General features: G+C 43.9%; 1 protein-coding gene across 1 annotated transcript; it reads left to right on the top strand.

Moving 5' to 3' along the window:
- Window positions 1-22671: 22671 nt before the first annotated feature.
- On the top strand, window positions 22672-69325 carry LOC306934004 (sterile alpha motif domain-containing protein 10-like; the record flags this gene model as incomplete). Its single annotated transcript, XM_079516402.1, has 5 exons — window positions 22672-22696; window positions 41744-41979; window positions 67199-67370; window positions 68966-69106; window positions 69303-69325. 5 exons carry the CDS (start codon window positions 22672-22674, stop codon window positions 69323-69325), a joined length of 597 nt encoding a protein of 198 aa, XP_079372528.1.
- Window positions 69326-71579: the final 2254 nt, after the last annotated feature.

Genomic DNA, 71579 nt, shown 5'->3' with positions numbered 1-71579 from the left:
CCAGTGTTGATTGTGTGTTTTAGTTCACCTGTGTCAAGTTAGTCTTTGTCTATATATATTCCCCAGTGTTTTCAGTTCCTTGTCAGTTTGTCGTCATAAGTGATGTGGTTTGTGGTTATTTTCCTTGTTTATTCCTAGTTTCTGTGTTTTCGAAGTATTTCTAGTATTTTGGTTTCTTGTGAGTTTCCCAGTGTGGGTTTTTGTAAATAGAGACCCTTGCATCTTCACTGCTCTGCCTGTGCCTGTCCGTTTCTGCACCTGAGTCCTATACACCTCCAGAACCACATCGTGACACTACGGCCCGTCACAGTCATACCAATACAAAATAATTAGTTATTGCCTCCACCAGGCCGAAGGCATGGGGAGAGATAGCTCTGGTCCATAGCCTTCTACTGCTTCTACGATTCTGCCCTGCAGTATAAGGCAATGGGACTTTCGGTTTTAAATCTCAAATCGAAATCAGACCAGCCTTTCCTCTTTAGTGGAAATCTCACGAACGTTTGACCTACTCACCAATACAAAGACGGGTTGTGTCAATAGAAAGCCTACTTTCCTTAGTGGACGCACTCTGAGCCCCCCACCATACGTATAAACGGTACTTTTTGGCCAAAAAGGGATTTTGTTTCCACCGGGAAAAAAATACTTTTAGTTACTACAAAGCACCCTCTACCGATATTGCCCAGAGAACTGCCTCATAGAGAATATTTTTCCTCCGGTGAAAATAAATCCCTTTCTGGCCAAAAAGTACCGTTTATACGTGTGGTGGGGGGCTCAGAGTGCGTCCACTAAGGAAAGTAGGCTTTCTAATGACACAACCCGCCTTTGTTTTGGTGAGTAGAAAAAACGTTCTTTTAAAATATACGCTAAAGAGGAGAGGCTGGTCTGATTTCGATTTGAGATTTAAAACCGAAAGTTCCATAGCCTTATACTGCAGGGCAGAATCGTAGAAGCAGTAGAAGGCTATGGACCAGAGCTAGGGGAGAGAGTATGTTTTGCACTCCGTCCGTGTGTGTCCCCGTCCTTCCGTCTAATCTCCGGCACCGTTAACCCAGTCGATGCCAAACTTTGCACACACACTCCCTGGATGCCAACGATGAACGTCTTCCCCCCACATTTTCCAGAACGGCCTGTTATAGCGCCACCAGGAGGCCGACTTTTGAAAAACACTTTTTTTTGGGCTGAAATGAGAGAATGACTGACCCTGACTGACCCAGAACCACTGTCTAAAGAGAATGACTGACCCAGAACCAGCTGTCTAATGAGAATGACTGACCCAGAACCACTGTCTAAAGAGAATGACTGACCCAGAACCAGCTGTCTAATGAGAATGACTGACCCAGAACCACTGTCTAAAGAGAATGACTGACCCAGAACCACTGTCTAATGAGAATGACTGACCCAGAACCACTGTCTAAAGAGAATGACTGACCCAGAACCACTGTCTAATGAGAATGACTGACCCAGAACCACTGTCTAATGAGAATGACTGACCCAGAACCACTGTCTAATGAGAACGACTGACCCAGAACCACTGTCTAATGAGAATGACTGACCCAGAACCACTGTCTAAAGAGAATGACTGACCCAGAACCACTGTCTAAAGAGAATGACTGACCCAGAACCACTGTCTAAAGAGAATGACTGACCCAGAACCAGCTGTCTAATGAGAATGACTGACCCAGAACCACTGTCTAAAGAGAATGACTGACCCAGAACCAGCTGTCTAATGAGAATGACTGACCCAGAACCACTGTCTAAAGAGAATGACTGACCCTGAACCACTGTCTAATGAGAATGACTGACCCAGAACCACTGTCTAAAGAGAATGACTGACCCAGAACCACTGTCTAATGAGAATGACTGACCCAGAACCACTGTCTAAAGAGAATGACTGACCCAGAACCACTGTCTAAAGAGAATGACATCAGTTCCATTCAGTGTCCTTAGAAGTGTCTCTGTATCAGATCCAACAGCATACACAGAGTCACACAGCTATACTGACCGACAGCTTTTATGCTCTCACAGAAAATGAAGATTGTGATCCTTCTTTTCGCCGTGCTGGCCACCGTTACAGGACAGCCTTCAGGTTGTATTTTTGATTCATAAACAATGTGGGCCAAGGGCAACAGTGTTATCATGAAGATAACAAAAGGTTATTCAAATTGGCACGCGGCAGCAGTGCAAAATGCCAAAGCCGAGGATAAGCCAGGTACTGTAACTATCATAAGATAAGCAATAATATGTCAACATTCAATGACCTTTTGTTTTGTTTTTCTTTGTTGTTTTTCAGCGGCGTGCACAGAACATTTAGATGTGTGGCGTGTGGAACCGCCGGTTGCCTTAATAGTGTGTGAGATTTATAGATTTTGGGGCATATTATTTTAATCCAGAATTGATCGATGCCACCATGGGCCACATACTATACACTGTATAAAAACTACAATACAAGAAACAATTTAACAAACTGTACAAAAAATGACTTTCAAAAAGGGCATGTTGGTCCAGAGGCCACCAGTAGGTGGTGCTCTAGCACCACCTAGTGTCTATGTGTGCACGCCACAGTACAGTACACTGTACTGTACTGTGACTGCACACATAGACCTTTTTTGTCCCAGGGCACACTTTTCATAGCCTAAAAATCTCAGGGCACTGCACCTAGATATACGTATAGGCCTATCTATATACATATACATACATATGTGTATGTATGTGTATATAATATATACAGTATATATATTTATATATTTATATATTTATATATTTATATATTTATATATTTATATATTCATCATTCAATATTTTGAACTAAAGTTCATGGTTCCAAAAAATGAACTATTTTAGTTATTTTTCGTTCTTTCTTTTTTGAATTATTATTATTATTATTTCCACAGTACCACAGCCCATAGCCATATAGAACCTCAGACTTTATTGAATAAAAAAACTTTGGGGGATTTAATAATAAAAAAATATTTCCTTTAAAAAAAATACATTTTGGAGAAAAAATAGCTCATATGCAATGTGAAATGCCACCTAATTCTTAATCCTTTTCCTTGTCTTTATTATGGGCCAACTTGTGAAAGCTGCATGCTTTTATTGTGAAGGGTCTCAGTTCTCACAGCCTGCATATTTCCACGTGCTGAAAAAAGCTGATCGACAAGCTCACAACGCGTTGCGTCCGCAACGCGTTGTGAGCTTGTAAATCAGCCATTTTCAGCATGGAACACGTGTACGACGAAGAATAAATCAGGCATCACTGCGCTTCTGTGGAGGGAGGGAGATATTGTGTTGGCCGAACGAGGCGATCATGTATGGACACTTGGACAGCTATTTGTCGTGGCGGCACATTATGTTTAATCACAACAACGTCACGTTTACTTTACCTCCTCAGTCTCAGTGTTTGGGTCGGGACATGTAGGACTGTATGTGTCTGCTGTCTACGTGCATTTGCGCGAAATGTAGCGTCTTCTGGATGCATCTCTTTTGCATTAACATTTCAATGGCCGAGGGTCGTAGAGTCTATTGTTCCGTCGTTATCGCACATCTAATGGTTAGACGTGTGACGACAACAACAACAACGACGCAACAATAGGAAGCCTGCAGCCCAGTAGCTATAATATTGCTTTCGGGTTAGTGTTATTTTCGGTCAAATCAGGCGGCACACCTGGACACATCAAACGGCACAGTAAAGTGCCGCGGCACACAGGTTGGGAAACACTGCAGTACAGTACAGTACAGTACAGTACAGTACAGTACAGTACAGTACAGTACAGTACAGTACAGTACAGTACAGTACAGTACAGTATGGGGGTCCCTCGCACCAGATCAATTCTGATGGGGGTCTGTGTGGGTCCTTCCCATGGAAATGCTGGAGAACCACTGCTGTAATAGATGGATAGTTATACTAGCATAAATATTACAAGGGTGGGTGAGTTCTTATTATCAGGTTATAGGTTGTTCTACATATTGTTGGCTTTGCAGAGGACAGGAGGAGATCAACGCGGATGATAAAGTCTTTAATGGAACATTACTGTCAACAGTCCATGCGTACTGTACATACATACTGTACATCGATATTGTCCTTTTCTTTTTGCTGAGGTTTGCGTGATCTGCGCAAAAGGACAGTTAACCCATTTTGGGCGGGAACCCCTTTTGGTGTTTTAAACATTATGTTATAATTTAGCTATTGAAAAATAGCAGATCTACAAGCTCATAGCGCGCCACCGAGTGGCGCGCTACGAGCTTGTAGGTCTGCTATTTTTGAAAAATCGTGAAAATATTTATTTCAGAAAACTGGAGGATTTAGAAGGATTTTTTTTAAAATTTTGAGGTCAGGCCTAAATGGGTCAAATGATAAGGGACAATATCGGTGGCACCCAACTTACACTGTAGGTGTGTTGTTGTAATGAAACAATAAAAAAAAAATAGTTGAGAGTGAAACAGATACATGAGGGATGAGATAATGAAGGCATGTGTCACTATACATGCTGATGTGCCAGGACAGTATTACTCCCCTTTAAGTCAGTATACAGAGCACAATCCTGTCACTTGTAATGTCATATTAGTCCACACGGTGGCACTTGGTTCACAACAATCTTTTCTATGTGGCATGCCTGAATGGACAGGCATGTTTGTTTGTTTGTTTATTGATTGATTGAAGTATTTATTAACAGTTTGCAGAATTACCGTAAATTTCAAGCACAACTCAATACAAAAATGTGTATCCAAATTATCCACATTATGTATCCATTATAACCATAGATGTACTTTACAGAGAAAGCTTAAAATCTACTAACTCACATGCAGCTTCCCGGATGGGAATCGCAAGGTCCCTATAGTGCGTACAAGGAAGTTAAAAAGGGAGGAAGGACGATTGAGGGGTTTGCCCAGAGGTTTCCTCCATTTTTTTCTTCTTTTTATCCCACGATTTTGTAACCCATTTTTCACCCCTGTGTCAATTATCTAATGTGATCCTGGGCTCTACACACCCTCCGCCAACCTAGTCCCCATATATGGGGGACATGGGGAGAGCAACGGACTTGAACTCATGCTTCCTTCATGCCTGAGTGTCCAAGTTGCTCCTTTGCACCTGACAGGGGGGAGTTTCCCTGGTTGGACGCGTGGAAGGAACACGTTATTCCAACCAGTTCCTTTCCCCTCCATCAGGCGCCCCGGCTGGCCAGGGGGAGGCAGTTTAGAGACCAGGATTACTGCATGTTTTTTGTGAGGGTACCTACCCTAGGGGACACGGGGAGAACATGCAAAGTCCACACAGAAAGGCCCTTTCGCCAAACCCCGCCTCGGGTATGGGCACTGATGACGCGGAGGAGGAAACACGCCGCCAGCACCCACAGCACCCCGAGCGGGAATCGAACCCAGGACCTTCTAGCTGTGAGGCGACAGCACTACCAACTGTGCCACCGTTTCCTCCATTTTAGAGAAGGCAGGGAGGGGAGATATGAAGCTGGATGTTTTCTCAACGTTTTTGGCCGGGGACCCCCGGAAATGCTTTGGCAATGTCTCGGGACCCCCGCCCCGCCCCCTCCCGACCCCCAATATAAATTGACTGCTACAATAACCTTAAACCATTTTGGGCGGGAACCCCTTTTGGTGTTTTAAGCATTGTTATAATTTAGCTATAGAAAAATAGCAGATCTACAAGCTGCGCGCTACGAGCTTGTAGGTCTGCTATTTTTGAAAAAAAAAAAATCTTTTTCTTTTTTTTCTTTTTTTAAATAATTTGGGGACCCCCTAAAATAATTTGGCGACCCCCCGAGGGGTCGCGACCCACGGGTTGAGAACCCCTGGTCTAAAAGAAAAATATACTGTGGCTCTTCTTTCCGACTACAAGGCAAACCGTGCTGTGAAACATAGGTTCTGTACTTTGTTTGCAGATACGTTTCTCATAACCTACTTTGCGTCCCACTCAGGAGGTGGTGCGAACCCTGAGCTCTGGGAAGACTTCAAATATTTACATGAATAGCAAACGAGAGCTGACCTACAAGCCCACAGCACAGCGTGTCACATTGCAACAAAATGTAAATGGTAAAAGGTGCATTTATATAGTGCTTTTATCCAAAGTGCATTACATAGATTGTGCATTACATTCACCCATTCACACACACATTCATACACCGATGATGGAGGAAACCATGCATGCAAGTAGTAAGCTATTTTATGCATACTGTATCAATGGAGGTTGTTTTTTTTTGTTTGCAGAATCCACCACTCCCGAATGAAGTGTCTGGTGCTGGGAATCTGCCCGCCACCCATTTTGGTTTGACTAAATCAACTGTAGATTTAGTCGACTAAAATCCTATGATATTTAGTCGACTAAAACTAGACTAACACTAAGACATTCCAGGTGACTAAAATGTGACTGAAACTAAATGAATAAAACTAAAATCAAACAATGTTATAAACTCTTATTTATAAAGCAGTGCTAACGGATGCCCATTATTATACATTCTGGAAACTGGCAGCCAATGGAGATGCGGTTTGCACTCCAGCGGCCCGTCGGGGGGTGGGCGTGGCTTGCCCAAAATTCCTGTATGCATACAGGATGTTTTGGGCAAGCCAATCACGTGTCCCTGAGTGACTGCCCAACCCATTGGCTTCACGTACTGGCTAAGCTTTGCGTGTCATTTGTGCCGCTGTAACAACATAAGTGGTAGCTTGACCAGTAGAACTGTTAAAGAGTCTTTGTCAAATTGGTATCTGATTGTTTTGATTCTTTGTTCCTTTGTTCATTTGTTTTGTTCAAATGTTGCGTTGCACGGTGCATCTGAAAGGATCACCAACTAGAAACACTAGAAACCATGCTTCTGTGGCGGTGGAACACAAGATGTACTCCTTAAAATCAGCTGCTTTTGAGGGGCGCTAGCCCCTCTTATGACCAGCTTTGTGTTTGTGTGTACCCCATAGCGATGATTTGATTGGCTGAGCACGGATTGTGATTGTGATGTATGATAATAAGAGCGCCCCTCACTTCACACTTGTGTGATTTTTGAGTGGTGCAAACCACTCCAACAACTGGCTTTGTACCCGTGTTTGTTCGTACCAAAAAAACGAGCATGGTTGCTATGGTTAGTATGTGACGTCACTGACATAGCTGATCAGACTATATAAAACCTTGCACCACTGAGTTCACACGGGTGTGATTTTTATTATATATTTCAACTTCATACAGAAAATCCAGCATAAAGTGCTTCACATAATGAAATTAATATGAAAACCGAGTGCATAAACATGCATACAGTAATGGCACTGAAGGGTTAAGTTTCTTTTCTTTTTTCTTTTCTTTTTGCACAAGCACTGTACAGTGTACTGCATCCAACACAGTTTATGTTTTATTGTGGACAGTATTGAACCTTTTGTGTAGAGAGCGTCAATGGGAAATTGTGACATCACCTATTTCAGCCATTTTCAATATGTTCCCCTACTTGGATTTCTTAGGACTAGGTTATTATACTAACATACTCCTGAGCCACAGAGGTAGAGCAGGTCATCCAATGATCCATGGGTCAGCGGTTCGAATCCCGGCTCCTCCTGTCTACATGTCGAAATGTTCTTGGGCAAGACATTGAACCCCATATTGCTCCCGATGGGCTGGTTGGTACCTTGCATGGCTTCCGCCGCAATCGGTGTATGAATGTGTGTGAATGGGTGAATGTAATGCACTATGTAAAGCGTCTTGGATAAAGGCGCTATATAAATGCACCATTTACCATTTATATTGAAAAAGTTGAACGAGTTTGTGTGGACATTTGTTTGAGGTTGTTGACCCCTTTTTTTCTTAGATTGCCTGTACTGTAGGCTACTTATATGCATGTGCATATAGGGCCATAGGCCTACCCTCAGTGGTTCCCAAGGGGTCCTTGAGGGAGTCCCCAGCTAAATGGTAGTTTGGGACCAAATGGACCCTTATGGCCCTGTAACTCTGAGAGTGTATAGCTAACATGGCATATGCATAATAATTGTAGGCTATATGGTGATCGGATCATCAATGGGACTCTGGGAGTAGCTATTGTAAACTTTGGATAATTTTGCGCTCCCGTCTCCGCAGTGCCTCGTTCATGTGCCCAAAAGAACAGTGGCTGACACACACACACACACACACACACACACACACACACACACACACACACACACACACAAACACACACACACACACACACACACACACTCCCCGACGTCAAACTGCATCCGTTACCCTCACTTTACGTCAAAAGTCCTAACTATTACTCTAAGTATATTTTTTAACACCATATCTTCACTGTGTATTTTATGAATTGAACACATTGATAAAATCCCCTGCTTCGTTTCCTTGCTGCGCTTGACACAGCCAGTGTGAAGGCAAACCGCAGAAAATTCTCCGCCCATTTGCATCGAGTCTACCGAAGTATTAGGGGAGAATGTGACCTTAGTTAACTCTACCAGTTACTGCACTGTCTGTAAGTAACTAGTTAAAGCTATCTTTTGCCCTACTTTTTTATTATTTTATTAACCACTAAACCTCTATCCTTAGTAAACTGGACTTGCGTGTGCCTCAAAGTTTGAACATGTTAATTTTAATGTTTAAATGATCTTATCTCACTGTTGTTATTTGACAATCGACTGATTGTCAAATCTCCCTAAACCTTGTTCAAGGCTATTTGCAACCCTGCCCTCCTCAATAAACACTGGGGGCAGTTAGTAGTAGCCTACACCAGGGGTTCCCAAACTTTTTTCGACCAGGTACCCCTTTTGGGGTAGACATTTTTCCAGGTACCCCCTCATCTGAAGTGTCCTGAGTCTTTTTGTTGTTTCTGCAGCATGCGTCCTGCTGTTACTGTTTGGGGTCACGACAGGTTGACTGATGTTGTAGTTTTAGTAATCATGTCAGCTATTGGCCCAAAGCAAACATGGGAGAAACACAATGAACAACACAAAAAATACGTTTATTGCGCAACTTGGCAGAAATGACCTCGTAGATAAACATAATTTTAATGTTAAAAAAAGTTTAAAAAAAAGTTTTTTCTTTTTTTGGAATTATTTCGGGTACCCCCTGGCTATGCGTCGCGTACCCCACTTTTGGAACCCCTGGCCTACACTATATATTCCAGGAGCTATCGGGGCAGATAGACTTCACTCATGTCAGACATCACTGATCAGCTCTGAGGACTTACCCAAACTACTGGAGGTGAGCTCAATACTTACTATAGATACTATAAGGATGTGTGAAAGTGACCAAAATGACAATCGATTTCTATAATTCAACATTAACGATGAATCAATGCATTGATTCATGGGAGTGGGAAACTCATGTGAGCTTTCCACCATTGATGTGGGAAGTGAGGGAGGACGCTGGCGTCGACTGTTAATTTTTGCCGTTTCACCTCCCAATGTATATGAAAGAATGAACCATTGTAAAGCGCTTTCAAGTTTCAAAGTTTGAGCACTTGGAAAAGCACTATAAAAATGCCATTCATTATAGTATGCGATGACCTTAACATGCGCTGAAAATGTTCACAGCCCATCGACCACTTAACCCATTCTGGGCTAATGTTTTAAGCATTATATGTTCATATAATGACCGGACTTACCAGGTTTTACCAGGACTTACCAGGACTTACCAGGTTTCTTGGAAAGGTTTGCTATCATCCCCCCGCACCCTCCAAACTGGGGTCCCACAGGGATCTGTACTTGGTCCGCTCCTCTTCTCACTGTACACTAAATCCCTTGGCACCATCATCTCTGCTCACAATATATCCTATCACTGCTATGCCGATGACACACAACTGTTTCTATCCTTCCCCCCCTCTGCCACCCAGGTAGAAGAGCGCATCACTGCATGCCTGGCTGACATCTCACAGTGGATGTCTTCCAACCACCTCAAGCTGAACCCAGACAAGACTGAGCTTCTGTTCTTCCCAGCTAAGTCCTGCCCTATGCGGGAGCTAACTATCTCCGTAGACAACGCCCTGGTAAAGTCTGTCCCGACAGCCAGGAACCTTGGTGTTGTCCTGGACAGTCAGCTCTCGTTCAAAACACACATCACAGCTGTCACTAGATCCTGTAGGTTTACACTCTACAACATACGACGAATTAGACCGTTCCTCACCCAGGAGTCAGCCCAGCTCCTAATCCAGACAACAGTCTTGTCAAAACTTGACTATTGTAACTCCCTCCTTACTGGCCTACCGGCATGTGCACTTAAGCCCCTCCAACTGATCCAAAATGCTGCAGCCCGCTTGGTCTTCAACCAGCCAAAATTCTCACACGTCACCCCCCTTCTCCGCTCCCTCCATTGGCTCCCGGTCGCTGCCCGCACAGAATACAAAACTCTGATGCTGGCATTCAAAGCAACCAAAGGCATGGCCCCCCCATATCTCACAAGTATGATCGTACCCTACAAACCCTCCCGCGCACTCAGATCAGCCAACGCAGGGAAGCTGGAGGTACCTTCATTAAAAACGCCGGGACAACGCTCCACACGTCCCAAACTCTTCTCCCTTCTGGCTCCAAAACTATGGAATGCACTTCCCATCACAGTCAGAACTGCAGCCTCACTCCCAATCTTCCGCCGTAGTCTGAAAACCCACCTCTTCAGACTCCACCATGGCCCGTAGCACTTGCCCTAGCCTAGCCCCTTAGATAGCACATTATGTAGACTTAGATAGTATTTTAAACAGACTTATAGCTTGTTACGTAGACAGCTCTAGAATTGCACTTTATGTAGTCATAGCACTTTATAGTACACATGTATAATATATTATATAGTGTAGTATGTATAGTTAACATAGATACTCCACTGTTACGTTCTTAGTTTACGCATGATTCATGATAACTACTTTTTATATATGTGATGTATGCCATGCTTTTGTTATTGCTTAATGTAAGTCGCTCTGGATTAAGAGCGTCTGCTAAATGCCTAAATTGTAATTGTAATAGCGGCATCAAGTGCCGTGCTACGAGCTTGTAGCTAGGTCTGCTATTTTTGAAAAATGTGGCGCAAATCTTTGAATATATATTCTTGCAGAGCGAACGTTTTTAACTCAAATCTTTGCTTCTGGGGCGGTCCCCGGAACAACATATATTCAGATGGGGGTTGGCGGCCAATTACATATACTTTTGGGGGTCCTTGACATGAAAATGAACCGCTGACATAGAAACATGGGTTTTTCAGAATACTGTCAGGATTTAGAAGGCATTAGTAGAATCGTCTAAATGCATGGGTTAAGTGCAGGCCAGATGTGTTTTTGAGATTTCCAAGTGGGCCCTGACCCAGAACCACTGTTCTACTCAGGCTACACATCTCCATCCCCCCCTTTATCGTACTAGTCATGGTCAGTGTTCTATTAGATACAGAGGTACTACACCCCCTTTATCGTACTAGTCATGGTCAGTGTTCTATTAGATACAGAGGTACTACACCCCTCTTTATCGTACTAGTCATGGTCAGTGTTCTATTAGATACAGATGTACTACACCCCCTTTATCGTACTAGTCATGGTCAGTGTTCTATTAGATACAGAGGTACTACACCCCCCTTTATCGTACTAGTCATGGTCAGTGTTCTATTAGATACAGAGGTACTACACCCCCTTTATCGTACTAGTCATGGTCAGTGTTCTATTAGATACAGAGGTACTACACTTTGGGACAAATATTCTACTGGTTTACAACTTTCTTCTCTGAACTTGTTTAAGAACAAATTGAAGGTTATTCTGATTGACCACATCACTTAATTATCATAGTTTGTATTCTAGTTCTCGTCTCTAATCATGTCTTAGATTATCAAGTATTTTGAATAATGTTTTATATATATTCTTTTAATATACTGCAATCATGTCTTCTGGAAATTATTTACATCTTGTTATATTGTATATCTTGTTATATTGTATAAGCCCCCAGGGCATCTTGCCTCCTCATGGCACTTTCCCTTTTTTATTTTTATGCTTTAATGTATTGCTAGTCTATACTGTGCTTAATAAAAATCAAAAATCAAATCAAACTGTCTAAAGAGAATGACTGACCCAGAACCACTCTCTAAAGAGAATGACATCAGTTCCATTCAGTGTCCTTAGAAGTGTCTCTGTATCAGATCCAACAGCATACACAGAGTCACACAGCTATACTGACCGACAGCTTTTATGTTCTCACAGAAAATGAAGATTGTGATCCTTCTTTTCACCGTGCTGGCCATCGTTAACGCGGCAGCAGTGCAAAATGCCAAAGCCGAGGATAAGCCAGGTAACTATATAGTTTCATGAGATGTCATATAGTTTCATGAGACGTCAAGCCGTGCCGCTGTAGCTAATAAAGAGTTTAGTTCATTCACCCCCCAAAATGACTTTCCATCTATCGCTTACTCACCCCATGAAGCCTTGCATCCATGGAGATTCGTTTTTCGTCGCATTCCTGATCTGATCTGTACCGATTATTCGATGACTTTATGTAAATAGAAGACCAAGTCATTTAAAACATTCACTTACAGTACAACCTGGACAGTAAAGTAGTCATAATCATTTTTATTACACTGTCTGTGTAGTTGTTATTTATTATATGCTGAATAAATAATGGGCCTTGACAGGAAAACAACTGTTCTACACTGTAAACTTAACCCTGCAATACCCTGCAATGGCAGACCTCCCTAAACCTGCAGAGGTGGAAGACACACATGAGGCTGAAGAGGAGGCCGAGGATTAGGAGGAGGATTAGGAGGAGGAGGAGGAGGAGGAGGAGGAGCCTAGGATGAGGAGGAGCCTAGGAGGAGGAGGAGGAGGAGGAGGAGGAAGAGGAGGATGAGGGAGACTTTGACGAGGATGAGGCAGAGAGCCGTTTCAGCGCACGTATGAGGCAAAAAGGTTAAGAGGATGAGCCAGCGGCTAAAATGCAGTTGAGGATATACAGTCATTTATTTCACACCATTTGGTTAAAGCAGCAGAAAACCGCACTCTTGAATGATGATGATAAGGGTAATAATAATAATAATAATAATAATAATAATGATAATGATAATGATAATGATAATGATAATGATAATGATAATGATACTGGTAATAATAATAATAATAATAATTTGCCATTATCTCTGCATTAATGTGTTTAGTGCGCTTCTTCCACAGATCAGGTAGTCCATAATCAATAATACTATCATCAATAATCATCACTAATACATCGATGGGGGCTTATATTTATGAGCCTCAAATAAAGGTTGTTTTATATGTCACTTGTGGCTTGTCTTCTTTTGTAACGAGTACTTATTTTGTGACGACGAGTACTTACTTTTGGTACTTGAAGTACATGCCAATACATTCTGGCTTTTTTTTTACTCAAGTACATTTTGAATTCCGGACTTTCACTTGTACCAGCTGAGTAGTACTTTTACCTAAAGTAAAACATTTGAGTACCAGTGTTGTTTTTGGCAGCAAAGTTTGATTTTTAGTTTTAGTCATAGTCTTTTGAATAGTTTTCATTTAGTTTTAGTCAACTGGAATGTTTTAGTGTTAGTCTAGTTTTAGTCGACTAAATATCATAAGATTTTAGTCGACTAAATCTACAGTTGATTTAGTCGAACAAAATGTGTTTTGGCGGGCCTTGATGATGTCGTAATGACTGTTTTTTTCACTTGCTGAAAATAGCCGATCTACAAGCTCACAACGTGTCGCAGCGCAGAGGAAAACTAAATATTAAAAAACAAATCAAAACTATAAGCTAACTCTGATTAAAATCTAAATAAAAACGAAGCTATAATGACTAATGACTATGACTAATAGTGACTAATAAAGACTACATACAATTTCATCAACAAATACAAGTTAGACTAAATTGTTAAGGAGCGACTATAGCGGAGAAGACATCCAGCAGAACTGAAAGACAAAGTCATTTATCAGTTCAACCACTTTTAACCCTATACATCGGCGAATTGAAGATAGCCCGATCTACAAGCTCACAACTCCGTATTAAATAAGAAAAAAACGTATGGCTATATTTTCTTTTTTATATATATTTCTGAAACATTTTAACGACACAAATCATGTATGGCTGTATAGCTGGCAGAAACAAATACATATTAATGTTGGGGGTCCTTGACATGAAAAGGTTTTAGGACCACTGAAACAGAGAACATTGTTCATCATAATGTAGCCACGCTTACTCCTGCATATGTGACTAAACACTGCCCTCTAGTGGTGTAAAATACAATGAACCTAGAACAGCCTTAAAATCACCAATTAAAATGTGTATTAATGAATCTAATAATCTACCTAATAACAGTAAAGGTCCTTGCTATAATTAGTACTTGACCAGCATTCTGTGTATCATGTTTAAAAGTCATACAAAACAATACGGCAGGATCCTACAAAGCAGCCTATGTACTCAAGGTTTTGTTTCTGTGTGTACAGTTGGGTGCCACCGATATTATCCCTTGTCATTTGACCCATTTAGGCCTGACCTCAAAATTTTTTAAAATCCTTCTAAATCCTCCAGTTTTCTGAAATAAATATTTTCACGATTTTTCAAAAATAGCAGACCTACAAGCTCGTAGCGCGCCACTCGGTGGCGCGCTATGAGCTTGTAGATCTGCTATTTTTCAATAGCTAAATTATAACATAATGTTTAAAACACCAAAAGGGGTTCCCGCCCAAAATGGGTTAACTGTCCTTTTGCGCAGATCACGCAAACCTCAGCAAAAAGAAAAGGACAATATCGATGGCCTCCAACTGTATGTGCTTGTGTATTATATTTGTTGTACTGTGTGTCCATGTCATGTATGTAAAATCATTGCTGTAAATGTTCTTGTTTGTATACCATTGAAAAAGAGACCCTGGTCTGGTCTCAATTGGATTCCCCTGAAATAAAGGTTTCAATCAATCACACGACCCCCCTGGAACCCCACAACAAATGACCCCTGGGGGTCCCCAGGCCCCACTTTGAGAACCACTGACAGCTCCAATGCAGTGGTTCTCAACGTATGGGTTCTGGGACCCCCTTTTGGGGGGTTCTGGGCCCCCCTTTTGGGGGGTTCTGGGCCGATGTGACACGTTGTGAGCTTTGTGACACGTTGTGTGGGGCAGCGGTGGCCGAACGGTTTGCGGAGCGGTCTTGTTATCGGAAGGTCGCCAGTTCGTATCCCCGGACTGGCACGTTAAAATTACCACCGCTGAAGTGCCCTTGAGCAAGGCATTGAACCCCTACCATGAAATGTTCTATGAGCAGGGTCTGGCTGTAAACAAGTTCGTCGAGCTTAGTCCATTCACCCTGGGTAAACAAAGAACTTTGCTTTGCTTTGCTTTGTGAGCTCGTAGCTCGGCAGTTTTTGGCGAAGACATTTCGTGTAACTCACATACGTTTTACTATTAAAGTATAAGTGTTGAGCAATACTCAGTCAAAGAGAGTAGTATGTTACTCCTTAAAAAGTAATAATATTATATTAGCCTACTTATTACTTAGAATCAAGAGTAATATATTAAATACATATTATATTACATATTACTTTTGCCCCCCACCTGCAAAAAAGGGATCCTACAAACACAATCTGTTTAGTCAGCTTCTTTTAGAACTGAATCCAATTGTTTTGAATAATAAGAAGAAGAAGATAAGCAATCAGCCAAAAAGACTATGAAATAAAACAGCAATTTACAATTTAGGCATTTAGCAGATGCTCTTAATCCAGAGCGATTTACAGTAAGCAAGAACAAAAACATATACCGGTAGTCATGAATCATACATAATCTCTTGACCTAAGCAATCTGCCTTGACCTTTTAAATTAAATGCTTTCAAACGGTACATAGCCAACAAATCCTGAGTAATATGTGCTATTTTTTTAAATAGCTAAGTAATATGGTATATATAATATCTGAGAAGAGCAAATAACCAGGCCAGTCTTTAGGGTAAGTTTGTCTTTACTGTTCAACTGTGAACATCACAAAACGGGACTCAAAGCATACAGGATGGAGAGCAACCTGCATGAGGACACACCCCCCCCCAGCCCAGCACTTAAAGGAACAGAACAACAGCAACTATGCATGATTAATACACAACACTCCTTTACCCCAGTTAGACCCCAAAAGTCAATAGTCAAAAAACAGCAATAGAAAACAGTGTAGAAAATACACAATACCCCTTTCCCCCAGTTAGACCCCAAAAGTCAGTACTCAAAACGTTTAGGACGCATAGTAGCTCGTTTAGGGCGCTGCGGCACTGACGCTACTGGGGTACTGCCAACAGTTCCTGGTGATGCTGCAGCTCCGATGGCCAACTCCTCAACTGGACTCCCTGTCTCCGGATGTTGACATGGACCATCCTCTTCACGCTCTGGAGCTCGTTGAGGGCCTTCCGGGACGGCTGCCCCAGCCTCCCTCGGTGTGCGTCCACGCAGCTGATCCACATGTCGTCTGTGCCTTTGTCCATCTGGAGTCTGAACAGTGTATGACAATGGCCCTGTGACCTGCTCCACTACTGCTGGCATCCATTTATCTCCTCCTGTGTAGCTCCGGGCAAACACAGTGTCTTTTTGCTGAAAAACCCGCACCGTACCCTGGCGCTTATCAGCCAATTCCTCTTGCTTTGTGCGCATCTCATTGTGAAAATCCGGATGCAGATGATCCAGTGCAATAGTCAGTCGCCGACCCATCAGCATCTCTGCAGGACTTTTCCCGGTTGCTGAGTTTGGCGTAGTGTGCTGGGCCAACAGGAACCTGGCTAGGCGTGTCTGCCAGTCTCCGACCACCAGCCTTCGTAAAGCATCTTTTGTTGTCTGCACCATCCTCTCAGCCTGACCATTTGATGAAGGATGGTATGGTGCTGTCGTGACATGGCGAATGCCATTTCTGCTTGCAAATGTCTTGAACTCACTTGACGTGAACGCTGTTCCATTGTCCGAAACCAGAATTCCGGGGACCCCATGGGTCGCGAACAACAGCCGTAATGTGTTGATCACTGCAATGGATGACATGGAGCTCATAAGCGACACTTCCAGCCACTTAGAATGAGAGTCCACCACTATGAGAAACACTTTTCCTTGGAATGGTCCTGCAAAGTCAATATGGAGTCTTGACCATTTCTGTGTAGTCCATTCCCATGGGTGAAGAGGGGCTTTGGGTGGACCATGTCTTGTTTTTTGGCATGTCTCACAGGTTCTAACCACCTCCTCAATCTGCATATCCATCCCAGGCCACCAGACGTAACTTCTTGCCAAGGCCTTCATGTGCACCATTCCAGGATGTGCATCATGTAACATTTGCAGTACTTCCGCTCTTGCTGCCCCAGGAATCACCACACGACTGCCCCAAAGGATACAGTTCTTGTGTGCTGACAGTTCATGTTGTCTCTGAACAAAAGGCTTAAAGCGCTCCTCCGACACTTCAGAAGGCCATCCATGCAGTAGCCAGTGGAGCACACGTGACAAAATAGGATCCTTCAGGGTGTGATTCCCAATCCGCTGAGCCTGTATCGGGCCCTCAGGCACCTCTTCTAGTAGCAACACCTCCAGGGGTGGTGGTGTTTCAGCCACTGGACGAGTTAGGGGCAAGCGGCTCAGTGCATCTGCATTAGCTAGCATCTTCCCAGGTCTGTAGTTTAGGACATAACTATAAGCACCCAGCATCAGGCTCCATCTTAGCATACGTGGGGAAATCATCTGGGGCATGGGCTTGGCGTGATGCAGTAATCCCAGCAATGGTTTGTGGTCAGTGTAAATAGCAAAACTCCTCCCCAACAAGTATTGGTTAAACTTTTTTACTCCAAATACAATGGCCAGGGCTTCTTTGTCAATTTGGGCATAGTTACGCTCTGTTGATGTGAGTGTTCTCGAGGCAAAACAGACAGGTGCTTCCCTGCCCTCAGAGTCCACATGGCTCAGCAAGGCCCCCAGGCCATAGGGGGAGGCATCGCACACTAAAACAAGTGGCTTGTTCTCATCAAAGTGAACCAACACAGCTTCATCCATCAGTAGCCCCTTAGCCTCGCTATAAGCTCTGTCATGAATGGCAGTCCACTGCCATGCCGCACTGTGATCAAGAAGCCTGTGTAGTGGCTCTAAGATTGTAGCCTTGTTGTTTAGGAAACAACTGTAGAAATTCAAAAGCCCCAAGAATGCCTGAAGTTCCACTTTTGACTTTGGGGTAGGGGCGTTTCTAATAGCTTCTACCTTTTCTGAAGTTGGGTGCACCCCATCTTTGTCCACTCTGAACCCCAAGAACCGCACTTCAGTTGCAGCAAAAACAAATTTCTCTCGCTGAAGGCGCAGTTTCATATCAGACAATCTGCACAGCACTTCCCGTAAACGTGTGTCATGGTCTTCCTGAGACTTGCCCGCTATCAGGATGTCATCTAGGTATGGCTGTACTCCAGGGATGCCTGCCAGCAGAGTGTCCATGAACCTCTGAAAAATTGAAACAGCAGTTGACACTCCAAACTGCAACCGTGTAGGGCGGAAAAGTCCCCTGTGAGTATTGAGTGTTAGGAGCCCTGCTGATTCCTCATCCAGTACCAGTTGTTGGTATGCTTGTTTGAGATCTAAAGTAGTAAACACAGTCCCCCCTGCCAGTGTTGAAAACACCTCTGACACAGTAGGCAAAGGATACACATCGGGTGTGACAGCCGTGTTCACTGTGCCCTTGTAATCTCCGCAGATTCGAATGGTTCCATCTTTTTTTGAAATGGGTACAATGGGGGTGGCCCACTTGGAGCTCTTCACAGGAACGAGGACTCCTTGGTCCACCAGCCGATCCAAAGCCTCATCCACCTTTTTACGCAATGCAAAAGGCACAGGGCGCGCTTTGAAAAATTTGGGCATTACAGCAGGGTCCACTTCAATGGATACGAGTGGCCCGCGACATGCCTCTAAGTCCCCAAACACCTCTTCATATTGTTCCATCCAAGGCAGGCTGGACCGCACTCTATGTACCCCACACATCTGAATATTTAGGGCCTTGAACCACTCCCTGCCCAGCAGACTGACGCCCTGCCCTTCCACCACAAACAGTGGAAGTGTTCTTTTGAATGCTCCATATTCAACACTCACAAAGATTTTGCCCAGCACCTGTAGCCTGGCCTGGGACCACTGACGTAGCACATTGTTGACCCGGTGGATTTTTGGAGGCCCCTCTGGCCAGAGCCTATTGTATGTCCCCTGACTTATCAGAGACCTTCCCGATCCAGAATCCACCTCCATGCACAGCGGAGCCTTGTTCAACAGTACATTGGCCATGAAAGGCTCTTGATCTTCAGACAGTGGTCCAGTCTGTATGCAGTTCACCATGTAGTCATCATTGTCCTCCAGAGACATGGCATGTGTGTGTTGTTCTAGAATAGTGTTTGCAGCAGCCCCCTGTTGACTTTTCTTCATGCAAACACGAGCGATGTGGCCCTTTTTCTTGCAATAGTGGCAAACAGCTGAGATGAACTTGCATGTGGCCGGAAAGTGCAGACCACCACAACGGAAACATTTCCTCTCTGTGTCCGATTCGACATTTCTCTCTTTGCCTGCTGTGTGACTTGTCTTGTGTACCTCCTCGAGGCCCTGTTGTAGTGCTGACTCTGTGCGCAATGCACGTGCATTCTTAAAAGCAGTCTCTGCCACTAAAGCTTTCTGCTCAGCCATTTGAAATGTCAAGTCCTTTTCTGCTAACAGCTGCCTCTGTAAGGACTCATCTGTAACCCCACAAACAATACGATCACGGAGCATACTTGTCAGTTGGTCTCCAAAATTACAGTGCACAGATATTTTTCTCACCTCTGCAATAAAAGCACTTATTGACTGTCCAGGCTTCTGCTTGCAGTTGTGGAAATGAAAACGCTGTACAATCTCAGCAGGTTTTGGGTTAAAATGTTCATTTAGTGTTTTCACCAGGTCAGCATAGGACACTTCTCTAGGCTTGCGGGGAGCCACCAATGAGCGCAGAGTGGAATATGTAGCAGCCCCACACACACTGAGCAATATTGAACGCTTCTTTTCCACCCCATCAATGTCATTTGCATCAAAAAAACATTCCAGTCTCTCTGCATACTCCTCCCATGAGTTGTTATTATCACCTGAGAATTCTTCAATGCGTCCCAAGGAAGCCATTGTCTTTGTGCACTGTTCCAAAAAAATCCAAACTTAGAAATCTTGCCACTTTGTCCTCTTCTCCAATTGCCTAGTGCCAACCCAGCAGTTCCTCTTCTGCTAATGCTAGTTAGCCTAGGTAGCCTTCATGCAAGTTGTCTGACTTGTTCAAAACAAAACAACAGTGGGCTTTCTCCTGCCTGCACAGTGTAGAGAAAAAAATATATATCCGCCTCGTCGCCAGTATAATATCTGATAAGAGCAAATAACCAGGCCAGTCTTTAGGGTAAGTTTGTCTTTACTGTTCAACTGTGAACATCACAAAACGGGACTCAAAGCATACAGGATGGAGAGCAACCTGCATGAGGACACACCCCCCCCCAGCCCAGCACTTAAAGGAACAGAACAACAGCAACTATGCATGATTAATACACAACAGTATAATATTACTGTTTTGTATTACTGTTTTGGTCCACAATTCCATGCTGTATTGATGTTGGTATACCATTAGGTCAGATAACAGGCAAACGTTCAAAATTACAATTATTCTACATTCTCTAGACTTCTTGTGAATTAAGTAATGCAGATGTTTAACAATAATGTAACTCTTGAGAGAGTAAAATGAAACCAAATGGGCCCGTATAAGGGTCCATTTGGTTTCATTTAAGATTTGGAAGGGTCCATTTGGTTACCAACTCCATCATTTAGCTGGGGACCGCCTGGAACCCCACCAAGGACCACTGGTGGTCCCCGGACCACTGTTTGAAAACCACTGGGCTATAAGGCTTAATGTCTATAAGTATGAGTACAGTATCTATAGGCTATAAGGCTTAATGTCTATAAGTATTAGTACAGTATCTATAGGCTATAAGGCTTAATGTCTATAAGTATGAGTACAGTATCTATAGGCTATAAGGCTTAATGTCTATAAGTATGAGTACAGTATCTATAGGCTATAAGGCGTAATGTCTATAAGTATGAGTACAGTATCTATAGGCTATAACTATAAGGCTTAATGTCTGAAAGTGAACAACACAAGTGCGTACATGTGTGCATAATTTACATGATGGTGGTGGTGGTAGTGGGGGGTCTCAGCTTTGTACGGGGAAAACAAAATATATATATATATACTTTGGACCCACTGGCACTGCTCCCAATGTATGCTGTGCATATTGGAGGCTGTTTGAAGTCGGCTCTACTGTGGAAAGTGGAAACTTTTTGATTCAAGGAGGATTCTCTTTCATGTTTCTTTTTAAAACCAGCATCCAGGCCAAATAAATGTGCCCGACGTGATCCACACTGGAACTCAGCCCAACGCTGTAAGCTATCTAGGCTTGTTTGTATATCCACCCCAAATTACACCAACACTGTAGGCCTATGTTTGTATGTGTAACTATCCACCCCAATTAAATTACACCAACCCTAGCCGCAATTTGAGACACTAGAGTTTTTATAATGGGTTTGTGACCGACTAGTCACCACCCAGGGCACGGAAGGACACTACACAGTAGCCTGGCTAATAAGCCAGACTCAAATCACACTGGCTGGCTTATTAGCCAGGCTAACTACACAGGGCAGCTTTTGACCCTACATCCTGACAGTTTTCTGAAAAAGCTATGTTTCTATGTCAGTCGTTCTTTGATTTTTCAAAAATAGCAGACCTACAATCTATGAGCTTGTAGATCTGCTATTTTTGAGTGGTGCAAACCACTCCAACAACCAGCTTTGTCTGTACCCGTGTATGTGTATGTGTACCCGTGTACCTGTAAGTGGGGCCCAAAATAATGAGCATGGTTACTATGGTCACTGACATTACGTCAGACCACAGCTGATCAGGCTATATAAGACCTTGCACCACTCAGTTCACACGGGTGTGATTTTTCAATAGCTAAAGCATAACATAATGCTAACACCAAAAGGGGTTCCCGCCCAAAATGGGTTAAGTAGACTGGTGTATTCCTCCCAGTTCAGGGAATAATTCACAATAATATTACTTTACACAGGAGAGCAGATATAGCTCTCCACTGTCCGGACAGAGGTGGAGATTGCTGATTTATCCTGTTGTGCCTTGATCAAGTCCATGCACAACAGGTGCGCAGCCACACCCAGCTCTGAGTCCAGTCCTAGTTTGACTCAGGCCTGGGTGTGACTGCTTAAATGCAGTCATCCTCCATCTCACAGGGGTTGAATCTAGAGTTGCAACACCAGCGCTTGACGCGTGAATATGAATCCCACCAACGTTCTAGGATAGACCCGCCTTACCATGTGTCTGATCGTGTCTGAGCATCAAATCTCGCACCACCCGTCTCAGTAACAGTTTCTTCCCCCAGGCAGTCAGGCTGCTGAACAGCTGACCTTGAACTGTATTGCACTGTATTGTCACTTCACTTGCACTTTTTTTTTGTGTTTTTGTCTTTTTCTTTGCACTATAGATGTTTGATATTGTCCTGTGTATGTAAGACTGAGAGTGCTCTGAGCAAAATAATATTCATTGTATTTATACTCTGTATCTATACATGAACATAAACCTGAACCTGAAGCTGCTGGTGACGCGAGGTTAGTATATAGGCCTCGTGAGTAACTGTTTCTACATTGAGGTATTGAAATTACCAAAAAGAAATAAAATAATTACAAACAGAGCATGGAGGGCGCGGTGTCGGACTCGGGTGTGGCAACAAGATGACACATCAATCACGTGACGTCACGTCACACTGTACTGCAATGTAGCAATTAAGTAATCATCAACGTTCAATGAAATATGACTGTCTGTCACATGATAGCGTCATACTCTTATTATTGTGCATCTCTTCTAATTATGACAACACAATGGATCAAACAGCTGCCCTGCCGCGGCCTCAGGCTGACAGTCACAGCTGTTTTATTGGTGTCGTTGTAACACCAAATGAGGTCAAAGCACAATACGCACTCTAATGGTTAGAGTGCTTTGGTAATATCGTTCCTTTACAAGGAACACTGAGATAGCATGGCCTCTGAAAGATAACAAGGTACAATGGTATCTGGATGGTAGAAACCTTGTCCATGTTCACCCATATCTTTTTATGTTCTCACATAAATTAATGTCATATTTGTAGCCTATACTTGACACATATCTGCTATTTTTTTTAATCTTTCATTTTTTTTCTTTTTTTACTTTGACTACATGTGTTGTGTTGTGTTGTTCTGTGTTTACAATGTAGGCATTTAGCAGACGCTCTTAATCCAGAGTGATAACAGTAAGCAATAACAAAACATGGTGATACATCACATACCTAACAATAGATCAGGAATTATACGTTAAAAAAGCTATAAGAACCAAAAACAGTGAAATATATAATGAAACTATGCACTATAGAGTGCTATATGTCTACAAAAATGCTATCTAAATTACACAAGTTGAGCCTTTGCATACGCCTGTAAGGTCGTCGAGGCTAGGGCAAGTGCTACGGCAAGTGCTACGGGCTAAGATGGCGTCTGAAGAGGTGGGTTTTCAGACTACGGCGGAAGATTGGGAGTGAGTCTGCCGTTCTGATTGCAATGGGAAGTGTATTCCACAGTTTTGGAGCCAAAATGGAGACGAGTTTGGGACGTGTGGAGCGTTGTCCCGGCGTTTTTAGTGAATGTACTTCCAGCTTCCCTGCGTTGGCTGATCTGAGCGTGCCTCGAAAGTGATCGGACCCTACAAAGTTTGTAGGGTCCGGATCAGACTTGCGAGATATGGGGGAGCCAAACCCTTTTTGTTGCTTTGAAGGCCAGCATCAGAGTTTTGTACTCTGTGCAGGCAGCGACCGCCCGGGAGCCAATGGAGGGAGCGGAGAAGGGGGGAGACATATGGGAATTTTGTCTGGTTGAAGACCAAGCGAGGCATTCTGAATCAATAGAGAGGCTTAAGTGCACATGCCGGTAGGCCAGTAAGGAGAGAGTTTGTGTAACTTGTGTTGTGTTGTGCTGTGCAGTGTTGTGTTGATGTGCTGCTGTGCTGCATGTGCTGTGTTATGTGTAACTTGTGTTGTGTTGTGTTGTGCTGTGCAATGTTGTGTTGATGTGCTGTTGTGCTGCATGTGCTGTGTTGTGTAACTTGTGTTGTGTTGTGTTGATGTGCTGTTGTGCTGCATGTGCTGTGTTGTGTAACTTGTGTTGTGTTGTGTTGATGTGCTGTTGTGCTGCATGTGCTGTGTTGTGTAACTTGTGTTATCGCGTGCTAAAGTAAAATAACCGCTGCGATGCTTTGCTTTTCATCAGGCTGCTTTTCAAAGTGTCCTTAATGACAAGGCTCAGCTCCGGGCGAGGAGAGGAGAGGAGTGGGGAGGGGAGGGAGAGGAGAGGAGAGGAGAGGAGAGGAGAGGAGAGGAGAGGAGAGGAGAGGAGAGGAGTGGGGAGGGGAGGGAGAGGAGAGGAGAGGAGAGGAGAGGAGAGGAGAGGAGAGGAGAGGAGTGGGGAGGGGAGGGAGAGGAGAGGAGGGGAGGGAGAGGAGAGGAGAGGAGAGGAGAGGAGAGGAGAGGAGAGGAGAGGAGAGGAGAGGAGAGGGAGGGCAGGAGAGGAGAGGAGTGGGGAGGGGAGGGAGAGAGGAGAGGGGAGGGGAGGGGAGGGGAGGGGAGGGGAGGGGAGGGGAGGGAGGGGAGGGAGGAGAGGAGAGGAGAGGGGAGGGGAGGGGAGGGGAGAGGAGAGGAGAGGAGAGGAGAGGAGAGGAGAGGAGAGGAGAGGAGAGGAGAGGAGAGGAGAGGAGAGGAGAGGGAGGGAAGGAGAGGAGAGGGGAGGGGAGGAGAGGAGAGGAGAGGAGCTCATAAAAGGAGACTCACTGAGAAATAGACGCACGTTGGATTCTCACGAAACACATCAACCGCACTCACTGTCTCACGCACGCACACGCGCTGTAACGCACACACTCACACTGACTGACACACACACGCACACGCAGACGCAGCACATGCACGCATATAGTTTCCGCACCAGCAGAGTAGCGGAGGGAGAGAGAGAGAGAGAGAGAGAGAGAGAGAGAGAGAGAGAGTCAGTCAGTCAGTCGGCGGTGCATGTGCTCTGTCGGGGCAAATTCCATATCTAGACTTCCTTAAAACAAGTTCAACGTGCTGCCTGCGTGCATGCCTGTGTGTGCATGCTATGATAGAGTGCTTTTTAGAAGCGTCCATTCATCACGCAGACACACGCGCGCGCGCACACACACACACACACACACAGTCACACACACTAGACACACAGGCAGAGGAGGAATGGAGAGCTGCGGTTCCTGCTGCTCTGAGTTGCTGCTGTAGGCTATAGAAGCCACCAGACCGGACCTACTACTACACTACAGTATACTGGAGACTGCTGACTGCATTTATAGTGTAAAGAAGTTGTTGGAGGCTATCATATCGGACAGACTCCGGCTGGAACCAGAGGGTGGTATATATAATACTACTATCTATACACCCGGGACAGGACAGGTATCGGATAGGAGGATATATATATACCAACCGGACCGGAGGAGAGACAATGGAATAGAAGATGTGAGTGATATAGTGCAGCCATGGCAGTGGACGGTAGGTACTATAGGTTCATTATTTATTCATGAATGACCAACATATACATATACAGTACTACAGTACAGTAGCAAAGCTTTACAGCATTGCTGTTTACTTTATAGTTGCTGCATATGGGCTTTTTTCTTTCACCAATTAAGCTAATATCATAATATACACCGTCAAATTAAGGTGCCTTTCAGACCAAGGTTCTACAATTTATTGTAATGGTTCTATTACAAATAATAATAAAAAACGAAACTATATAATACACTTTAAATCGTCCCCCCCCCCCCTGCACAATAAAAACAGTATAACAATACTTCACTGACATGTAGATCATCTAGTGACCTTATTTTGGAAAATAAATTGGAATAATAATTTAAAAAAAAAAAGAATCTCACACAAATCTTTCTGTCATTGGGGTTCCATCCTGGCACAGCATCTGTCCTGATAGAGGATGTTTACACGGGTCACCAGCTGATGTGTGGTGGACATTTTTTGTCAAAAGTCAATGTTTGCCACGGACATGAGTGGACAAAACCATGAAGAGCTATAGCCACAAATGACCCTTACAAGTCTGTAACTCTGAGAGTGTACTTGAATTGAACCAAATGGACCATTATGGGTCCATTTGGTATCATTAGTAGTCCTACACTAGAGTTGTGGGGGTTCTTGAAAATATAACATTTGAGAACCACTATAGTCAGGATTCAGGAACGTGCAGAGAGTGTTAGAGAGGCAGGGGCTGAAATCCCGTAAGAGGGCACTTTTGGACAAAAATAGCAGATCTACAAGCTCACAACACGTCGCGCTGCGACGCGTTGAGAGCTTGTAGATCAGCAATTTTCGGGGCGCAACCCAGCACTCTTTAGCTATATGGTGGAGATGCGGTGCAACGACATGGATTTTGAAACAAATGTGTGCAGCGGTGGCTCAGGGGTAGAGTGCCTGGATGGTAACCGCAAGGTTACCAGTTCAAACCCGGGCTCCCCCAGAGTTACTGTCGAAGTGTCCTTGAGCAAGACACTGAACCCCTAATTGCTCCCGATGTGCTAGTTGGTGCCTTGCATGGTTTCCGTTGCCATCGGTGTGTGAATGGGTGAATGTAATGCACAATCTCTGTAAAGCGCCTTGGATAAAGGCGCTATATAAATGCACCATTTACCATTTTCAACGCAAATGGCTGTCGTTCAAGTTCAGGAGACTGAATGCTGCCTTGCCTTCCAGCATGGCATCATGGAAAGGAGTGGCATGTGCATTTCTTTCACCATGTAGTAAATGCTGCATTCGTGGTCTGGAGACGGCAGTTGTTTTACAAGACGAGTGAAAGGGCAGGGGCTGAAACCCCCTTTGATGTCTATGTATGCGCGTCCCTGCCACTATAGTACTAGTTGGACTCCTGTGCCATAGCCTATATAACTAGTGTCATAGTAAATCAGTGTCATACATATTCTGAAGAAAACCTGGAGACTTGAGTAATAATTGGTTCTTATTGTAGCATTGCGCGGAAAGCGGGGATTGAACCCGGGCCTCCCACTCGCCAGACCAACGCACAACCTGTCATGCCAATAGGGCTGAGCCCGATTGGCAGGGCTGTTGCAGGCTGGGTCTGGCCTGGGGGCTACAATCACCCCCTCCACCCCAGTCTTTGAAGCGCGTCCTCACGCTTCTCACTTCACACCATGCGGACCGCCACACACGATGTCCCTCATGTCCCTCACGCAAGGATATCACGCTCCGCGTCCTGCCGACTACGCCAGATTGTAGCGGGGATTGAACCTGGGCTGTTGCGGGCTGGGTCTTGGCTGGGGGCTACATTATGATCAAAATAAGAACATTACACAGTTGGTAGCTGCTGTCGCCTCACAGCTAGAAGATCCTGGGTTCGATTCCCGCTGGGGATTCTGTGGGCACTGGGGGCGTGTTCCCTCCTCCGCGTCATCAGTGCCCATACCCGAGGCGGGGTTGGTGAAAGGGCCTTTCTGTGTGGAGTTTGCATGTTCTCCCTGTGTCCACTAGGGTAGGTACCCTCACAAAAACATGCCGTAATCCTGGTCTCTAAACCTGGTCTCTCCCCCTGGCCAGCCGGGGCGCCTGATAGAGGGGAAAGGAACTGGTCTGGAATAACGTGTTCCTTCCACGCGCTACGTCCGGCCGGGGAAACTCCCCCCTGTCAGGTGAAAAGAAGCAGCTTGGACTCCTCATGCATAGAAGGAAGCATGAGGTCAGGCCGCTGACCTCATGCTGGAAGTGGAAGTGTAGCGCCCAGGATTACATTAGAAAATTGACACTGGGTGAAAAAATTGGTTACACAATTGTGGGATAAAACATTTAGGAAAAAAATAATAAGAAGAAGAACATTACAATCGTGTGTAAAAACTAAATCTATAATTTGCCACGGACACATTTGTCTGTATACGGACATATCGATGACCTCTGGTCCACATGAATATGGGGTTCTTGTTGACATGAAAAAAAAAATGTTTTGACAAGCTTTATTTTCCGGCGTACCAAACAGCGTTTAATATGAAACGATGTAGCTGCTCATCTTAGTTTGACTGAAGCTTTCCTTGGAGGTTGCATGTGGAGCTCGTTAGTGGTGGTATGTAGTTCTATTAGGGTTAGTGGGATATGTAGTTCTATTAGGGTTAGTGGTGGGATGAGTAGTTCTATTAGGGTTAGTGGTGGGATGTGTATAGTTCTATTAGGGTTAGTGGTTGGATGTGTAGTTCTATTAGGGTTAGTGGTGGGATGTGTAGTTCTACTGTATATAGGGTTAGTGGTGGTATGTAGTTCTATTAGGGTTAGTGGTGGGATGTGTATAGTTCTATTAGGGTTAGTGGTTGGATGTGTAGTTCTATTAGGGTTAGTGGTGGGATGCATGTGTAGTTCTACTGTATATAGGGTTAGTGGTGGTATATGTAGTTCTATTAGGGTTAGTGGTTGGATGTATAGTTCTATTAGGGTTAGTGGTGGGATGTGTAGTTCTATATAGGGTTAGTGGTGGTATGTAGTTCTATTAGGGTTAGTGGTGGTATATGTAGTTCTAAGGGTCAGTGGGTTGTGCAGTGGGTGGTGAGATAATGAGATGGATGGTCAGTCAGAGATGTGTGTATGGTGCTGAAACGGACAGCTCCCGGTGACCAGCGTCACCCACTCTGTTCTGCTCTGTTCAGCTTCCATAAGCTCATTAAATTCTATACGTCCGACTCTCTAGTCTAATTGGAGAGTCAGCGAAAACACACAAAGAATGAATTTCACCTTATAAGGACACTGGCACTAATTTGCAAAAATGGTTTTTGCAAATTAGTGGTTAAACATTGGAAAGAATAGGCCATATTATTTTGGGTGTTTTGAAACTGTATTCATGCTTGTTAGAGGAAAGAGAGAATTTTCTTTTTTTGTGTTATATATACACACACAGAAAACATATCGGTTCATTGGGGTGGTTGAGGTAGCCTATACTAAATTATAACGTTTTGTCTTTTCTGCCTTTTTTATTGATATATACGGTAGATACAAGTGAAGATTGACAGGCAAGAGGGAGAGAGAGACAGGGGGGAGACATATGCAGTGAAGGTCGTCATGAACGGGACTCGAACACGCGACACGCTGTCAGGCCAGAGCCTATAGGCCAGCGGGCGCCCAAGGTATAGCCTACTCAATTATAAAGCACAAAATAGTAGGGTGTCAAAAGAAGTTCCCCTAATTACGAGCCAAAATAACCAACTTTAGAGCTACTTATAGCATTTACTGTAGTTTAGTTTAGTTTAGTTTAGTTTAGTTTAGTTTAGTTTAGTTTAGTTTAGTTTAGTTTAGTTTAGTTTATACACAATCACAGTCGTCAACCATCCGATGTTTTCGGTAGTTAGATGGAAGCTTGTCCCCGAGTCACGTCGACAGACACACAGCCGTCACTCTGAGGAACAAAGGAGCAAACATATATCAAAGAGCTTTATTCATGATTACATGTTCTCTCATGCTGGGGCTGTGAGTTTGGCAGGGATCCAGGACGATTACCGGAAACCGTCTCCTGTAGCCTACACCCCCTCCCACACACGCACGCACGCACACACACACACACACACACACACACACACACACACACACACACACACACACACACACACACCCCAGACGTGTGAGAAGACACTCTTTCATCTCAGACTCTGTCCTCGTTTCCATCCAATTCTCTTTGACTTAAAAAGTATATATAGGGACACGGCACACATGTTTGCTGACAGATGCACGCACGCACGCACGCACGCACGCACGCACGCACGCACGCACGCATTTTGGCCGGCGTTGATGCTGTCGTAATGACTGTTTTTACACTTGCTGAAAATAGCAGATCTACAAGCTCACAACAACCCCCCACCTCCCCCACCCTGACAAGCACTTTGATGCATTAGCTTGACTCGGTTTCCACAGATAAATATCGTGAATGTATACTCGATCTACAAGCTCACAACGCCTACATTTTTGCCTGTTTCATCAACTATTTCACAATTCGACCAATGTTTCAACATCTTTATAGGATAGTTTTGTTGATTTATTTTAATGCAGTAATGGGTCTTTTTCATTTATTTCATTCTAAACCAAATGTAGGTGTTAAAACGGTCTTAAATGTCCTTAAATTGTCACTTCAATGTCATCTGGGGAGTGGTAGCCTCGGACGTTTTTATTTCCAGGGAAGGGGAGTGCAGGGGACCCCCCCCCCCCCAAAACAAATCACGTGGGGACCCCCTTACGGGTCCCGACCCACATGTTGAGAACCACTGGCCTGCATCACACAGTCCTTCTGTCTCAGAGAACAACAACAATAAAAAAAAAAGTCAAATAAAGCTCAAATCGATTGTTTGTTTGGGCATTCCGACCCTCATGGTTTAACCCATTCTGGGCGGGAACCCCTTTTGGTGTTAGCATTATGTTATGCTTTAGCTATTGCAAAATAGCAGATCTACAAGCTCATAGCGCGCCACCGAGTGGCGCGCTACGAGCTTGTAGGTCTGCTATTTTTGAAAAATCGAAGAACGACTGACATAGAAACATGATCTCAGGTCAAAATGGTTTAAACATGGGTTTGTGTTTATGTTCGCGTCTTGAAGATGTTGTTTGCCGAACCTCCAGAGTGCCACTTTGAGACTAAACGTCTCGCAATCTGTCCTAAATATTTGTGTTGGGATTGTGGCGACATCATAATTATACTTAACCCATTTTGGGGCGGGAACCCTTTTTTGGTGTTTTAAGCATTATGTTATGCTTTAGCTATTTAAAAATAGCAGATCTACAAGAATCATGAAAATGTACCTCAAATCTTTGAATATATATTATTATTATTATTATTACAGAGTGAACATTTTAACTCAAATCCTTGCTTCTGGGGAGATCCCTGGAACAACATATTTTCAGATGGGGGGGGGGGGGGGGGGGGGGGAAGGGTGGCGGAGGCATAGGCCTATTACATATAATTTTCGGGGTCCTTGACATGAAATATTGAGCACCACTGATACAGAAACATGAGGTTTTTCAGAAAACTGTCTTAAATTTTGACGTCAGGCCTAAATGGCTTAATGTTGGTATGGGTATAACAGCACGCTGACACAGGAAAACTGTCAAAGGTCCACCAGCCATATAGATACTGTATAAATGGACCTTGATATGAAAACCACTGGACGAAACAGTTGAACTATGGACTGACAAAGAACATAAATCAGGGGGATGATTACAAACGGGAGAGGATAGACACCTGGGATGATTACAACAATTCACACATCATGACCAAACAACCAAAAGCAAACAGGGAACCAAGAACAGGCCAGAGGGACAATAAAAAAAAGGTCCAAGACTGGACATAAAACTGTCCCCGAGGCTTGGAGACTGCCTGTGATAAGAACTTTTATTGTCCCGTCACAGGCAGCTCTATACGGGTGTAAAGAACTGGGTGGCATTTCTTTCTTTCGTACAAAAGTTCCATTGTCGTTTTCAGGAAAGGGATAAATAGATACGAGTAAATAAAACTGCAGGTGTGTAACAACAGAGCATTATGCCTAAATTGGGCAAAAACTGTCTCACCTGAGACAAGGAAAGTAATCAGCATAGTTAACTATAGTCTGCATAACCCATTTTGGGCGGGAACCCCTTTTGGTGTTTTAAGTATTATGTTATACTTTAGCTGTTGAAAAATAGCAGATCTACAAGCTTGTAGGTCTGCTATTTTAGAAAAATTGTGAAAATGTGCCTCAAATCTTTGAATATATATTATTTCAGAGTGAACGTTTTTAACACAAATCTTTGCTTCTGGGGGCGTCCCTGGAACAACATATTTTCAGATGGGGGTCGGCGGCCAAATACATACCATTTTTGGGGTTCTTCACATGAAATATTGAGCACCATTGATATAGAAACATAAGGTTTTTCAGAAAACTGTCAGGATTTAGAAGCCATTTTTTAAGAATCGTCCTGAGGTCGAAATGGGTTGTGCAAAAACAGTCTCACCTGACACAAGGAAAGTAATCAGCATAGTTAACAAGTTGCGTGCGGGAGAAGGATTTCTACGTGGTTCAAATCTCAAACGTCACGTCACGTCACGAAAGGGATTTCTACGTTTACCGCATGTTTTTATTGATTACTTTCAATCGTCTTTCTACACACCCGGGCACTTTATCAACTAGCATTGGATGATAGCACAACACTCCGATCACGTGATCCCAAAAAAAAAGAAAAAAATGCCTGACACCCCTCCCTTCCTGAAAACAGCACGAGAGGCAGCCCCCGTATTGTATGGTATTGTCACGTAAAGGCTGCTCGGAGACTCCTATGCAACTCGGGGCAAAATAATGGCTTCATAACCAAGCCAATCGTGTCGCTGCAGTCTTCTTGGTTCTCTTTGTTTCAGGGAGGGGAGGGCTCTTTCCTCTCATGTGACTTTCAACGGAGGGGTTGTGTGTGTAATCTGATCCGAGTGTGACTTCAGTGTCTCTCCGTCAGATTTCTCTCCTTTTTTCTTCATATTCAAACAAAAAACGCACGGATTGTATCGCCTGTGCGAGCGGTTATTTCTTTATCATGATGATCAACGCCGGTCAGATAGAACATGGCAAATGTGTTGTGTTGTTTGGCAGTAATACTAACCGACTCAAAACAGTCGTTCCACCTCGGAGGGAACTCACAGCGCGAGCACGGCTTTCCGAGTTGGAACGACACACAGCGTCTGACATAAAACCGCTTCTAATTAGGCTTTCTGTTCGAGAAGAGTACGCTACTACAAAAGCAGGTGTTACATAAAGGTTTTTATTTTTTTTAATTAGAGTGGACAAGTTACGCTTTCTTTTGAGGTATGCTGTGTGATTCTCGCTATAAGAGAACATTTACTGTGGGCCTCAGACAAGGTCCTTCGTTCAATGCATCACCTTTAGCACAGGTGGAATAGCTCTGCTCAAAATGGCCAGCATTCAAATTGTTAACTAGTCTGCATAAGGAAAGCAATCATAGTTCAATTAAACTAATGTCAGTATGCATATCAGGACACCCCCATAACTCTGAGAGTGTACAAAATGGAACCAAATGGACCCGTAACTAAGGTCACATGACATTCCCACCTAATACTTCGGTAGACTCGATGCAAATGGGCGGACAATTTGACAATTTGCCGACCTTTATCAATGTGTTCCATTCATAAACTATACAGTGAAATCTATGGTGATAAAATTATACTGCTACTTATACATGCACTATAACGTGCATGTGTCGTGCCGTCTCCAACTGTGTTCAGCTCCTCACCCGCCACATTGTTTGCTTCATTTCCTTTATTTACTGCGGATTGCATTCACACCTGCACCAAATCGTAATCAAGTGCGATTGGAAGCGAAGCGAAACCCCCGTTTTTGCTCGGAGTAGAATGCGGTTCTTTGATACGCATTAGGATTCAAATGAGCCTTCACACCTGCCAAACGAAGTGCACTTTCTGACAATGCGCAGCAGGATTCGTTTTAATCGCAGCAAAGCTTTCTGGTGTGAATGTCACCTAAGTGTGTATTTGTTTCTGTTTCTATAGCTATGTTCCTATAGCTATGTGACGATAGGCTGGGCTTCGCCTAAACACCGCTTCTCGTACTTAGTTACTGTATAGTCCAGAGATAGACAGTGACTAATAACTATAGTACTTTCACTCAGTGTTGACTTCGTTGACTAAAACTAAGACGGAAAATGTTCGTTCGACTACCTTTTTTCACTGACAAAAACTAAATGAAAACTAAGCTATGACGACTAAAACTATTACTAAACATACTGACAATTTCGTCACATTATAAAAGCTAGACTAAAATGTTAGGAAGGGACTAGTGGACAAGAGATCCAGTATAACTCATTTTACACTTGGTTGCATGCTGAAAATAGCCAATCTACAAGCTCACAAAGCGTCTCACTGCGACGCTTTGTGAGCTTGTAGATCGGCTATTTTCAGCAAGTGTAAAAACATTACAGCATTACGACGGCATCGAGGCCCGCCAAAATGCATTTCAGTCGACTAAATCTACGGTTGATTTAGTCGACTGAAATGCATTTTGACATTCAGTCGACTAAAACTAGAATAACCCTAACACATTCCAGGTGACTAAAATGTGACTAAAACTAAATTAAGTTTCATTCCAAAGACGGCAAAAACAACACGGACTTGAGTATTGTACTTGAATAAGTATAGTCCACCCAAAACATGACTTATATATTCAAATACACGCCTCATGAAGCATTGAATCCACAGAGATGTTTCCTAAGCCGATAATTTGTTGACAGGGTGGCTCGTATACTGGTCATCAAAAAGTATTCTCCATGAATTCTTAACCCATTTCGACCTAAGGACGATTCTACAAATGTCTTCTAAATCTTGACAGTTTTCTGAAAAACCCATGTTTCTATGTCAGTCGTTCTCAAACATTTTCATGTCAAGGACCCCCAAAAATATATGTAATTGCCCACGGACTCTTAAGGCTGTGTAATTGATACAAAACTAGAAAAAGTGCCCTTCTGGGCACAGGTCTCCACCAGGAGTGTGTGTGTGTGTGTGTGTGTGTGTGTGTGTGTGTGTGTGTGTGTGTGTGTGTGTGTGTGTGTGTGTGTGTGTGTGTGTGTGTGTGTGTGTGTGTTGAGACACGGCTTTGCCTGTTGTAGCGCCACCATGAGGCTGATTTGAAAACTGGCATTTCTTCCTCAGCCCAGTGGGAATATGCATGCACAGTTTCACCGCAATCGGACGCTGCGTTGAGTAGTTGTGGCGATTTGTACAAAACGGGTACAATGCGGGCTACTCCTGAAAAGTTTAGAAGCCAATCGTAGGCAATGAAGGTGGATTATGAGAAATCAAACAAACCCGTCTTGATCACATGACTATGGAGAGCATGTGTACCGATTTGTGTGAAATTTGGATAACATCTGAAGGAGTAATATAAGAAAATGTGTTTTACATATGTCGGCCTCCTGGTGGCGCTATAAAGAGCAGATGTAAAAAATTCCAGGCAAAGGTTTTTCCTTGGCCTCTAGGGAGTTGGCATACAAAGTTATCCACAAATCCGTGCAGTTGGAGGTAAAAACACTTTTCGGCCAGTTATAGCGCCACCATGAGGCTGAGTTGAAAATGTTCACATGGCATTTCTTCCTCGGCCTAGTGGGAATGTGCGTGCGCAATTTCACGGAAATCACACGATGTGTTCATGATTTGCAGCATTTTGTTTGAAACTGAGCACTCCTGCGAACTTTGGAAGACAATCTTAGCCAATCAGGATGGAGTCTGAGAAATCTGAAAGACCCGTTTCGTTGAATGGCTCTAGAGAGACTATGTACCAATTTGCGTGATGTTTGGACAAAATCTGTAGGTGTACTGTCCAAAAACTTGTTTTGCACAAAGCGGCCTCCTGGTGGCGCTATAACAGGCCGTTCTGGAAATTTTGGGGCAGAGGTTCATTGTTGGCATCCAGGGAGTGTGTGTGCAAAATTTGGCATCGACCGGGTTAACGATGCCGGAGATTAGCTGTTCACAGACGGACGGACGGACGGACACACGGACACACGGACGGACGGACGGAGTGCAAAACATACTCTGTTTTGGGTGAACTATAGGCTATACATAACATTGTACTTTTGACTCCACCACATTTCTAAGGTGGGACTCTGGGAGTGGCGGACCCACAGTGAAAATTCACCCGCTTCGAATGGAAATTGCCGATCTTGTAGATTGACTAGTATTTTCACAATTTCTGACAGTTTATTTGCTCGAGTACTTTGTACCACGGTATACCACTGGTTTACTTGACTCATTATATTTCCAGGAACACACGCAAACACACGCAAGCACACACACACATCCTGTTCACCTACATTGCCGTATTGGTACTTGTACTTAAGGGGCGGGAACACCTTTTGGTGTTTTAACTAAGCATTATGTTATACTTTAGCTATTGAGAAATAGTGGCGCGCTACGAGCTTGTAGATCTGCTATTTTTGAAAAATCGTAAAAATGCGGCACAAATCTTTGAATATATATTCTTTCAGAGCGAACGTTTGGGTATGCGTGCGTATGTGTGTTTATTAGTGAATGTTCACACACAGACCACCTGCTGAGAAGCAGCAGGCTGCCTGAAGACTGTCTCATAATGACCAGTGGTGTAAACCTAACTATAATAAGGCCCCATTTGCACTGGCAGCCAAATGTAGCCTGATTAATCCATCAGATCTGTGCCACATCCAGATTGGAATCAAGTATGAAATCACTTGACAGAATCCTGTTACAACACCAGTCGACTTTTGAGGCTTAAACCTATTTTTACCTGACTATTTTTTTCTGAAAAACCTCATGTTTTCTGTATCAGTGGTTCTCAATATTTCATGCAGGGACCCTGAAACAACATATTAGTCTGTTAAAAAGTATTTGGGCCACATTTTCACGATTTTTCGAAAATAGCAGACCTACAAGCTCATAGCGCGCCACTCGGTGGCGTGCTATCACCGCTATGAGCTTGTAGATCTGCTATTTTTCAATAGCTAAATTATAACATAATGTTTAAAACACCAAAAGGGCTTCCCGCCCAGAATGGGTTAATCAGGAGTTGTATAGTAGCCACGGGGTAATCTTTAGGCGGTGGATATTGCTCTTGTCTTCATGTATAATGTAAATGTTCTTTGTTCTGTGTGTTTATGTCAAATGTGTGTATATGTGTTCAGCATACTTGGCTGCTGGGTCGCAAGACACATTTCAGTGTGAACTGACAATAAAGTACTATATCATTATCATATCAATCTGACTTGTTTAGGCCTGACGTCGAAAAAAAGAAAAAATCTTCTGAAATAATATATATTCAAAGATTTGTGCCACATTTTCACGATTTTTCAAAAATAGCAGACCTACAAGCTCGTAGCGCGCCACTCGGTGGCGCGCTATGAGCTTGTAGATCTGCTATTTTTCAATAGCTAAAGCATAACATAATGCTAACACCAAAAGGGGTTCCCGCCCAAAATCGAACCGGCCGGTTCCACACGCTGCACAAGGTGCCCTTTTTTAACTTGAGCACCTGCCCCTCTAAATGTCTGTGCACGCCACTGCTGTCGATCTAATTAATACATACATACATACATACATACATACATACATACATACATACATACATACATACATACATACATACATACATACATACATACATACATACATACATATGTAGGCCAAAAGATCAGATTTGAGAAAAATAAAGCAGATTTGAATCAGATTTGACTTGATGTGACTGCAGTTTAAACAGGGCCTATAAGTACAATGTTGAGGTATGTTTGAGCGGCGCAAGCCCCCTCCCTATGCACATCGTTGTGTGTAGGCGTGTTATTGCAGCACGGAATGTGATGATTTGATTGGCTGATGTATGTATGATGATAAGAGCGCCCCTCACTTCACATGAGTGTGATTTCTTACTTTACTGGAGTATTTCCAATTTTCTGCTCACGCACGCACGCACGCACGCACGCACGCACGCACGCACGCACGCACGCACGCACGCACGCACGCACGCACGCACACACACACACACACACACACACACACACACGCTCCTGGCTGCATATACAGGGCCCTATTTTGCGTGTCTTAAGTATCAGGTCTTATGACTTAACTTAAAACCTGGAGGCGTGGTCAATGCTGTTTGGCCACTCAGAATAGCCAAATGTCATTGATCACGCCTCCAGGTCTTAAGTTAAGTAATAAGACCTGGTACTTAAGACACGCATAATAGGGCCCAGAGTGTCATGTTTCCGCAGGTGGAATACCTTAGAGCAGAGCCTCGTCGAGGCTCAGTTTACAGAAAGTAAATACCCTAAATAACTTTAACTCTGAAAGACAGGATGCCTGTCATGCTTTACACTTAACTAGCACGCACGCACGCACGCACACACGCACGCACGCACGCACGCACACACGCACGCACTAGGGCATTAAGCAACTAGTCGACTAGTTGATAAGAAAATATATCAGGTAGATTATAGTTATAGTCACCAATGTACACAGTTTTTAAATGTACAAATATTTATTTAAAAAAAAAACAAAAAAAAACGTTTTTTTTTTTTTTTTTTAAACATAAAAGGTGGTTTAACGACTAGTCGACTAGTCGACTAGTAAACTAGGCAACTAGTCAACTAGTAAAAATGACTAGAAGTGAATGCCCTAGCACGCACACACACACACACACACACACACACACACACACACACACACACACACACACACACACACACACACATCACATGCTGCACCTTTAAACACTTGAACCCCAGCATGCCTAATTTTGGGGGGGAAATTTGCCCAAAATATAAGATCTACAAGCTCACAAACAAATCTGCGTTTTGAGCTTGTATAAATTTGGTGAAGAGATTCAAGGTTCAATGTTGTGCTTTATTGTTTGTTACATCTTGTGTACAGGTACAAGAGTTAAACTTATTTCTGTCCGGTGCTTCTTTCAGACAATGCAGCATTATAGGTGATAATAATAACAATAATCATAATAATAATAAAACTGTAAAAACAATCTAAAAAGGAGAGTGCAAAAAGAGCGAAACAGAAAGAGAACATCGGTATGTAGTACACGTGCATGTGATCTCCGTATGTATATTTTATGCACCAACAGCAGCATTATGTTCAGCAGCTGCCACATTACTTTATGTAAACAGCTCCACACTATCATCTGCATACAGAAGATCAGATCACTGTAGATTAGATTAGGAACACTTCAAGCTTATTAAAGTGGCAAGATACATTTCAGCGTTTCCTTTTGTCCTGCATGGTTTATGTTTGTTCTCTTCAGAGATACAGAAACAAGCGGTCCAGGTCCTTAGCTTACTTATGATTCTTGATGACTATTTTTGAGTGGTGCAACCACTCCAAGGAACAGCAATGTCCGTGTTCAACTATGTGTGTGACTATGTGTGTGACCAGTACCAATGAGCACCAAAAGTGGCGCTGTTGTGCCAGAAACAGAGAGAGAGAGATCGTGTTAGAAACAATAGGAACTGAAATTGGAACGATACAGAGAAGAAATTGGAACGATACAAATTGGAACGATACAGAGAAGAAATTGGAACGATACAAATTGGAACGATACAGATAACTAAATTGGAACGATACAGAGAAGAAATTGGAACGATACAGAGAAGAAATTGGAACGATACAAATTGGAACGATACAGGCAACCAATAGAGGGGAGTTGCACCACTCAGTTCACACGGGTGTGATTTTTTTTATGTATATGATGTATCACCATGTGTTGTTCTGCTTACTGTAAATCGCTCTGGATTAAGAGCGTCTAATGAATGCCTAAATGTAAATGGTAAATGTAAATGTAAATTGTAAATGGCGTATACAGCTGTAATATATATATATATATATAATAAGTAACTCAGGTTCGTTTTGCTGAGACTGGAGGGTTTACGTATTTCACTCATTATCTAGGCCGTGCTGCGACTCAAGAAAAAGTGCCTAGAAAATGAATTTCCTTCCCACATCATGGGCACTACTCATTCAATACATTTTTGCATAGACAATACCCTTCTGGACTTTGGGTTAAACGTTCTCTGTATAATACCCAGCAGTATTTTGTCACAAGCCAGAAATGTATATAAAAGTGTATAACACAAACCGAAAATCTTGTGCTGCTGTGTTTGCTTGTAAAATGTGTTATATTGATTTTGGCAACACAAAATCTTTCTCAAATGTCATAGGCCTGCCTAACATGATCTGAAACAAGTATATATTGGTGCCTTAGTTTACTCATATGTGAATTTAGATCATGAAATGTAGCATATTGGGGGCACGGTGGCACAGTTGGTAGTGCTGTCGCCTCACAGCTAGAAGGTCCTGGGTTCGATTCCCGCTCGGGACGCTGTGTGTGCTGGCGGCGTGTTTCCTCCTCTGCGTCATCAGTGCCCATACCCGAGGTGGGGTTGGCAAAAGCCGAAAGGGCCTTTCTCTGTGGAGTTTGCATGTTCTTCTCGTGTCCCTTAGGGTATAGGTATACCCTCACAAAAAACATGCAGTAATCCTGGTCTCTAAACTGCCTCCCCCTGGCCAGCCGGGGCGCCTGATGGATGGAAAAGGAACTGGTTGGAATAACGTGTTCCTTCCACGCGCTACATCCAACCAGGGAAACTCCTCCCTGTCAGGTGTAAAGGAGCAACTTGGACACTCAGGCATGAAGGAAGCATGAGTTCACATCCGTTGCTCTCCCCATGTCCCCCATATATGGGGACTAGGTTGGCGGAGGGTGTGTAGAGCCCAGGATCACATTAGATAATTGACACAGGGGTGAACAATGGGTTACAAAATCGTGGGATAAAAATTATTTAAAAAGAAATGTAGCATATTTGTAAGAGAAAAACACTTCAACTTAAGTCATGGCTGAAAGCTATCAAAATGTTACCACGTTGAACCCCCCTAAATTGGAATAAATAAAGACTAAAAATGGACAAGGCAGTATGTGAGACTGCAGGGTTGTCTGTTCGGAGGTGCTGGTGAACATCACGGGCGCATACAAAATTCCGTAGGTGACAACTGACACGCGTGTCAGTTGTCACCGTACGGAATTGTTCAGATGACATTGCAGCGGTCAGCTGCGTCCCAGGTGACAACACTGTTGAGCACGCGTGATTAAGGAGGAGGTTGTGCACTGGAGCGAGACGAACCGCCTCTGGCTCAATGCTAGCACGACCAAGAAGATGGTTGGTGGAGTATAATATGGCACTACCAAGAGGGTGCCTCCGCTTCCCAGCAACATATAATTCAAAATTATAATTCGTTGCTGTCCGGAGAAAACCTCATGACTCATTTTTTGAGGTTTTAGATAGTTTTTTCCATAAATCGATGCTATATTGAACACACTTTACGTCTGTGTGTTGTTTCGAAAATATTGTTGAACCAATGAAAATTTGTAAAAAAACCCCGCATTGGACAAAACCTCTTAACTCCATTGGACCCTCAAACTGTCTGCTAAAACAGCTAACTCCACCACCTCTCTCCTTCTCATGCAAGTAAATAATGACAACATCTAAAGTCACAACACCAACTTTGATGAGGCAGTATTGCATCGTTTAAAACATACACGGTTTTATTCATTTCCTTAACCCATTCTGGGCGGATCGAACCCCTTTTGCTGTTTTAAACATGATGTTATACTTTAGCTATTGAAAAATAGCAGATCTACAAGCTCATAGCGCGCCACCGAGTGGCGCGCTACGAGCTTGTAGGTCTGCTATTTTTGAAAAGTCGTGAAAATGTGGCGCAAATTTGGAATATATATTTTTTCAGAACGAACGTTTTTAACTCAAATCTTTGCTTCTGGGGGGCGTCCCTGGAACAACATTTTCAGATGGGGGTCGGAGGCCAATTACATATAATTTTTGGGGTCCTTGACATGAAATATTGAGCACCACTGATACATAAGGTATAACTATTTCAGAAAACTGTCAGGATTTAGAATACATTTTTTTTATTTCGACGTCAGGCCTAAATGGGTTAAATATGTATTATTAATCCTGTTTTTTTATTTGATTGTTTTTTTTTTATTACCTTGTTGTTCACCACTGTACAGCACTGTGTAACTTTGTTTTGAAAAGTGCTTAATCATAAATAAAATGTACTTACTTACTTACTCCTTTCTCTTCTCCCCCGGTCAGCTGCGTCCAGCTTCAGTTTCTGCCGGCCGGCGGTGGAGTACCGCGCTCTGCCCGACCACTTCAAACAGCAGCTGACGTCGTCGCCGTCGTCGTCACCGCAGCGCCAACAACGCACAGCAGGGGGCAACCTCACCTGGCACAACGGCCGGGGCCACAATAAGGCGCCGGCAGTGGGGGCGGGGGCCGGGGGCCGGCCCGTCAAGCTGCTGCAGCAGCCCGGAACGCAGCCCGTCCAGGTAGGTCTGTCGCCCCCTATTTGCAGACCATGCGGCCATGTTTCCATCAGAGTTTGGAAGCACTCGTTTTCAGTAAAGCAATGTCCTGCTGCCTCTTGCATTATGTGCTAATTCAAAACAGGTGGTACACAGCAGGGCAGTTGAGTGATATCTATAACGAGCACTTCCAAACTCCAGCACTTAGAAAAATAATCACCATGCAAGGACACAAAGTAGCGAATAACATGGATTTTTATGAAACAAACACTTTGAGGATAGAAAGAGAATAATTCAAGCTTTCCGTACGGCTGCAATGTTGGTGAGTTTGACGTTGTTTAATACAATCAGATAGGACTTTTCTGTTTGGATGAACGGGCTGCCATTGGAAGTTGCACCTAGGTAGCACCTTGCCATTAACTTACATGGTAAGATGGCCGCGGTCTGCATATGGAGAATAGGAGGGTCCTCAGAGTTACTGCATGCAGCCCCCCGTCCAGGTAGGTCTGTCGCCCCCTATAGGGTCCTCAGAGTTACTGCATGCAGCAGCCCGTCCAGGTAGGTCTGTCGCCCCCTATGGGGTCCTCAGAGTTACTGCATGCAGCAGCCCGTCCAGGTAGGTCTGTCGCCCCCTATAGGGTCCTCAGAGTTACTGCATGCAGCCCTATAGCGTGCCACCGAGTGGCGCGCTACGAGCTTGTAGGTCTGCTATTTTTGAAAAATCGTGAAAATATTTATTTCAGAAAACTGGAGGATTTAGAAGGATTTTTTTAAATTTTGAGGTCAGGCCTAAATGGGACAATATCGGTGGCACCCAACTGTATTCAAGTGGCAAGACAAGTTTCAGCGTTTCCTTTTGTCCTGCATGGTTTATTTATGTTCTCTTCAGAGATTTGGTGTACAGTTGGGTGCCACCGATATTGTCCCTTATTATTTGACCCATTTAGGCCTGACCTCAACATTAAAAAAAAATCCTTCTAAATCCTCCAGTTTTCTGAAATAAATATTGTCACGCTATGAGCTTGTAGATCTGCTATTTTTAACTTAACTTATATGGTAAGATGGCCGCGGTCTGCATATGGAGAATAGGAGGGTCCTCAGAGTTACTGCATGCAGCAGCCCGTCCAGGTAGGTCTGTCGCCCCCTATGGGGTCCTCAGAGTTACTGCATGCAGCAGCCCGTCCAGGTAGGTCTGTCGCCCCCTATAGGGTCCTCAGAGTTACTGCATGCAGCCCCCCCCCCCCCCCCCCCCCCCCTGGAACGCAGCCATGTTGTGGTCCTGCAGCAGTGTTGTTTTCGTCGACTAAAAACTATGACGAAAAATGTTCGTCGACTACCTTACATGGAAACTAAATGAAAACTAAGCTATATGGTGACTAAAACTATGACTAAATATAGGAAGGCAAAATGTTAGGAAGGGACTAGAGATCCAGTATAAGTCATTTTACACTTGGTTGCATGCTGAAAATAGCCGATCTACAAACTATTCAAGAGACTATGACTAAAACTAAAATAGACATTTGCTGCCAAAAACAACACTGGGTCCAGGTAGCCTATACACACAGTGCCAGTGCATATGGTGTCATGCTCGTAAAGCACACAGTACTATCAGCAGTGGCGTGCACAGACATTTAGAGGGGCAGGTGCTCAAGTTAAAGAAGGGCACCTTGTGCAGCGCGTGGAACCGGCCGGTTGCCTTAACCCATTTTGGGCGGGAACCCCTTTTGGTGTTAGCATTATGTTATGCTTTAGCTATTGAAAAATAGCAGATCTACAAGCTCGAGTGGCGCGCTACGAGCTTGTAGGTCTGCTATTTTTTTCCAAAAGGGCACATTGCCAAAAGGGCAGGGGGTGCTTTAGCACCCCCTAGTGTCTATCTGTGCACGCCACTGACTATCAGGCGTTAATACAAATGTAGTCCAGTCAACCCCTGTCCGCATGCGCACTTTGCACAGTACTGCTTCCGTAGGATTGCATTGGCAAAACATGGTATACTGGCTGACTTCATAAGCTTTGTATAAGTGGTTGTTTCAGCCCTATCTAAAAATGTTACGTGCCTATCCTATGGTTTATCATCTGTAGCTTGGTTCTGATACCTTTACTTTTTGGAAACGATACTGCGAAAAGGGTTTTCGCCATCGTTTTTGGACGGCTCAATAATATATATATAAAAAAAAAAAAAACACGAACCCTTATAACCCCTTTTGCAACCAGATCTTATTTTAATGATGTTTGGGAGACAAGAAACACCTTCCTGGGGTTTTTATGTGGGTAATATGTGTGTTTTTATTTTAGATATTTTAGTATTTCAAAGTGTCCATGATGTCATGGACACTGGGCTCACTTCCTTCCTGGACTACATGTTGTCTCTAGTAAGACGGCCCCTCCCCCTATCCACAAGGAGGAGCAGTGCACCAAAGCATTATGGGAATTGTAGTCCAGGAAGGAAGTGCCAGCCCTGCAGTGTCCATGACATCATGGAGCCCATGCATGGACACCTTGAAATACTGAAATATCTAAAAACAAAAATATTACCCACGTAAAAACCCCAGGAAAGTGTTTCTTGTCTCCCCAACCATCATTCAAATATGATTGCAAAAGGGGTGAAGTGGCCCTTTAATGACCAAAGGAAGTGTGCATGGGGGGGTCGGAACTAGGTCAAGTGGAACACGGGCAGTAATGCGTAAAGCATATAGATGGTATATATTTCTTTACATCAGGCTTCTCCAATTAGCTTCCCCCCCCCCCCCCCCCCCCCCCCCCCGGAGGGCCAAATGATGTCAAGCATACCAAGCCGAAGGCTGCAACATGCGGGCCGGGGGGGGGTGAGGGGAGGGGGTTCATGTGCCATACATTGTTGTTGCTCTCTTAGCATTGTTAAACCCATTTTGGGCGGGAACCCCTTTTGGTGTTTTAAACATTATGTTATAATTTAGCTATTGAAAAATAGCAGATCTACAAGCTCATAGCGCGCCACCGAGTGGCGCGCTACGAGCTTGTAGGTCTGCTATTTTTGAAAAATCGAAGAACGACTGACATAGAAACATAGCTTTTTCAGAAAACTGTCAGGATTTAGAAGACATTTTTTTAATCTGATCTCAGGTCAAAATGGGTATAATTATTGGTGGTGGTAGGCCTACAGTACAACCGCGGTTACCATCAAAAGGTGCGCGCCCAGCACACACCCGTCCTAATGTGAGGTGCCAGCCAGCCAGCGGTATAAATAAAACACTAATAATAATAATAATAAGAGTATAGCCGCACGCTCGTAGCTGCCGACACATTTTTTATTGTGGACACAGTAGAGATGAAAAGGCCAATGTTGTTCTTGTATAGGCCTATATATTGGATTAATGTCAAAGGATCCAACCAGAGCTTATTTTAATGATGTTTATGACACAATAAACACTTTCCTGGGGTTTTTTGTGTAATATGTTTTTTTTTTTTTAATATATTTTAGGGTGCAAATTTCAAATTGTGCTATACTGTTTGTTATCTACTACAAATACTATTAACATTGAGTGACTGCAGTTTCTTGCAGCTGTGAAATTTTCGGCCGAAATGTTGGTCATATACAGTATAAAATGAAGTTTTTTTACATAGTCACTACGACATTTTTTTGTCACAGCTAAACCCCTTATCCCTAAACTTCTTTCCCTTTTTGTTTTACTATTTTGAAAAACATTTTTGAATAGTTCAACTAGCCAATCTTACATTGACACGTTGTGAGCTTGTAGACCGGCCATTTTAACTATTCAAAAATCTTTTGCAAAATAGTAAAAAGAAAAAAGAAAAAAAAGAGGCAAAGACGTTTAGGGATAAGGGGTTTAGCGGTGACGAAAATGAAGCCCCAAGTCTTTTTTTTACTATTATTATTACTATAATACTATAACTATAGTAATAGTTATAGTATTATAACTACTATAACTACTATAACTATTACTATTTTTTTAACTATTCTTTTTGCAAAATAGTAAAAAAAAGAAAAGGTAAAGAAGTTTAGGGATAAGGGGTTCATAGCGGTGACGAAAATGGAGCCCCAAGTCTTTTTTTTTTTACTATTATTACTATAATACTATAACTATAGTAATAGTTATAGTATTATAACTACTATAACTACTATAACTATTACTATTTTTTTAACTATTTGTTTTGCAAAATAGTAAAAAAAAAAAAAAAGGTAAAGAAGTTTAGGGATAAGGGGTTCATAGCGGTGACGAAAATGGAGCCCTTACTGTCTTGTTGAAGACCCATATATGGACTGGAAGGATAATGGCGTTCTAATCCTGCAGTAACAGTGTGATAGTTGGCCTCAGCGTGACCCTATACGCTGACAGTGGGCTTCACATTTATCTGATAATAATCCTCATCGTTATTCTCTCACAGACAGGGACAGTTAATTGCCTATAACGGAATGTGCGGTCTGAACGGAAACACATTAAGTCTCTAACCCATTCAGCACGGTGAACCCCTTTTGGTGTTTATAGCATTATGTCATGCTTTAGCAATTGAAAAAATAGCAGATCTACAAGCTCGTGGCGCGGCACCGAGAGCCGAGAGCTTGTAGGTCTGCTATTTTTGAAAAATGTTGCGCAAATCTTTGCATATACAGTATATTGCGAACATTTTTAACTCAAATATTTCCTTCTGGGAGGGTCCATATGGAACAACAAATGGGGGTCGGCGGCCAATTACATATATTTTTTGGGGGTCCTTGACATGAAAGTGTTTGAGAACGACTGACATGGAAACATAGGGTTTTTCAGAAAAAACTGAGGATGATTCTATACAACGACATTTGTAGAATCGTCCTCAGGTCTAAATGGGATAATTTGCTGTGCACAGCATATCTGTATAGTGTTTCTACTTTGCATACAACGGAAGCAGAGGGAGTCATCATGAATAAGAAATGCAAACCATGACCCCGTTTTTCCAGTTGAGTGTTCTCTGGCCGCTGTACTGTACAGTATGTGGCTTTTGGTGCTGCCGAGATCAAAGATGAAGATGTTACAGTCTGTTAACTAAACGTATTCTCTCTGACAAGAACATTGTAAGTGGATACGAAATACTGCGTTATGTGTCCAAAACTGTCCATATAACAACACTCATCCTCTGTAAGTCCCCTTCTCTCTCTCTCTCTCTCTCTCTCTCTCTCTCTCTCTCTCTCTCTCTCTCTCTCTCTCTCTCTCTCTCTCTCTCTCTCTCTCTCTCTCTCTCTCTCTTGTATGTGGCTTTTGGTGCTGCCGAGATCAAAGATGAGATGTTACAGTCTGTTAACTAAACGTATTCTCTCTGACAAGAACATTGTAAGTGGATAAGAAATACTGCGTTATGTGTCCATATAACAACACTCATCCTCTGTAAGTCCCCTTCTCTCTCTCTCTCTCTCTCTCTCTCTCTCTCCCCCCCTTCCCCCCCCCCTCTCTCTGTCAGCATAAGGCAGCATCTTCTCAGAGGGCCATAGATAGATATAGACTCATTCTGGTCAGCAGTCAGTCATTCATTCATTCATTGTAACAAATAAGCACTTTGTCAAAGAGACAAAGACGTGTCCTCTGTGTCCCCCAGTCAGCCTGCAGCGGCTTGCGGCTGGCTCCAACAGCCTTTTAGCAAAGCCTTAAAATAGAACACCACACTCTAATACAGCTGTGCGTGCGTGCGTGCGTGCGTGCGTGCGTGCGTGCGTGCGTGCGTGCGTGCGTGTGTGCGTGTGCATGCATCATAATGCAAAGGTTTAAATGTTATTTAGACAGACCTGGCACCCTGTACAGATTATAATCTTTTGTCTCGATATCATATTGTTTAAAACCAATGTTTTGTATTAATAATCTAAATCTGCAGTGTAAATATATTGACAATTATTTCGTCGACAAATTAAAACTAGACCAAAATGTCAGGGAGCAACTAGTGGAGAAGAGATCCAGTAGAACTAAAAGACAAGTCATTATATGTTCGGTTGCGCTCTGAAAATAGCAGAAGTAGATCGTCTATTTTCAGCATGCAACCAAGTGTAAAATCAGCCATCTAAGTCGACAAAATCAACTGCATATTTAGTCGACTAAAATCTCATGATATGTATGTTGTAATCTAAGTACTGGACCCTCGTCTGGTTCTGACAGACAGGTAGTGTGTGCAGGCTGGGTGGTGTGTGATAATCCGGTTGAAGTATTCCTTTGGTACGGCGACTGCGGCGGCGGGCCCGGGAGAACAATAACGCAACACGAGACAGTATCACGCTAAAGGTTCACAAAGTTTATTACACAAACAGGAAACATATATAGTGCTGGATCATAATGACGTGACAATAAGATATGAGACAGAAGAACGTGCCTACTGCAGCAAGGCTGACCTTGCTGCCGCCGAGATGGCTCTCGTAGCCTATCTATAAAGCATGCTACAGTACCGGCAGTACACAATACATATCAAGTACACTGTATCTCAAGTTCAAGTACATAGACTAAGATGTACTGTGCATGGGCTAATATCATAACAATGTAGTCGACCAAAGCTAGACTAAAACTACAACTTTTGACATGGACTTAAATATGACTAAAACTAAATGGAATGTTATTCAAACGGAATATGAAATATGGGTGCCCAATTGCCAATTGTGTACTTGATAACGACTCACTGCCACTGGCTTAAAAAAAACGAGCAATGTCAAAGATCTTGCTAGAACTGTTGCGATGGAACAAAAGGAATCTGACTTGAGTATAATTCTGAGACAATATCACTTCTGTAATACTGATATCTTTAAATGAAACGACTTGCATGTGGATTTTACCTCTGCAAACATGTCCGTGAAAATGAATGAGCCAATCTGAAATAAGTCATTTCAGATTTCTTACAGTATACTATATAAAAATAGCAGATCTACAAGCTCGTAGCGCGGCACCGGGTGCCGCGCTACGAGCTTGTAGATCTGCTATTTTTCAAACGTTGACCACCACTGACATAGAAACATATAGGTTTTTCAGAAAACTGTCAGGATTTAGAAGTATGTTTTTTTAGAATCATCCTCAGGTCTAAATATATATACATGTATATCAGCTATATAGTGCTTTGCCTCAGGTTTAACTCCCATTCCGTTACATTGAACTTTATGTTTGACTTTCAACTTTCAAATCACTTAGTTACTAAAACTCCACCAAAATGGGCTGTGGTGGTGTGTGTGTAGTCACAGTTAGCCTATACCAGGGGTTCTCAACGTTTTTGGCCGGGGACCCCCGGAAAGGCTTTGGCAATGTCTCGGGACCCCCGCCCCGCGGTGCTACTGCTACAATAACCTTAAACCATTTTGGGCGGGAACCCCTTTTGGTGTTTTAAGCATTGTTATAATTTAGCTATTGAAAAATAGCAGATCTACAAGCTCATAGCGCGCCACCGAGTGGCGCGCTATGAGCTTGTAGGTCTGCTATTTTTGAAAAATCGTGAAAATATATATATATATATTTTTGACCCCCTAAAATAATTTGGCGACCCCCCGAGGGGTCGCGACCCACGGGTTGAGAACCCCTGGCCTATACAGCATGTGTGATCTGTTCTCAGGGTTACACGAGGTTGTGCAGAACATCTGCACTCAAACCGCTGTTTCTAATTAACATACCAGATTGACAGAGAGACGTACAGTTCGTATGCTATTTGTTATAATGGCCCCCGGGTCGCTTAGCAACACAGGAACTACACACAGACTTAACAGCTCATCACAAAACGTGATATCTCACGGTTCCCCACTTAAAATCACACCCGTGTGAACTCAACTGAGTGGTGCAACTCCGTTTAGGGGGGGGGGGGAAGGGGTCCCCGGAACTTCCAGACATGCACAGGAACACGCCCGCAGGGGTGATGGCCCGGTTCCAACGAGCTGCCCCGGGTCAGAAACGGTCGAGAAATGATTACCGTGTGGGGGAATTAGCAGACAACTGAACTGGGACAACACACTCTCTCTCACACAATGTTCTCACAAACTATTCTCTCTCCCTCCCTCCATCCCTCTCTCTCTCTCTCTCTCTCTCTCTCTCTCTCTCTCTCTCTCTCCCCGTTTCTAGCTCAACAGCACCACTCTGGCACCCGTTTGTACCCTAAACATACATAATGACACATGGACGGACATTGCTGTTCCTTGGAGTGGCTGCACCACTCAAAAACCCTTTTTAAACTTAGTGACCGGCGCCCCACAGGGCTACTATACTAGGTCTACTCCTTTTTGAGCGGTTCACACCGCTCCAATGACTGGCCCTGTGTCCCAATGTCTGTCTGTTTGGGGAATGAACAGCTGCAATACCACTGGGTGACCTAAAGTGGCACTGTTGAGCAGCCTACAGGCCCATTCACACTGAGCACCATAACTATAACAATAAAACTAACAATACAACAGTACAGTACAGTACAGTACAGTACAGTACAGTACAGTACAGTACAGTAACTATCTAACTAATACAACTATAGTTGCGCCCTTAGATGTCTCCCCTAGTTGATCTACAAGCTCACAGATGTGACTCTAATATGTTTCTGTTCTGTTTAATGACAACAACGTGTGAATTAACTCTGCTTGGGAGGCACTAGTATATAGTTGCAACTCTTTCATTCCTTTGGTTGTTTGTAATGTTACAAGAAGCTGTTACATCGAGGCGAGGAGAACATGTCTCCTCGACCTCAATGTGTTTGGTGTCTTAATTTTTTTTTATTACTGATATCAACGTGGTGAAACAGCGCCCTCTAGTTTGGCTGTAAGCACTGTGACAACCAACCCGTTTTATGCTCATATTTAACCCGTTTTATGCTCATATTTGAGCATAAAATATTAATTATCGTCATCGGTTATAATTACTAGCCCTTACCCGTTGTGAAATACTTGTGGCCGCGGGGGGTACTGCGCCCTGGGTGCGTTTTCGCATTTTTTATTCACTAATAAATTCATTATTATTCGTTAATGTGTGAAAGCGAAAAAAGGGCTTTGTTATGCCCTCCATATTATTATGGTCAATGCCTGTGTGAAAAGTGGGAGTGATTGGTGCAGGCAGTGAGGAGCTACGGCAGTGACAGTGACACTCAGACACACATTAAGACATTCAGACATTTGGTTAATTATAGTATTAATAATAATAATAATAATTAATAATATAATATTATAGTCATGGGTCATATAAAGGGATCTGCGTTCCTGGACAACCGGATCCCCACATCAATCAGACTGGCGCTTCTAGACCAGACATTTTTAAATATCCCTCGGGTCATCGGTTGCAACTAACTTAGAATTCCATATAAGGCACTTCCTGATGCATCTTAACTCTGACACGAGGGGACCCCATATTTGGGCATGGCTGACCTGCTGGGAGGCCATATATGGATATACGCCGTAGCTCAACGGGATGACATCGTCACTCTGTCCAGCAGCATAAAAAGCACCGCACAGCCTCAAAGAGATTCTGTTCTCCAAGACCCAACCCTTCACCACATAAACTCTTCATGACTGTTATTATCTTCAAGGCTCTCCCAACCAATGCACACTCCTTTGTCTCTTTTCTTTAGCCCTTCATTCTTCTACAGAGCGGGAAACCGACGGGTTGATTTAGCCTTACTTCAATTCACCATTAACTGTTCTGTTACAACATGCTTTCCTGGACGTTGCATCAGAAAGGATCACCACCAGAGACCGAACATGATCGTGCCGCTGTATCGGTGAGACACGAGCTGTACTACTTTGGAGGGAAACTTGACAGGAACAACGAGGATCAGATTGAAGTGCATGCCTTCAACACAGTGTCTTTACGCTGGAGGGAGTTGACCCCTGCGGTGACACCTGGAAGAGGAGAAGCTCACCTTGAGGTTCCGTCCATGCGCGCGGGCCACACAGCTGTGCTTATAGGAGATGCCGTCTACCTTTGGGGAGGAGATACGAGCGATACAGATGCCTATTGCAACGTGCTTTATGCATTTGACGTGGACACCCACAGATGGTTTAAACCACAGGTTTCTGGGACTGTTCCAGAGGGGAGGAGGAACCACTCAGCCTGGGTGTTGGGGACGGTCATGTATGTCCATTCAGGACGAATCCGATCAGATTTTGGTGGGTGGACTGATGACATGTACAAGTTGGACACCGCCACACTTGTCTGGTCTTTGATTAACACCAGAGGCACCCCGCCACGTAATCCATCAGGTTGCTCCGCAACCGTCATCGGGACAAAGATATTTGTATTCGGAGGCTATGGGAGCTATGGCAGCAACACCATCACAGTGTTTGACACAGAGTCCAACGAATGGCTGAGAACGCCTTCTGCACAGCCTCTTCCAGATGTACGCTGGTGTCATTCAGCCTTTGCCTACAATGGGGAGCTGTACATATTTGGTGGTGTAAACGGACAAGGTCTCCATGAAACATTTGTGTGTAAATTTAGTCCACAGAGCTTCTCCTGGAAGAAGGTCGAGCCCAAGGGGAAAGGGCCGTGTCCGACGATTTCTGCTGCGATGTGCTGTTGCATGGTGGGAGATCGTGTCTTCCTCTTTGGAGGAAGCGACACAGCGACTCTGAGCACCTCTGATGCCCTTTTTGTCTTAGACCTGAGTCCTAGTCTGAAGACGTTATGCAAGCTAGCGGCCATTCACTACTGCCTGAAGCAGTCTGGACTCCCGCACAACATCAGGTGGGAACTGGCAGCCATGACCACTGGCGGAACTACTTTGGGCCGGGCCGGGGGGTGGACCGCACGACCGGGCCTCGCCGAACCTGACTCCCAACACCCCAACACCCACAACAAAAAAATGATACTTTTAAGCAAACACTTGCTGGAATTGAGCAGTATGAAAGAGGAGTTTTAGAGTTATGGTCTGTCGTGAGTGACTGTGAAAAAAATTGTCCATCGATCATCTGACAGCCCGGGCCCCCAGGAGGTCCGGGCCGGGGTGAGACCCCCCCCCCCCCCGGTAGCTCCGCCCCTGGTCATGACTAAAAGAAAATGGAACAACAAAACAGAAAAGAAACATCAAAAATGAACAACAAAACAGAAAATAAACATCAGCACAAAAAAACACAAGGTGGGCACAGTGGCACAGTCGCTAGTGTTGTATCCTCACAGCTAGAAGGTTCCTGGGTTCCTGTCCTCCGTGTCATCAGTGCCCGCCCCATACCCTATAGGTGGGGTTGGCGAAAGGGCCTTTCTATGAGTTTGCATGTTCTCCCCGTGTCCCCTAGGGTAGGTATACCCTCACAAAAAAACATGAAAATATCCAGGTCTCTATACTTCCTCCCCCTGGCCAGCCGGGGCGCCTGATGGAGGGGAAAGGAACTGCTTGGAATAACGTGTTCATTCCACGCGCTACCGTCCAACCTGGGGAAACTCACCCATGTCAGATGACAGTGACAATTTAAGGACTTTTAAGACCTAATATAGACCAAAAAAAGAAGCTTGTAGATTTGCTATTTTTCAGGGGCACGGTGGCACAGTCGGTAGTGCTGGCGCCTCACAGCTAGAAGGTCCTGGGTTCGATTCGGGCGTTGTGGGGGCGCTGGGGGCGTGTTCTATCCTCTGAGTCATCCGTGCTCATACCCGAGACGGGGTTGGCGAAAGGGCCTTTCTGTGTGGAGTTTGCATGTTCTCCCTGTGTTCCCTATAGGTATAGGTACCCTCACAAAACAATGCAGTAGTTCTGGTCTGGTTGCAAACGCTTGGGATAAAAAATATTTAAAAAAAATAAAATAAAGAATATAAAATATTTACTATTTTCACAATATTTATCTGTGGAACTGAGTCAAACTAAATATAATGCCTCCATTCTCAACTTCAACTCCAAGTGTTTTTCAGGGTGGGGGGGTCACCAGTTCAAATACGGTTATTTTGGGGAGGTCGCATCCTGAAAAGGTTCCTGACAAAAACATTGTATTCAGTGACCCAAAAGAGAAATGTGATGTCTCCCTGGGACCCAAATTAGTAAAAAAAATCACACCCGTGTGAACTGAGTGGTGCAACTCCCCTCTCCCCTGCCTCTCTCTCTCTCTCTCTCTCTCTCTCTCTCTCTCTCTCTCTCTCTCTCTCTCTCTCTCTCTCTCTCTCTCATTAGCAGGCAACAGTGCAACACTATCTCTCTCACTCTGTTTCTGGCACAACAGTGCCACTTTTGCCCCAACTGGTACTCTATACATTGTAACATAGTAACATAGTAACATAGTAACATAGTAACATAGTAACATAGTAACATAGTAACATAGTAACATAGTCCCATATTCACATAGTCACATAGTCACATAGTGACATTGTTGTTGTCACATAGTCCCATAGTGATATTGCTGTTCCTTGGAGTGGCTGCACCACTCAAAAATCCTTTTTAAACTTAGTGACCGGCGCCCCACAGGGCTACTATACTAGGTCTACTCCTTTTTGAGCGGTTCACACCGCTCCAATGACTGGCCCTGTGTCCCAATGTCTGTCTGTTTGGGGAATGAACAGCTGCAATACCACTGGGTGACCTAAAGTGGCACTGTTGAGCAGCCTACAGGCCCATTCACACTGAGCACTATATATAACAATACAACTAACAATACAACTGTACCGTTCAGTACAGTATCTAACACAATGAAAGTATAGTTGCACCGCTCAGTTCACACGGGTGTGATTTTTTTTTTTACATCTATAGCAGACCCAAAAGAAACATTTGGGGCGCGTTCGTAAATACCGCACCGGAGCGCACTTGCCTGTTACTTGGCATTGCACAGTGCGCTCGGCACGCTATTTCCGAACGCGCCCTAGATGTCTCCCCTAGTTGATCTACAAGCTCACAGATGTGACTCCAATATGTTTCTGTTCTGTTTAATGACAACAACACAAATAAATAACCTTAACAAACGTGTGAATTAACTCTGCTTTGGGAGGTACTATAGTTGCAACTCTTTCATTCCTTTGGTTGTTTGTAATGTTACGAGAAGCTGTTACATTGAGGAGGCCAGGAGAAAATCTCTCCTCAACCTCAATGTGTTTGGTGTCTTCCAAAAAAAGTTTACTGATATCAACGTGGTGAAACAGCGCCCTCTAGTTTGGCTGTAAGCAATGTGACAACCAACCCGTTTTATGCTCATATTTGAGCATAAAATAGTAATTATTGTCATCGGTTATAATTACCTGCCCTTACCCGTTGTGAAATACTTGCCGTCTTGTGGCCGCAGGGGGTACTGCGCCCTGGGTGCGTTTTCGCATTTTTACTTCACTATTAACTTCATTATTAATCATTAATGTGTGAAAGCGGCTAAAAAATGGCTATGTTACACCCTCCATATTATTATGGTCAATGCCTGTGTGAAAAGTGGGAGTGATTGGTGCAGGCAGTGAGGAGCTACGGCAGTGACAGTGACACTCAGACACACATTCAGACATTCAGACATTTGGTTAATTATAGTATTATTATATTATTATTATTATTATATTATTATTATTATAGTATTATGTCACGGGTCATATAAAGGGATCTGCGTTCCTGGACAACCGGATCCCCATATATGGGCACATCAATCAGACTGGCGCTTCTGGATCATACATTTTTAAATGTCATCGGTTGCAACTAACTTAGAATTCCATATAAGGCACTGCCTGATGCATCCTAACTCTGACACGAGGGGACCCCATATTTGGGCATGGCTGACCTGCTGGGAGGCCATATATGGATATACGCCGTAGCTCAACGAGATGACATCGTCACTCTGTCCAGCAGCATAAAAAGCACCGCACAGCCTCAAAGAGATTCTGTTCTCCAAGACCCAACCCTTCACCACATAAACTCTTCATGACTGTTATTATCTTCAAGGCTCTCTCAACCAATATTCTAAAGACTCTAGAAGCACACTCCTTTGGCTCTTTTCTTTAGCCCTTCATTCTTCTACAGAGCGGGAAACCGACGGGTTGATTTAGCCTTACTTCAATTCACCATTAACTGTTCTGTTACAACATGCTTTCCTGGACGTTGCACCAGAAAGGATCACCACCAGAGATGGAATATGATCGTGCCGCTGTAGCGGTGAGACACGAGCTGTACTACTTTGGAGGGAACCTTGACAGGACCAACGGGGATCAGATTGAAGTGCATGTCTTCGACACAGCGTCTTTATGCTGGAGGGAGTTGACCCCTGCGGTGACACCTGGAAGAGGAGAAGCTCACCTTGAGGTTCCGTCCATGCGCGCGGGCCACACAGCTGTGCTTATAGGAGATGCCGTCTACCTTTGGGGAGGAGATACGAGCGATACAGATGCCTATTGCAACGTGCTTTATGCATTTGACGTGGACACCCACAGATGGTTTAAACCACAGGTTTCTGGGACTGTTCCAGAGGGGTGGAGGGACCACTCAGCCTGGGCGTTGGGGACGGTCATGTATGTCCATTCAGGACGAATCCGGTCAGATGTGATTTTTGGTGGGTGGATGTCTGATTACATGTACAAGTTGGACACCGCCACACTTGTCTGGTCTTTGATTAACACCAGAGGCACCCCGCCACGTAATCCATCAGGTTGCTCCGCAACCGTCATCGGGACAAATATATTTGTATTCGGAGGCTATGGGAGCCTCACAGTGTTTGACACAGAGTCCAACGAATGGCTGAGCACGCCTTCCGCACAGCCTCTTCCAGATGGACGCTGGCGTCATTCAGCCTTTGCCTACAATGGGGAGCTGTACATATTTGGTGGTGTAAACGGACAAGGTCTCCATGAGACATTTGTGTGGAAATTCAGTCCACAGAGCTTCTCCTGGAAGAACGTCGAGCCCAAGGGGAAAGGGCCGTGTCCGACGATTTATAACATGCGCTGTTGCATGGTGGGAGATCGTGTCTTCTTCTTTGGAGGAAGCGACACAGTGACTCAGAGCACCTCTGATGCCCTTTTTGTCTTAGACTTGAGTCCTAGTCTGAAGACGTTATGCAAGCTAGCGGCCATTCGCTACTGCCTGAAGCAGTCTGGACTCCCGCACAACATCAGGTGGGAACTGGCAGCCATGACGAAAAGAAAATGGAACAACAAAACAGAAAAGAAACACCAGCACACAAAAAACACAAGGTGGGCACAGTGGCACAGTCGCTAGTGTTGTCACCTCACAGCTAGAAGGTTCCTGGGTTCCTGTCCTCCGTGTCATCAGTGCCCGCCCCATACCCTATAGGTGGGGTTGGCGAAAGGGCCTTTCTATGCAAACGCATGTTCTCCCCGTGTCCCCTAGGGTAGGTATACCCTAAAAAAAAACATGCAAATATCCAGGTCTCTATACTTCCTCCCCCTGGCCAGCCTGATGGAGGGGAAAGGAACTGCTTGGAATAACGTGTTCATTCCACGTGCTACGTCCAACCTGGGGAAACTCACAGTGAAGTGACAATTTAAGGACTTTTAAGATCTAATATAGACCAAAAAAAGAAACTTGTAGATTTGCTATTTTTCAGGGGCACGGTGGCACAGTCGGTAGTGCTGGCGCCTCGCAGCTAGAAGGTCCTGGGTTCGATTTGGGCGCTGTGGGGGGGCGCTGGGGGCGTGTTCTCTCCTCCGCGTCATCCGTGCCCATACCCGAGGTGGGGTTGGCGAAAGGGCCTTTCTGTGTGGAGTTTGCATGTTCTTCCTGTGTTCCCTATAGGTATAGGTACCCTCACAAAACAATGCAGTAGTTCTGGTCTGGTTGCAAACGCGTGGGATAAAAAATATTTAAAAAAATAAAATAAAAAATATGAAATATTTGCTATTTTCACAATATTTATCTGTGGAACTGAGTCAAACTAAATATAATGCCTCCATTCCAACTTCAACTCCAAGTGCTTTTCAGGTGTGTGTGTGTGTGTGTGTGTGTGTGTGTGTGTGTGTGTGTGTGTGTGTGTGTGTGTGTGTGTGTGTGTGTGTGTGTGTGTGTGTGTGTGTGTGTGTCTGGGTGTGTGGGGGGGGGGGGGGGTCACCAATTCAAAAGAGAAATGTGATGTCTCCCTGGGACCCAAATTAGTAAAAGAAATAGCAGATCTACAAGCTACAAGCAAGGTGGTAGATCAGCTATTTTCACTATACTACTTAAACATTTGTTCTTTATGGAATTTCTTAGATCTCTGTCTCTTATTTCTTCATGACATTACTGAAAATAATAATTTAATTTGTTTGTAATTCATGAAAAATGGGGGGGGTCCCACCCGGGGTCCTCAAATGGAGGGCAGCCAAATGTTGTTGTTTTGTTTTCCTCCCACATATACAACTTTGATTGAAATCATCATCATATATACGGTTAGAAAATAAGGGATTCTGGTGGGGAATATTCAGCTAAAAAGCCGATCTGCAAGCTCACATAACAAGCTTGATACGAGCTTGTAGATCGGCTGCCTATTTCCTGCTAAGACATTTGGGTGTAGAGGGGGAAAAAGATCAGACCAAGTACTGAGTGTTGAAGTTGTTAAATGTCCTATACAATATAGCATTGATAATAAGAGTGCGGTCAAATTACGACGCCATCTCTGACAGATCAATTGCTTCTTTTCCCTTTTTACCTCCTCTATGATGAATTCCTGTTCGGTTCTTTGGCTAAATAGAAGTGTATATTTGTACGTCTCTAAATGTTTTGATGTATTGAACAAGGTGGACCTTGAAGTGTAATGCTTTATTGGGGCGTCCACTCACAGTTAACAGTTTTTGTATTGAGTTGTGCTTGCAATGTAGGCTACTGTAATTCTGTTAATATTCATGTTCATCATCATCATTTTTCGACCGCGGTCGAGATCGTGGATTTCACAATATCACGCCAGACTTCCCGGTCCTTCATTGCCATCCCCAGTTCCTGCTTACTGATGCATGTGTCCCTAGCGATGACATCAGGGAACGACAGTTTTCTACCTCTGCATGGTCTGCTTTGAGGCAGGACTCCAGGGAAGATATAACCTCATTGTCAGCTCTGTAGCAGTGGCCGGCAAACTGTGTTCTTCTGGATCGGACTAGTGAAGAAACACGGGGAAGGTTGCCGTATATTAGATTAGTCGATGGGTGGCTCTTCCAAGACAGATATTGCGCTCTCATTAGAAGGTGGGTGTAAGTGCCATCCAACCGTTTTTTTTAAAGTGTCCATGTCTCGGAGCCATAGAGTAGAATCGGCTCAACGGTCGTCCTAAATATTTTTACTTTTAACATCTTACTAAGCTGGGATGATGACCAGATCTTATGCATGTCATTGCAGGCTGACCATGCCATACCCTTCCTAGTTTGAAAGTCCTTTTGGGAAGAAGATATATATGAACCCATATTACTGTTAATAAATACTTCAATCAATCAAAAAACCCATTGAGCGGATCGGACAGAATGGCAACGGACGGATGGACGGACAGATGTGTCGTATCTGCTATTTTCTGCATTGCAAACACCGGCATGCAACCAAGTATAAACAAGGCTTTAGTAGGATGTTGTGGTCAGGTGAAGGAAGGACGGGGCTCCAAGGGACATGGATTCAGAACTCAGGAAAACTGGGGAAACTGAAGCAACAAAAAAAAAAGCTTGTAGAAGAAGAAAAAAAGGTTGTAGAAGTACAACATTGCTGCGTGTGCTGTTTCTATAAAGCATTGTTATCACAGCAGCTCTGCAGATCCATCACAGAGCACTGTGTCTGTATCTTCAGGCCCTGCTGGGACCCGAATGAATTACCTTGTTTTTTCCCCGTTCTTTTTTTAGTGTCTGTTCTGAACGTTAGTTAGGCTACTTGAGTATTTGTATTTGTATTATGTTTTTGTTGTTTTTAAGGAGTGGGGGACTAACGTTCAGAGTGGTTAAATGATATGAAATGATTTCCAACCCGTCCTTTAATGGAAACGGATATTGTCTTCAAGTTTTCCTCAAGTTAAAAACGTTCGCTATGAAATAATTAGTGACGGGAGATTAATCTGCATCGGTATCGGCCAATTTTAATTGTTTTTAGATGAATCGGCATCGGTCCGATTAATCAATCAGACCGATTAATTAATCGGTCCGATTAATCGGTCTGCCTTTACAGATAAACAAGCCCAAAGTAACAGCTTGAACAGATCTACAAGCTCACAATATTAAATATAAAGGTATTAAAGTTAAATCTGACTTGCCTATAAGTCTGCAGTGCAGGTACCCACATGTATTTTTCAGAATGGACAAAATTATTATATTTTTGAGTGGTGTAAACCACTCCTACAACTGGCTTTGTTAGTTTACGTGTCTGTCCGTACCAAAAAAAATGAGCATGGTTGCTACGGTCACCCAGTTCACCCGGGTGTGATTTCAGCTTTGTTAGTTTACGTGTCTGTTCGTACCAAAACATGAGCATGGTTGCTATGGTTACCCAGTTCACACGGGTGTGATTTCATTACGTCAGACATTACGTCAGACCACAGTTGATCAGTCTATATAAGACTGATCACCACTCAGTTCACACGGGTGTGATTTTTTCAATACAGAATCAGATCATATTGACGGTATCGGTATTCGGTAATATCGGTTATCGACCATAACAGCAATTACTTATAATCGGATATCGATCCAAACGTGTCATCGGCACATCCCTAGAAAGGATAAATATATATATAAATATATATTCAAAGATTTGTGCCACATTTTCACGATTTTTCAAAAATAGCAGATCTACAAGCTCGTTGTAGATCTGCTATTTTTCAATAGCTAAAGTATAACATAAACAGGAACGCCAAAAGGGGTTCCTATTCTTAATGGGTTATGGAAAGCCTATAGAATCAAGCCATCCGGGATCCTGCTGGTGAATCATGACCCATAACACCATTGATTCTGTGGAGAAAGAAAATTGAAAACCTCTAAACAGAATCAACGGTTTAGTGGTCATGATGATTCACCAGGATCCTGGATGGCTGGATTCTAGGCTTAAAATAATTGATATAAATATTTTTTGTAAATCTCTTATGGGAAAAAAATGGTTCCTGAAATGAAACCAAACAGCGGTATATCTTCCCTGTCTCTTCAGAACACAGAAACACATACTCTGTGTGGAGAAGATTAACGCACGGTACTATAAACAATTAAACAATATACGCCCGCCATAAACCACACTCCCTCGTCGCACACACTCTACAGCACTGCCTTTAAAAACCCGTTCTGGGCAGGAACCCCTTTTGGTGTTTTAACTAAGCATTATGTTAAACTTTAGCTATTGAAAAATAGCAGATCTACAAGCTTGTAGGTCTGCTATTTTTGAAAAATCGTGAAAATGTGGCACAAATCTTTGAATATATATTTCAGAAGACTTTTTTATGTATTTCGACGTCAGGCCTAAATGGGTTATGGTATGGTATTGTTTTGTGCTGTATTGTCTACTCTAGCTCATCATGTTATACAGTAGGATGTTCTTTTTTTTATTGTATCTATCCCTAGTAAAGCACTTAGCTGGAGACTGTCCATCCCAGCCCTTGTGGGAAATATGCTAGTTGACAATGACATAACCGTATACTGTGCGGAAGATATATAAACTTTGTCCCTGTGTGGAAATTGCTTCACAAGGAATATCATCACAGCGTCACAGAAGTCACCACACGCACATTGCACACGCACACGCACATGCACACGCACATGCACATGCACACGCACGTGCACACGCACATTGCACACGCACATTGCACACGCACATGCACACGCACATGCACACGCACACGCACATGCACGGGTGGGGAGTGCATATACGTTGTTTAGACATATACTAACAGTCTGGCCTGGGCCGGCTTAGCGGCGCAGGCACCTTTGGCTGGTAATCCAGCATGACAGTGTGTCGGTGGGTTCGAGTCCCGATCCCGACCGACTTTGCTGTGTGTCTTCTCTCCCCGTTTCCTCTCTACCTACTGTAATCTATCAATAAAGGCCAAAAAGCCCCAAAATATCTTAAATAAAAGACATACTATAACAGTCCGACAGGTATTAGTCCGACAACACCGTCGTTCATGATATGTGTGGCAGGTTATACAGCTATCCCGTGGCAGGTTGAAACTATCCCGTGGCAGGTTAAAACTATCCTGTGGCAGGTTGAAACTATCCCGTGGCAGGTTAAAACTATCCTGTGGCGGGTTAAAACTATCCTGTGGCGGGTTAAAACTATCATGTGGCGGGTTAAAACTATCCTGTGGCGGGTTGAAACTATCCCGTGGCAGGTTAAAACTATCCTGTGGCGGGTTAAAACTATCCCGTGGCAGGTTGAAACTATCCCGTGGCAGGTTAAAACTATCCTGTGGCGGGTTAAAACTATCCTGTGGCAGGTTAAAACTATCCTGTGGCAGGTTAAAACTATCCCGTGGCAGGTTAAAACTATCCTGTGGCAGGTTATACAACTATCCTGTGGCATGTTATACAACTATCCTGTGGCAGGTTATACAACTATCATGTGGCAGGTTAAAACTATCCTGTGGCAGGTTAAAACTATCCTGTGGCAGGTTATACAACTATCCCGTGGCAGGTTATACAACTATCCTGTGGCAGGTTATACAACTATCCTGTGGCAGGTTATACAACTATCCTGTGGCAGGTTATACAACTATCCTGTGGCAGGTTATACAACTATCCTGTGGCAGGTTAAAACTATCCTGTGGCAGGTTATACAACTATCCTGTGGCAGGTTATACAACTATCCTGTGGCAGGTTAAAACTATCCCGTGGCAGGTTAAAACTATCCTGTGGCAGGTTAAAACTATCCCGTGGCAAGTTATACAACTATCCTGTGGCAGGTTATAGAACTATCCTGTGGCAGGTTATACAACTATCCTGTGGCAGGTTATACAACTATCCTGTGGCAGGTTATACAACTATCCTGTGGCAGGTTAAAACTATCCTGTGGCAGGTTATACAACTATCCTGTGGCAGGTTATACAACTATCCTGTGGCAGGTTATACAACTATCCTGTGGCAGGTTAAAACTATCCTGTGGCAGGTTATACAACTATCCTGTGGCAGGTTAAAACTATCCTGTGGCAGGTTAAAACTATCCTGTGGCAGGTTATACAACTATCCTGTGGCAGGTTATACAACTATCCTGTGGCAGGTTAAAACTATCCTGTGGCAGGTTATACAACTATCCTGTGGCAGGTTATACAACTATCCTGTGGCAGGTTATACAACTATCCTGTGGCAGGTTATACAACTATCCTGTGGCAGGTTATACATATATCCTGTGGCAGGTTAAAACTATCCTGTGGCAGGTTAAAACTAGCCCGTGCATGGCTTCCTGTGAGGGTAGGGTCAGTGTCGGACTTTTTATATCTTCACTGGAATGGTGGGGTAGAAGTAAAAGTATATTGGAAATTGGAAATACTCAAGTATACAAATATGTCAAAATTGTACTTAAGGGGCGCCCGCTGCAGGCCTAGCGGTCCAGGCGCATGCCACATACAGGCTCTGGCCTGACAGCGCGCGCGAGTGTTCGAGTCCCGTTCATGACGACCTTTGCTGCATGTCTCTCCCCTCCTCTCTCTCTCCCTCTTTCCTTCACTGTAACTATCAATAAAAGGCAGAAAGGCCAAAAACAAATCTTAAAAATAATAATAATAATAAAAACATTGTATTTAAAGGAGCATTCAGTGATTTGAGTGATTTGGAAAACCACCCAGTCCGCCCCGGTAACAAAATGTGCACATGCACGCTCTACAGTGGGGGGAAGTGCAACAGGCCAACAGCATGTGCACCAAGGCCCGCCCCCACTCGATCATGATCGGAGGAAGGCCCCTCTCATCCTGATTGGATGAAGGCTTTGCCACCCGCCACCAAAACTGAAACTAGGGTTTTTTGACCCCAGGGGCTCACTGGGGACAGGGAGGAGCTCCTTATATGGTCAGCACACTCTATGGTAGGGAGGATTATCCAGAAAAAAATAAAAAATAAGTGATATTTAGATTAAGTCAAATCACTGAATATACCTTTAAGTACTTACTTACAGTGCTTACTTACTTTCCACCTCTGGTGAAACATTCTAAATATGCCTCATTTCCATTGTTGCCGTTGTCATTGTGCAGCGGGCAGCCACAGGTCAAGCCAGAAGAATTAATGTTGTCCTCGGTGCGTTTAGTTGGACTCCATTGTTCTTTATCTGATGCAGTGCAGTGCAGGAACACACTGTTACAGCCATGGACTGTCACCGCGGAACAAACTATTTGTTCTCCAAATTGACCGGCTGCTAAATCTCTGGCTTTCAAATCAACTAGAGCTGTGTTCCCTGTGAGTCCCACGGCTTTATCCTGAGACAGCCTCTTTAAATGGAACGACGACACAAAGGCAGCGCTGCCTCGGCCCGATAACGGAGATTTAAGACTTATCCCGCCGCTGTCGTCGGGCAGAAACCTCTTATCTCCATAAATGAATGCCCAACTTTATCATACTGCAGCGCCACACAAAAGTATCAACTGTATAGCAGCACTTGTAGATCAGGGGTTCTCAACCCGTGGGTCGCGACCCCTCGGGGGGTCGCCAAATTATGTTAGGGGGTCCCCAAATTATTTAAAAAAAAAAGAAAAAAAAAGATTTAAAAAAAAAAAAAAAAATTCACGATTTTTCAAAAATAGCAGACCTACAAGCTCTGCTATTTTTCAATAGCTAAATTATAACAATGCTTAAAACACCAAAAGGGGTTCCCGCCCAAAATGGTTTAAGGTTATTGTAGCAGTCAATTTATATTGGGGGTCGGGAGGGGGCGGGGCGGGGGTCCCGAGACATTGCCAAAGCATTTCCGGGGGTCCCCGGCCAAAAACGTTGAGAACCCCTGTTGTAGATCTGCTACTTTTGCCATTTGTGACCGTTTCTGACCGAGGCTAAGTCATTGAATTTCTTTTTTCTTTTTTTTTCATGTCATGTGAAAGCAGGAAATCACAGTTTCAAATTGACATGTTGGTTGTTCAGTTTGATAGGTATTGGATGGAGCCCGCACACCATAGGTATAATAAAGCAGGGGTTCTCAACCCGTGGGTCGCGACCCCTCGGGGGGTCGCCAAATTATTTTAGGGGGTCCCCAAATTATTTTCAAAATATATATATATATATATATATTATTTTTTTTAATTATTTTTTCACGATTTTTCAAAAATAGCAGACCTACAAGCTCGTAGCGCGCCACTCGGTGGCGCGCTATGAGCTTGTAGATCTGCTATTTTTAAATAGCTAAATTATAACAATGCTTAAAACACCAAAAGGGGTTCCCGCCCAAAATGGTTTAAGGTTATTGTAGCAGTCAATTTATATTGGGGGTCGGGAGGGGGCGGGGCGGGGGTCCCGAGACATTGCCAAAGCATTTTCGGGGGTCCCCGGCCAAAAATGTTGAGAACCCCTGTAATAAAGAACGTCTTTCTTATACCTATTGTGTGCGGGCTCCATCCAATACCTACTGAAGTTTCTTTAGCCCAGCACCCAGTCTGTTGATGTGCGTATTCTACGTCCGCTCGGTTGTTCAGTTTGACCCACCAGTTTTGGAGATATGGCTTATAGAGTAACGTCTTACAGAAAACAGCGAGTTGAGAAAACAGGCTTGAAAGGTTCACTTCTTTAGACATACAGACAGACTAACATTACACCTATAGCTACATGTTTAAGCATTTATTTCATATATTTACATGTCGATTTCAGCTCTGACACATACTAGAGTCTAGTATGTGAAGAGTCTGCCTGTGCTATTAACTCATTTTGGAAGAAAAAAAAAAGAAGAAACTAAATTTCTTTGCCTTTTTTTTTACTATTTTGCAAAACATTTTTGAATAGTTAAAATGGCCAGTATACAAGCTCACAACGTGTCAATGTAGAGGCTAGCTGAACTATTCAAAAATGTTTTTTTTATACTTTAGCTATTCAAAAATAGCAGATCTACAAGCTCATAGCGCGGCACCGAGTGCCGCGCTATGAACTTGTAGGTCTGCTATTTTTTTAAATCGTGAAAATGTGCCTCAAATCTTTGAATATATTACAGAGTGAACATTTTAACTCAAATCTTTGCTTCTGGGGAGGTCCCTAGAACAACATATTTTAAGATGGGGGGGGGGGGGGGGGTGGAGGCATATTACATATCATTTTTGGGCACCACTTACAGAAACATGGGGTTTTTCTTTTTAAAAAGACATTTTTTAAATGTCGACGTCAGGCCTAAATGGGTTAAGTACAGTACTTACTTACTATTCAAAAAAATATATATATATAGTAAAAAAGAAAAAAAAGGCAAAGAAGTTTAGGGATAAGGGGTTCAGCGGTGACGTGTTTTTGAATTTGAAGAATCCTGAAAAGTAAGAGTTTTGGACATATGAGGTTTTCCTCCCGATAGAGACATTATGTTCCTTACGCTACGGTATACCTGCTAAATCAGTCTTTATTGTGACCAACACAGTGATTGCATTGTGATTATCTGTAATAATGCTGACCGTGTTACTTCCCACAACACTCTGCATCCACAGCAGTGGTGGTTTGCTGCAGTAATCTGGAGAAAAAAGACACATAGACCATTCAAAAGTTATAATGCCTCTATTTCACCCGCGAACCATTCAGACCATGCAGTCGTTCTCCATGGGGTCCTTGAGGGGGTTCCAGGTGGTCCCTGACCTGGCACAATTATAGGAATAGTTTAATGTAAATTTCTCTTTGACTATTCAGATCGTAGTTTATTGGATTGTTGTTTTAAAATAACCAATCTACAGAGCTTGTATCTTGGTCAGATGGGTGGGCATGCCCTGCGAACACACTTTTGATATTTCCAAGCAGGCCCTGACGCAGAAAATCTTCACTGGAGTCGTATTGGAATGAGTTTAGTTTGTGATCTTAGCAGAGTGTTAGCCGTGCGTGCGTGCGTGCGTGCGTGCGTGCGTGCGTGCGTGCGTGTCAAAGACATTCGCACTGTAGTGGAGAGTCTCATCATTAGGAACTTTGAAAGGTCACTGAATGACTAAAGTATTCATTTGGTTATGAACCGGAGGGGGGGTCTTTGAAATGACAAAGGTTTTTGAGAGTCACTGAGCTACAGCATACTGAGACCCTGGACGTGTATGGTCACTCCTCTGGAGGATTCTGAGACACTCTCTGCACAGATAGCTTTAATGTTTAATGCTGGCTTTCATACGAGCTGGCTTCTATCACTCTCTCACTCTGTGCGTGTGTGTGTGTGTGTGTGTGTGTGTGTGTGTGTGTGTGTGTGTGTGTGTGTGTGTGTGTGTGTGTGTGTGTGTGTGTGTGTGTGTGTGTGTGTGTGTGTGTGCGCGCGCGCGCGTGTGTGTGTGTGTGCGTGTCTCTCTCTCTCTCTCTCTCTCTCCCCTACACAGAATGGTTGCCATAGTGATAACTATGGTCTGTATCACACCAGTCCCGTCCAGCCCAGCCTGGTGCGTCCGGTGGTGGTGTGGTCTCAGCAGGACGTGTGTCGCTGGCTGAAGAAACACTGTCCTCACAACTACCTGACCTACGTGGAGGCCTTCTCTGAGCACGCCATCACAGGTATATGACATCACTATGACATCACTATGACATCACAGCAACACTGTCCTCACAACTACCTGACCTATATGTGGAGGCCTTCTCTGAACACGTCATTACCTGTATATATGACATCACTATGACATCACTATGACATCACAACTACCTGGCCTATGTGGAGGCCTTCTCTGAACACGCCATTACATGCATATGACATCACTATGACATCACACTATGAAATCACAGCATCATTGTCCTCACAACTACCTGAGGCCTTCTCTGAGCACCAAATGTTGGTGTCCAAATCGAGAAAATGTGGAGCATTCTTCCGGGTCCTTCAAACGCCACTGAGCATCTTCCATTGAAATGAATAGTCGCTCCTGGTCCGCCCTCTAGTTTATATATAGTTTATATAACTATATGGTCTGAATGAACAGAAGCTGTACAGGATGGGTCTGGTTCAGGACACTCTAATGCAGTACCTCTTCTCTCCACCAGGCCGCACTCTGCTGCGTCTTAACGAACAGAAGCTGTACAGGATGGTTCTGGTTCAGGACACTCTAATGCAGTACCTCTTCTCTCCACCAGGCCGCGCTCTGCTGCGTCTTAACGAACAGAAGCTGTATGGGTCTGGTTCAGGACACTCTAATGTAGTACCTCTCTGCTCCACCAGGCCGCGCTCTGCTGCGTCTTAACGAACAGAAGCTGTACAGGATGGGTCTGGTTCAGTAATGTAGCACCTCTCTCCTCCACCAGGCCGCGCTCTGCTGCGTCTTAACGAACAGAAGCTGGGTCTGGTTCAGGACACTCTAATGCAGTACCTCTTCTCTCCACCAGGCCGCGCTCTGCTGCGTCTTAACGAAGATAAGCTGTACAGGATTAGCCTGGCTAATAAACCAGCCCGAATCAGCCGTTGGCAAAAAATAATTGCCTGCCGGTGGATTACGGTCTGGAGAGGCTCAATTGTACGGCCATTTCCTACACCAGATAACTGGTGTGGCCAATCGGGACACGGTATGCAATATGGGCGGGCTTTGGTACAGTGACGTTCAATGCTTGAGACCTTTGACTGACAGTAGCTCTGACCAATTGCGTCAAAGAGAAAATGTTTGAACCCGCCCCCCAGGAAACAAGATCCATACACAGCATCTCCAGACTCAAATACCACACGACAGTGTGATTTGAGTCTGGCTTATTAGCCAGGCTAGTACAGGATGGGTCTGGTTCAGTAATGTAGCACCTCTCTCCTCCACCAGGCCGCGCTCTGCTGCGTCTTAACGAACAGAAGCTGTACAGGATGGGTCTGGTTCAGGACACTCTAATGTAGTACCTCTTCTCTCCACCAGGCCGCGCTCTGCTGCGTCTTAACGAACAGAAGCTGTACAGGATGGGTCTGGTTCAGGACACTCTAATGCAGTACCTCTTCTCTCCACCAGGCCGCGCTCTGCTGCGTCTTAACGAACAGAAGCTGTACAGGATGGGTCTGGTTCAGGACACTCTAATGCAGTACCTCTTCTCTCCACCAGGCCGCGCTCTGCTGCGTCTTAACGAACAGAAGCTGTACAGGATGGGTCTGGTTCAGGACACTCTAATGTAGCACCTCTCTCCTCCACCAGGCCGCGCTCTGCTGCGTCTTAACGAACAGAAGCTGTACAGGATGGGTCTGGTTCAGGACACTCTCAGACAGGAGATTCTGCAGCAGGTTCTACAGCTGCAGGTCCAGGAGGAGGGAAGACACCTGCAGCTGCTCAGCAGAGGTGCGTGCGCATGTGTGTGTGCGCGTGTGTGCGTGCATGTGTGCAAGTGACTGTGCATGCAAGTGACTGTGCGTGCGTGCGTGCGTGCGTGCGTGCGTGCGTGCGTGCGTGCGTGCGTGTCGCCCTTAAGGCGTGTTTACTGGTAAATATTAATATACGTAGAGAGTTAAGAACTGTAATCGTCTTCTCTTCACAGGTTCGTTTCGTATCCCGTCGTAGCCTGGCCTCAGTGGCCTGCCCCGTGACGCGCTGGAGGGAACGGTTGCCATGGATTCTTATGTGTTTACACGGAGGAAGTGACATACCACGGGAGTCACAGAGACACTTCCCACATGTGTACGGGGACTGATGGAGGTCAAAGTGTCGTCACTATACTACGACGACCGGCATCCAAACCACGTGATTGGTTGGCCGCGAGGAGCGACGGGTGTGACACGCGACGGCGACCCACTGCACTTCCCCACGATTACATCTGTATGCTTTTTACATCCATATCATCACTGTCAGGCAGAAAGCTTGTGGCTCCATATCTCAACTTGTGTTGTCTTAACCCATTTTTGGGCGGGAACCCCTGTTGGGTGAAAATGTAGTGCAAATCTTATGAATATTATATTCTTTCAGAGCCAACGTTTTTAACTCAAATCTTTGCTTCTGGGAGGGTCCCTGGGACAACATTTTCAGATGGGGGGTCCGGCGGCCAATTTCATATATCTTTGGGGGTCCTTCACAAGACAATGTTTGAGAACGACTGACATAGAAACATGGGTTTTTCAGGAAACTGTCAAGACTTAGAAGGCATTTGTAGATTCGTTCCCAGGACAAAATGGGTTAAAGCGTTGTTGTTTAAAAATAAACAAACTATCTCTGTGATATTATTGTCGGGTAAAATGGTAAAATTATGCATTTATATATAGCGCCTTTATCCAAGGCGCTTTACATAGATTGTGCATTACATTCACCCATTCACACGCAGATGGCGGCGGAAACCTGCATGCAAGGCACCGACCTGCACATCGGGAGCAATTAGGGGTTCAGAGTCTTGCTCAAGGACACTTCTATACTCACTCTGAGAGTACGTTTTAACAGCGGGAGACCAACGGCGAGCATCGCTTGAATTTCATTGGCTATCGATCGCCCAATCACCCACTATCGCCGGGCGACGTCGCCCAACAGATGAATTATTTTTATCTTTTTATCGGCCGATGTTCCTCCGCCCACTTTTCGACCATCGCCTGTTCGCCTGCTATCGCCTCTATCGCCAGTAGTTGCCGGGTCCCATTGACAAAAAAATGCACTTCCGGAAAATTCGTCTGGCTGTCGCCCGCTGTTATCACGTACTGTGAGGGAGCAACCTTGCGCGTCCATCAAGGCAACTCTACCCCTGATCCACCGCCGCCCCCCCCCGGGGAGGTGTCCCTGTATCGTTTATGATAGTCAGTCACTCAAATTTGATACAGTCTATGTCCATGGCGAAAGTTTTACTAATTCGTTGGCGGTAACATTAGCGTTTATTATTTCGCCATCAGTTGATTCATCACATCCATGAGTGAAACGGGCGCGATCGTTTAATTTGTTTGTTTTTTGGAACGCAATTCTTATTTGACACGATCAGACTTCGGTGCTCTATTGTCTTCATAAATCCAGGCCATGTACTAGTACTTACTTCACCATGCTACTGTCACAAATAAGTAGCAGAAATAGCCTATGTGCAAGCTCACAATGCATAATATCTAATATATAATGCGATATTAAATGCACCATTTAATATCTCAACGCAGTGTGAGATTGCAGATCGGTTATTATTTTTTGCTGTTTTTTTTAACTAAAAGATTTGTGGAAGTGACGGGTTGTCAACATTGTCAGGCCGCAAGTTAACCCCCCCCCCAAAAAAATTATAATAATAATCATATTTGAACTGAACCTCCCACGTACCCTGACAAGCACTTGGAATTGTAGGAGTTGAAGCATTATAGATTAGGTTTAATCTCTCAAGACAAAACACGTACATTTCCCCCTTGTTGGTGAATAAACTGACATTCTATGATGAATTATGGTGAATAAACTGACATTCTATGATGAATTATGGTGAATAAACTGACATTCTATGATGAATTATTGTGAATAAACTGACATTCTATGATGAATTATGGTGAATACCCATTACACAGTGGTGGAAGAAGTTCCACAATGTAAAAAAGAATCTTCTCTATTCAAAATGTCACTGGACTTTTTTTCATTCACTAGGCTATTTTCATGTAAAAAGAAATAGGGGTTAATGGGCTATGTTTTATAATAATAATAATCTAAGATCTGCAAACTGAAGTTTTCAAATAATTGTAGTGGAGTAAAGAGGTACATATTTGCCTCTGATATGGTAGAAGCATAAAGTATTGACAAATGAAATTACTCTAGTAAACTAAAATACCAAACAATTTAACTTAAAGCCTCACTATGTAACTATTTTTAGACCCTC

Source organism: Electrona antarctica (assembly GCF_951216825.1).
Source record: "Electrona antarctica genome assembly, chromosome: 2".
Taxonomy (NCBI): domain Eukaryota; kingdom Metazoa; phylum Chordata; class Actinopteri; order Myctophiformes; family Myctophidae; genus Electrona; species Electrona antarctica.
The sequence above is the reverse complement of the archived record's forward strand: the minus strand, read 5'-3'. Positions and strand labels throughout refer to the sequence as shown.